Source organism: Odocoileus virginianus, unplaced genomic scaffold (genome assembly GCF_023699985.2).
Source record: "Odocoileus virginianus isolate 20LAN1187 ecotype Illinois unplaced genomic scaffold, Ovbor_1.2 Unplaced_Contig_49, whole genome shotgun sequence".
NCBI lineage: Eukaryota > Metazoa > Chordata > Mammalia > Artiodactyla > Cervidae > Odocoileus > Odocoileus virginianus.
This window is the reverse complement of record NW_027224366.1, coordinates 53,447-125,535: the sequence shown is the minus strand read 5'-3', so window position 1 is coordinate 125,535 and position 72,089 is coordinate 53,447. Positions and strand designations below refer to the sequence as shown.

The 72,089-nt window shown below is 37.6% G+C and overlaps 1 pseudogene; it reads right to left on the bottom strand.

The window, feature by feature from the left end:
- Nucleotides 1-19,515: 19,515 nt before the first annotated feature.
- On the bottom strand, nt 19,516-46,116 carry LOC110151251 (cytochrome P450 2C18-like; annotated as a pseudogene).
- Between the last annotated feature and the right edge of the window lie 25,973 nt (nt 46,117-72,089).

The following is a 72,089-nucleotide window of genomic DNA, read 5'->3' as shown; positions in this document are numbered from 1 at the left end:
AACAAAAGCTGGAGCTGTTTATCACCAGTAGACATGTCTTACAAGAAACGCTAAAAGGTGTCCTTAAAGTTCAAACAATAGGACATTGAACAGTAACACAAAAGCATACAAAAGTATACAACTTGTTGATATATGTAAATATACAGACTAATCAAGAATGCCATACTAATGTGAAGGTTGTGTATAAACCACCATTACTTCTAGTATAGAAGTTAAAAGAGGTTAACAAACCTTTACCTAGATTATCTATGAAGAAAAGAGAAAACTCAAATAAGTAAAATCAGAAAAGAAGAGGAGACATTACAACTGATACTAATATCACTTCTGTGATGCTGCAGAAATACAAAAAAGTTGAAGAGATTACTATGAGTAACTATACATCAACAAAGTGTATAGCTTAGAAGAAGCGGACATATTTCTAGAAAGAGACAACCAGTTAGGACTGATTTATGACTAGATAGAAAATCTGACAAATCAAAAATGATAAGATTGTCAAATCAGTAGTCAAAACTCAACAACAAAGAAGCTCAGAATCAGATGGTTTCACTGGTGAATTCTACAAACATTTAAGGATTAGAAAAACATTGCCACACCTCCTAAAGTTCTTTTGAATGTGTGTAAATTAATAAATGCAATATACCATGTTATCAAAATGAAAAGTGAAAATTAATCATATCAACAGATGTAGAAAAGGTATTTGACAAATATCAAATTTCATTCAACTGAATGCAGAGTTCCAAAGAATAGCAAGGAGAGATGAGAAAACCTTCTTCAGTGAACAATACAAAGAAATAGAGGAAAACAATCTAATGGGAAAGATTAGAGATCTCTTCAAGAAAATTAGAGATACCAAAAACATTTCATGCAAACATGGGCACAATAAAGACAGAAATGGTGAAGACCTAAGAGAAGCAGAATGGTTAAGAAGAGGTGGCAAGAATCTACAAAACTGTACAAAAAAGGTCTTGATGACCCAGATAACCATGATGGTGTGATCACTCACCTAGAGTCAGACATCATGGAATGTGAAGTCAAGTGGGTCTTAAGAAGCGTTACTATCAACAAAGCTAGTGGAGGTGATGGAATTCCAGCTGAGTTATTTCAAACACTAAAAGTTGATGCTGTTAAAGTTCTGCACTCAATATCCCAGCAAATTTGGAAAACTCAGCAGTGGCCACAGGACTGGAAAAGGTCAGTATTCATTCAAGTCCCAAAGAAGGGCAATGCCAAGGAATATTCAAACTACTGCACAATTGCCCTAATTTCATGTGTTGTCAAGGTAATTCTTCAAGATAGGTTGTCAAAATTCTTCAAGATAGGTTTCAACAGCACTGAACCAAGAACTTCCAGAGGTACAAGTTGGGTTTAGAAAAGGCAGAGAAACCAGAGGTCAAATTGCCAACATCCATTGAATCATAGCAAAAGCAAGATGATTACAGAAAAACACCTACTTCTGCTTCATTGACCACATGAAAATCTGACTGTGTGGATCACAACAAACTTGAAAATTCTTAAAGAGATGGGAATACCAGACCACCTATGCTGCCTCTTGCAAAACCTGTATGCAGGTTAAAAAGCAACAGAACGAGACATGGAATAATGGACTGGTTCAAAACTGGGAAAGGAGTAGGTTAAGACTGCTTATTTAACTGATACGCTGAGTACATCATGTGAAATGTTGGGTTGGATGAATCATGAGCTGGAATCAAGATTGCTGGCAGAAATATCAACAACCTCAGGTATGCCGATGACACCACCCTTATGGCAGAGAGTGAAGAGATTCCTCTTGATGAAGGTGAAACAAACAGGAGAGTGAAAACCCTGGCTTAAAACTCAACATTCAAAAAACTAAGATCATGGTATCCAGTCCCATCACTTCATGGCAAATAGATGAGGAAAAAATGGAAACAGTGACAGACTTTATTTTCTTGGGGTGTCAAATCACTGTGGATGGTACTGCAGCCATGAAATTAAAAGACTCTTGCTCCTTGGAAGAAAAGCTATGATCAACCTAGAAGACGTGTTAAAAACAGGAGACATCACTTTGCCCACCAAGGTCCATATAGTCAAAGCTATGGTTTTTAAAGTAGTCATGTACACATGTGAGAGTTGAACCATAAAGAAGGCTGAGCACTGAAAATTGATGCTTTCGAACTGTGGTGCTGGAAAAGACTCTTGAGAGTCCCTTGGATAGCAAGGAGATCAAACCAGTTGATCCTAGAGAAAATCAATCTTGAATATTCATTGAAAGGACTGATGCTGAAACTGAAGCTCCTATACTTGGGCCATCTAATGTGAAGAGCTGACTCTTTGGAAAAGACCCTGATGCTGGGAAAGATTGAGGGCAGGAGGAGAAGGGGACAACAGAGGATGAGATGGTTGGATGGCATCATTGACTCAATGGACATGAATTTGAGCAAACTCTGGGAGATAGTAAAGGACAGGGAAACCTGGCATGCTGTAGGTTGCAAAGAGTTGGACACGAATGAGCAACTAAACAACTACAAAATTTCAGGATAAAAACACTTCTATATTACTTTATTCAACACAGTAAAGCGATCTATGACAACCCCACAGCTAACATTGTACTCAAAGGTGACAGATTGAAAGCTTTTCCTCTAGGATCAGGAACAATAAGAATGCCCACTCTCACCACTCCTATTCAACATAGTACTGGAATCCTAGCCCCAGCAGTCTCTCAGTGGCAACTCACTCCAGTATTCTTGCTTGGAAAATAACATGGACAGAAAAGACTGATGGGCTACAGACCCTAGGGTTGTAGAGTTAGACACGATTGAGCACTCATGCACACACAAAAGAAAAGGAAGAAGCAAAAAAGTCTACTTGCACATGCTATGATCTTATATATGGAAAACCCTAAAGACCCTACTAAAAACTGTTAGAACTAATCAGTGAATTCAGTAAAGTTGCAGGCTATGAAGTCAACATAAAAAATATTTGCATTTCTGTTCATTAAAAACAAACTCTCTGGAAAAGAAACAAAGAAAATAATCCCATTTTTTTCACAATAAAATGATAAAATACTTAGGAATAAATTTAACCAATGAAACAAAAGTGCTGTATACTGATCTCTCACAAACACTGATGAAAATAATTAAATAAAGCATGAATAAATGAAAAGCTATTTAGTGTCCATGAATCAAAAGTATTAATATTATTATTATGTCCATAATACCCAAAGCAGTCTGAAGATTCATTGTAATTCTATCAAATTCTAATGGCATTTCTTACAGAAATACAAAAAAATAATTCTAAAAATCCACATGTAATTACAAAAAGACCCCAAATACCCAAAGAAGTTCCAAGAAGAATGAAAAATGCTGAACACATTAAAATTTCTGATTTCAAATCATATTAAAAAGCTAAGATATCAAAAGAATATTGTACTGACATAAAAACAAACACATAAACCAATGCAACAGAATTCAGAGCCCAGCAATAAAACCATACACATATTATCAACTAATATTTGACAGGGAGCCAAGAATACTCAATAGAGAAGGATAGTCTCTTCAATTAATAGTGTTAGGAAAACTACAAATTCACATGCAAAAGAATGAAACAGGACCCCTATCTTTACCACTCACAAAACTTAACTTTAAGTGGATTAAAGACTTCAGTGTAAGACCTGAAACCATAAAACTATTAGAATAAAACTTAGAGAAAATACTCATTGACATTGGTCTAAGAAACAAGTTTTTTTTTTAATTCCCTCTTTATTCTTCTTATCTGAATGTCATGTAGTAGTTACTAGATATTACTTGAATGAATGAACGAAATCAATGACTTTCTAAATATGACACTAAAAGAACAAGCAATAAAAGTAAAAATAAACAAATAGGACCACATCAAAGAAAAAAAGCCTTACTGAACAACAAAATAAATATTAAAGGCAACCTATAAAATGTGAGAAAATATTTGCAAACCATACATCTTATAAAGGGTTAATAGCCAAACTATGTAGAGAACTCATACAACTCAATAAAAAGTACAACAACCTGATTAAAAATGGGCAGAGGAACTGAATAGACATTTTCCCAAAAAGACATGCAAATGGCCAACAAGTGCATATAAAGGTTGTCAATGTTACCAGTTGTCATGAAAATGCAGATCAAAATCACAGAATGCATGTTGTTGATAGGATGAAAGTGTTAGTTTCTCAGAGGTGTCTGACTCTTTGCGACCCTGTGGACTTTAGATAGCCAGGATCCTCTGTCCATGAAATTCTCCAGGCAAGAATACTGGACTGGGTTGTCATTCCCTTCTCCAGGGCCTCTTCCTGATCTAGGGATCTAGCACAGGTTTACCATTTGAGCTAGTAGGGAAGCCACTGATAGAATGGCTACCATCAAAAAGTCAAGATATAAGGGTTGCCTATGATGTGGAGAAAATAGAACACTTATGCACTGTTGGAGAAGACTCTTGAGAGTCCCTTGGACTGCAAGGAGATCCAACCAGTCCATCCTAAAGGAGATCAGTCCTGGGTGTTCATTGGAAGGACTGATGCTGAAGCTGAAACTCTAATACTTTGGCCACCTCATGCGAAGAGTTAACTCATTGGAAAAGACCCTGATGCTGGGAGGGATTGGGGGCAGGAGGAGAAGGGGACAACAGAGGATGAGATGGCTGGATGGCATCACCAACTCGATGGGCATGAATTTGAGTAAACTCTGGGAGTTGATGATGGACAGGGAGGCCTGGCATGCTGCGATTCATGGGGTCGCAAAGAGTCGGACACGACTGAGCGACTGAACTAAACTGAACTGATGCACTGTTGGTGTGCATGTAAACTGGTACAGTCACTATGTAAAATAGGCTGGAGGTTCCTGTACATATTTAAAAGACTACCATATGATCCAGCACTCCTACTTCTGGATATACTTCTGAATTAAATGAAAATGGGATATTATAGAGGTTTCTATACTTCATGTTTATTGCAGCATTATTCACAGTACCCAACATATGGAAACTAAGTGTCCATCAACTGTTGAATGGATAAAGAAAAAAATACACACACACACACACATACACACACACACACACACACACACACACAGGGAGTTGACCCTTGAACAACATGGGGATGAGGCACTGACCCACCATACAGTCGACAAGTCTATGTATAACTTTAGAGTTGGACCACCATATGTGCAGTTGCATGTTCCAGGACCCAACCAAACATGAGTCATGTAGTACTATAGCAAGTACTTATTGAAAAATAACTACATATAAGGGACCCATGAGTTCAAATCCATGTTGTTCAAATGTCAACTGTATATACATCCATAGATGCAATGGAATACTATTCAACCATGACAGGAAGGAAATCTTTGCATTTGTCACAACACAAATGGATCTTAAGCACATTATGCTGAGTGAAAAAACACAAAGGGGCAAGACAAATACTACAGGATATAATATATATGTGGAATCTAAAAAAAAAAAAAAAAACCTAACATAGAAAGTAGAAGGGTGATTACCAGGGGCTAGGAGGTCAGGGAAATGACGAGATGTTGGTAAAAGAGAACAAACTCCCAGTTAGAAAATGAATCAAGCGTGGAGATCTAATGCACAGCATTATGGTTACAGTTTAACATAATCACTACTGAAAGTTGCCAAGAAATTAGATTTTATATGTTTTCTAAAGAAAAGGTAATTAAGCGACTTGGTGGAGGTGTTAAACAAGGCTATATGGAGGTGGCATGTATGAATATATAGAATAAACATATTGTATACCTTAAATTTACACAATATCAATTATATCTGAATAAAACTGGGAGAAAATATTGAATGCAGACCACACTCATTCAGGAAGTTGATTTATTAAAAACTGTATATGTAGGTGTAGTTAAAGCTACAGTGTAGGAACAATGTATAGTTCAGCAGAAAACTATTGATTGTCTATAGTTCACCTTTCTGCGATTTTATGGGAGCTATTGTGCAGGTTTCTAAATTTTCAATAATAGATAGTGATGCAAAATAATTCTTGTCTATAGGCATACAAACTCTGTTCTTTCAGATTCAGTGACTTTCCTAGCTAATTTGCCTTCATTTGCACATTCACATCAACATTCTTTTACACTAAATAAATTTGAATTTTCCAACCATGTTCTTTGAACCGCTTGGAACACCTTGTTGCAGCTGATTATAACTGATTTCCTCATTAATGAAATAAATAGTATCTTTAATTTGTGTTCATTTAAAAAATAAAGAAGATTGGTGAACAGGTATCTGAAAAGATGCTCAATGTCACTAATCATTAAGTTCTGTGCTGGCCTCAGCTTATCAATAATCAATGCTGTGGTTGGATTGGTCCTTGAATTCATATTTTGATTATGGAGTTTCTTCAAAAAATTAAAAGTATCTTGATAGGGATTGCATTGAATCTATAGATTGCTTTGGGTAGTATAGCCATTTTGACAATATTGATTCTTCCAATCCATGAACACGGTATATTTCTCCATCTGTTTGTGTCCTCTTTGATTTCTTTCATCAGTGTTTTATAGTTTTCTATGTACAGGTCTTTAGTTTCTTTAGGTAGATATACTCCTAAGTATTTTATTCTTTTTGTTGCAATGGTGAATGGTATTGTTTCCTTAATTTCTCTTTCTCTTTCCTCATTGTTAGTGTATAGGAATGCAAGAGATTTCTGTGTGTTAATTTTATATCCTGCAACTTTACTATATTCATTGATTAGCTCCAGTAATTTTCTGGTAGAGTCTTTAGGGTTTTCTATGTAGAGGATCATGTCATCTGCAAACAGCGAGAGTTTCACTTCTTCTTTTCCTATCTGGATTCCTTTTACTTCTTTTTCTGCTCTGACTGCTGTGGCCAGAACTTCGAAAACTATGCTGAATAGTAGTGGTGAGAATGGGCGCCCCTGATTTCAGGGGAAATGCTTTCAATTTTTCACCATTGAGGGTAATGCTTGCTGTGGGTTTGTCATATATAGCTTTTATTATGTTGAGGTATGCTTCCTTCTATTCCTGCTTTCTGGAGAGTTTTAATCATAAATGGATGTTGAATTTTGTCAAAGGCTTTTTCTGCATCTATTGAGATAATCATATGGCTTTTATCTTTCAATTTGTTAATGCAGTGTATTACATTGATTGATTTGTGGATATTAAAGAATCCTTGCATTCCTGGGATAAAGCCCACTTGGTCATGGTGTATGATTTTTTTAATATGTTGTTGGATTCTGTTTGCTAGAATTTTGTTAAGGATTTTTGCATCTATGTTCATCAGTGATATTGGCCTGTAGTTTTCTTTTTATGTGGCATCTTTGTCTGGTTTTGGAATTAGGGTAATGGTGGCCTTATAGAATGAGTTTGGAAGTTTACTTTCTTCTGCAAGTTTCTGGAAGAGTTTGAGTAAGATAGGTGTTAGCTCTTCTCTAAATTTTTGGTAGAATTCAGCTGTGAAGTCATCTGCTCCAGGGCTTTTGTTTGCTGGAAGATTTTTGATTACAGTTTCGATTTCCTTGCTTGTGATGGGTCTGTTAAGATCTTCTATTTCTTCCTGGTTCAGTTTTGGAAAGTTATACTTCTCTAAGAACTTGTCCATTTCTTCCAAGTTGTCCATTTTATTGGCATAGAGCTGCTGGTAGTAGTCTCTTATGATCCTTTGTATTTCAGTGTTGTCTGTTGTGATCTCTCCATTTTCATTTCTAATTTTGTTAATTTGGTTCTTCTCCCTTTGCTTCTTAATGAGTCTTGCTAACAGTTTGTCAATTTTGTTTATTTTTTCAAAGAACCAGCTTTTAGCTTTGTTGATTTTTGCTCTGCTCTCTTTTGTTTCTTTTGCATTGATTTCTGCCCTAATTTTTAAGATTTCCTTCCTTCTACTACCCCTTAGGTTCTTCATTTCTTCCTTCTCTAGTTGCTTTAGGTGTAGAGTTAGGTTATTTATTTGACTTTTTCTTGTCTCTTGAGGTAAGCCTGTAATGCTATGAACCTTCCCCTTAGCACTACTTTTTTACAGTGTCCCATAGGTTTTGGGTTGTTGTGTTTTCATTTTCATTCATTTCTATGCATATTTTGATTTCTTTTTTGATTTCTTCTATGACTTGTCAGTTATTCAGAAGTGTGCTTTTCAGGCTCTGTATGTTTGAATTTTTAATAATTTTTTTCCTGTAATTGAGATCTAATCTTACTGCACTGTGGTCAGAAAAGATGACTGGAATGATTTCAATTTTTTTGAATTTACCAAGGCTAGATTTATGGCCAAGGATGTGATCTATTCTGGAGAAGGTTCCATGTGCACTTGAGAAAAAGGTGAAGTTGATTGTTTTGGGGTGAAACGTCCTATAGATGTCAATAAGGTCTAGCTGGTCCATTGTGTCCTTTAAAGTTTGTGTTTCCTTGTTCATTTTCTGTTTAGTTGATCTATCCATAGTTGTGAGTGGGGTATTAAAGTCTCCTACTATTATTGTGTTACTATTAATTTCCTCTTTCATACTCGTTAGCGTTTGCCTTACATATTGCGGTGCTCCTATGTTGGGTGCATATATATTTATAATTGTTATATCTTCTTCTTGGATTGATCCTTTGATCATTATGTAGCGTCCATCTTTGTCTCTTTTCACAGCCTTTATTTGAAAGTCTATTTTATCTGATATGAGTATTGCGACTCCTGCTTTCTTTTGGTCTCTGTTTGCGTGGAATATTTTTTTGTAGCCCTTCACTTTTAGTCTGTATGTGTCCCTTGCTTTGAGGTGGGTCTCTTGTAGACAGCATGTATAGGGGTCTTGCTTTTGTATCCATTCAGCCAGCCTTTGTCTTTTGGTTGGGGCATTCAACCCATTTACATTTAAGGTAATTATTGATAGGTATGGTCCCGTTGCCATTTATTTTGTTGTTTGGGGTTCACGTTTATACCACCTTTCTGTATTTCCTGTCTAGAGAAGATCCTCTAGTATTTGTTGAAGAGCTGGTTTGGTGGTGCTGAATTCTCTCAGCTTTTGCTTGTCTGTAAAGCTTTTGAGTTCTCCTTCATATCTGAATGAGATCCTTGCTGGGTAGAGTAATCTAGGTTGTAGGTTATTCTCTTTCATTACTCTAAGTATGTCCTGCCATTCCCTTCTGGCCTGAAGGGTTTCTATTGATAGATCAGCTGTTATCCTTATGGGAATCCCTTTGTGTGTTATTTGTTGTTTCTCCCTTGCTGCTTTTAATATTTATTCTTTGTGTTTGATCTTTGTTAAATTTATTAATATGTGTCCTGGGGTGTTTCGCCTTGAGTATATCCTGTTTGGGACTCTCTGGGTTACTTGGACTTGGGTGGCTATTTCCTTCCCCATTTTAGGGAAGTTTTCAGCTATTATCTCCTCGAGTATCTTCTCATGGCCTTTCTTTTTGTCTTCTTCTTCTGGGACTCCTATGATTCGAATGTTGGGGCGTTTCACATTGTCCCAGAGGTCCGTGAGGTGGTCCTCATTTCTTTTGATTCTTTTTTCTTTTTTCCTCTCTGCTTCATTTATTTCCACCATTTTATCTTCTAACTCACTTATCCTATCTTCTATCTCTGTTATTCTACTCATGGTTCCCTCCAGAGTGTTTTTGATCTCATTTATTTCATTATTAATTTTTAATTGACTTTTTTTTATTTCTTCTAGGTCCTTGTTAAACATTTCTTGCATCTTCTCAATCTTTGTCTCCAGGCTATTTATTTGTAACTCCATTTTGTTTTCAAGATTTTGGATCATTTTTATTATCATTATTCTAAATTCTTTTTCAGGTAGATTCCCTATTTCCTCCTCTTTTGTTTGACTTGGTGGGCATTTTTCATGTTCCTTTAGCTGTTGGGTATTTCTCTGCCTTTTCATCTTGTTTAGATTGCTGTGTCTGGAGTGGGCTTTCTGTATTCTTGTGGTCTGTGGTTCCTTTTTATTGTGGAGGTTTCACCCAGTGGGTGGGGTTGGACGATTGGTTTGTCAAGGTTTCCTGGTTAGGGAAGCTTGTGTCAGTGTTCTGGTGCGTGTGGAATTGGATTTCTTCTCTCTGGAGTGCAATGGAGTGTCCAGTAATGAGCTTTGCGATGGGTCTCTGTGTTAGGTGTGACTTTGGACAGCCTGTATGTTGACACTCAGGTCTATGTTCCTGCGTTGCTAAAGAATTTGCGTGGTATGTCTTGTACTGGAGCTTATTGGCTCTTGGGTGGTGGTTGGTTTTGATGTAGGTATGGAAGCTTTTGGATGGTCTCTTATTCCTTAATGTTCCGTGTAGTCAGGAGTTTTCTTGTTTTCTCAGGATTTGGGCTTAAGTCTCCTGCCTCTGGATTTCAGTTTTATTCTTCCAATAGTCTCAAGACTTCTCCAACTATACAGCACTGATAATAAAACTTCTAGGTTAATGGTGAAAAGATTCTCCACCGTGAGAGACAACCAGAGAGATTCACAGAGTTACATGAAGAATAGGAGAGGGAGGAAGGAGATAGAGGTGAGCAGGAGGAGAAAAATGGGACTCAAGAGGAGAGAGACAGATCTACGCAGTTATCTGTTCCTAAAGTGTTCTCCGTAGCCCAGACACCCACAAAGATTCACAGAATTGGGTTGGGAAGAGGAGGGGAAAGGAGCAAATAGAGGTGTTCTGAGGTAGAAAACAGAGAGTCAAATGTGGGAGAGAATAATCACCACACTCCTGAATAGAAATGGGAACTGAATATTGGATTCTTAAATGACCAAAATTTATATCACATACTACTGAAAAACAAAGATTAAAAATCTAGTGTAGAGGTTAGACTCTTTGAAATACAATATTTAAAAACAAAAACAAAAACACACAAAAAAATTTAGAAATGGATGTAAAGTTCGGTTTAAAATTAGGGTTTCTCTCTCTTTTTTTTTGCCAAGGTTATAGTGAAAGGAAAATGAAAATTAAGGAATAATAGAGGAGTATTAGAGGACTTTAAAAGGAAATAGGATAGAAAAAGAAGAAAAAGAAAAAAAAATTTTTTTCCCTAATTAAAAAAAAATCGTAAAAATATATGAAAATGAAAGTTGAGGAGTAATGGGGGAGTAATAGGGAATTTTAAAAGAAAATAAAAGAGAAAAAATTTTTTTAAAAAAAGGAAAGAAAAAAAAATTTTTTTTTAATTAAAAAAAAAATATATATATATATCTAGGAATTTCTCTGGAGTTGTTGCAGTCAGTGTAGGTTCAGTTCAATTTCAGATAGCTCCTCTTTCCAGCTTACACTTCTCGATATCTGTAGGCCCCTTCCGGTGTAGTCGGTGTTACCTTCAGGGATTTTAATCTGTTGCACCAGTCCTTTCTAAAGCGGTTCCCTTTGTTTATTTGGCTTCTGTTTGCCATCTCTTTGGTGTCTAATTTACGCCCTGACACAGGCGGGCAGAGGTGATCTCTTATTTAGGTTCTCTAGTTCAGTTCAGTCCTGTTACGGGGAGGGCGGGGCGCTGCAGATAGATACCGCTCTGTGTGGATAGCCCTCACCGTGTTCCGGTCACACTGGGTTTGCCCCACTCACGGGTGTCAGTGCTTTCGCCGTCTACACTGCTCAGGCTCCCGGCTGCTCTATATGGAGCAGGCCCTGCGTTGAGTGCGGTTCCAGTTTTCGGGTACTCCACAAAAGCGCAGATTCGGTTGCGCCTGCGTTTTGTGCCTTCCCCGGCCTGAGCGGTTCAGGCAGCCAGAGGCTTGGGCGCACTCTCCCCGGGTACGGCGCGCCTTTTCCCTCCGCGGCCCCAGTGCGCGCCGCCAGTCAGGTCTCAGGAAGTCTTTAGATAGGAACCGGGGGCCTGTTTGCAGTGTGGGAGGGGGTGGCTTCTCAGGGGCTGAGTTTGCCCTTTTCCCCTCCCCCCTGCCTCCTACCTCCAGCAGGGATGGGCCGGCTCTTCTCTGGAGTTTCTCAGTCCCTTTGTTTTGCGAACTGCCGGCAGTGTGTTCGGGCCGGTTAATTTTGACCCTTGCTATCCCACAGTTTAAAAAAGCTCCCTCCGATTGCTCTCAGGGTCTTCGGGCCGGTCCTCACCCTAAGCAATGCCTCCCGCTCCTCTCCGTTCCGCCCCGCTTGTTGCTGGCAGGTACGGGCGTCTGGGGTACTTTTCTGCTGGGAGTTGCTTTTAGGCACGTAATCTGTGGGCCTTGTTTAATTTTTCCTCCCAGTTAGATTGCCGAAAAGTTCCCCCAGTCCCGCCAGTGCGAGGGTTTCCTGGTGATTGGAAACTTCCTCTATTAAGACTCCCTTCCCGGGACGGGTCTCCGTCCGTAGCTCTTTTGACTCCCTTTTTATCTTTTATATTTTGTCCTACCTCCCTTCGAAGACAATGGGCTGCTTTTCTGGGCGCCTGATGTCCTCTGCTAGCGATCAGAAGTTGTTTTGTGAAATTTGCTCAGCGTTCAAATGTTCTTTCGATGAGTTTGTAGGGGAGAAAGTGGTCTCCCCGTCCTATTCCTCCGCCATCTTGGCTCCTCCTCCTCTTCATCAGTTTTATATCTCCCCAGAGCAAAGGTCATAGATCAAACATGACAAAGTTTCAAAAGAGACAGATTAGCATGTACACACTGAGGTAGTGTGACCTTTACATCTGAGAAGGAAACCTTATCTTCAATGGACTAAAATTATGAGTACCATAGCAAGGGAGGTATTTTATCCCTATTTTCAAAGTGGACATTCTTACTTCTGGATAATTTATCTTTTAATGCTTAAAGTCAATGTACACGTATGATATCTGGAGGAGGAAATGACAACCCACTCCAGCATTCTTGCCTGGAAATCCCATGGAAAGAGACTCGGCAGGCTACCTCCACGGGATCACAAAGAGTTGGACATGACTGAGCAACTGAGCACGCACACACAATGTATGATAATTTAAGGCCATAAGACAGGCTGTTCTAGTTATCATAAAGTTCAGGATAAATCATGTGTAAGCTGAATGACTTTCTTGCATCTTAATAAATGAAAATTTCTTCAATCATCTCCCAACATGTTACTCTGAATGTACATCTGACTGGCTATTCATAAAAAAACAGGCTTCATATTAAATAGATGTCCCTTGACTCCCAAGGATTAAAGCGTCATTGATTCTCAAGGAGAAAATAAAAGATAGGGATTCTCCCCTCTACAGCACTGCAGAGGTGAGATTTGCTCAGAGAACTGAGGGAAGAGCCAATTTTAGTGGGGAAGGCTTGAGAACCTCTGGCTCAAGCCTCCTAGTTGCCTCCAGAAACAACTGCTTCTGTTCTGTTTTGGAGTTTGTAAGAAATAATGAAATAAAGTATGCACAGTGGTAACCAAAATTTTAGAAAACCAAGACCTGAGTGAAATAAAAATGTTTACTAGAGGTTTGTTAGTACCGTAGCCAGGGAGATTTCAGAATTGTGTCTTGAATTGTGCTTTCCTGAGCTACAAAATGGGGGAAACTTTTCAGATATGATTTGTATCCTTGATAATACTTTGCTTTCTCCATTATTTGGATTTTAGCCATTTTATACTTGGGTAGTGGTGTCTATTTGTTAATTTTGTTTGCAAGTTCTGAATGATATACAATGTTAAGCATTTTTCAGATGCTTTGTTTTTATCTGTGTATCTTCTTTCATGAGGTGTTTGTTCAGATTTTTTTCCCATTTTTAAATTATTTGTTTTTTAATTGGAGGAAAATAGCTTTACAATGTTGTGATGGTTTCTGTCATACAGAAACGCAAATCAGCTATAATTATAGGCTCCCTCTTGAACCTTCCCCTCTCCCCCCTCCCACCCTCTAGATCGTCAAAGAGCACCAGGCTGGGCTCCCTGTGCTGTACAGCAACTTCTAACCAGCGATCTATTTCACACATGGTAGTGTATGTATGTCTTTGCTACTTTCTCCATTCTTCCCACTCTCTCCTTCCCCACTGTGTCCAGAAGTCTGTTCTCAATATCTGCATCTCTTTGTCCTTGCAAATAGGTTCATCAATACCATTTTTCTAGATTCCATATATATGTGTTAATATATATATTGTTTTTTTTCTCTTTCTGACTTACTTCACTCTGTATAAAAGACTCTAGATTCAGCTACCTCATAAAACTGACTCAAATCCATTCTTTTTTTTTTATGGCTGAGTAATAATCCATTGTATATATGTACCACATCTTTACCCATTCTTCTGTCGATGGACATCTAGGTTGCTTCCATGTCCTAGGTATTGTAAATAGTGCTGCTGTGAACATTGGGATACATGTGTCTTTTTCAATTATAGTTTTCTCAGGGTATATGTCCAGTACTGTGATTGCTGGGTCATATGATAGTTTTAGGGGCTTCTCAGGTGGTGCTAGTGGTTAAGAAACTCTCTGCCAATGGAGAAGACTTAAAAGATGTAGGTTCAATCCCTAGGTGGGGAAAGTCCTCTGGAAGAGGGCATGACAACCCACTCTAGTATTCTTGCCTGGAGAATTCCCATGAACAGAGGAGTCTGGAAGGCTCCATAGTGTTTCAAAGAGCTGGACACGACTGAAGCGACTTAGCACATGCACACATGGTAGTTTTATTCCCATCTTTTTAAGGAATCTCCATACTGTTCTCCAAAGTGGTGTATCAATTTACATCCCCACCAACAGTGCAAGGGGGTTCCCTTTTCTGATTGTTTACCTAGAGTTTTCAATATACGTTTACAGCTAATTCAAGTCTATTTTTTAAAAAATCCAATACTGTTTCATATGAAGTGCAAGTACCTTGTAAAAGTGTATGTAAGGTGTCTCTCCCCTAATATCACAGTTGTCATTTATCCCATTTATCCATAAGATATATTCACAAAATACATTATTGCTATATTTTTAAATAGACTATTCTGTTAGATCAACTAAGAACAACAAAAATGAAATTGTTATGTTACCTTCCATTATTTTTTTCTGAGACAATATACTAACATAAACTCAAACTGGATTAAAGATATAAATGTAAGAATGCAACCATTAAATTCCTAAAAGAAAACATAGTCAGAACACTCTGACATAAACCATAGAAGTATTTTTTTGGATCTATCTTCTAAGGAAAGGAAACAACAGGATAAATAAACAAATAGGACCTAACTACACTTAAAAGCTATCACACAGAAAAGGAAATCATCAACAGAATGAAAACATAACCTCTCAAATTTAAAAAAAAATGTGGAAACTACTTGATCAATTAGGGGTTAACGAGCAAAATGTATAAACAGGTCATACAACTCAATATCAAGAAAATCCAAGCAAATATTTAAAAATGGGCAGAAGACTTGAATAGATATTTCTCCAAAGAAGATATGTAGGAGACCAACTGGGACAAGAAAAATGCTCAATACTGGCATTTATAAGAGAAATGTAAGTAAAAATCATAATGAGATACCACTTTACACCTACCAGAATGGCTATCATCAAAAAGACCGCAAGTAACAAACATTGGAAAGGATGTGAGAAAGGGAAGCCAGAATACACTGTTGGTGGGGTTGTGAACTGGTACAACCACTAATGAAAACAGTATGCAAGTTTTCCAAAATATAAAAATAGGACTACCATATGATCCAGCAACTCCAAGGTTGGTTATATATCTAAAGATCACAAATGCATTGTTTTGAAAAGATACATGCATCCCAATGGTCACAGCAGCATCATTTACGGTAGCCAAGATATGGAAACAGCCTAAGTGAACATCAACAGATAAATAGATAAAAAAAAAATAGTTGGTATACACATATGCTTTGAAATATTACTCAGCCATAAAAAAGAATGAAATTTTTCCATTTGCAACAACATTAGTGAACTTAGAGAGCATTATGCTTAGTGAGTAAAGTCTGAAAGAGAAAGGCAAATATTTTATGTCAGCACACATGTGAAATCTGAAAAATAAGGTGAATGTATGTAACAAAACAGACTCACAGATGTAGAGAACAAACTAGTAGTCACTAGTAGAGAGAAGCAAATAGAGAGGGGCGTAACAGGGGATGGGATTAAGAAACAAACTTTTATGTATAGAATAAATAAGCAACATGGATTTATTATACAACATGGGAAAATGAAGTCATTATTTTGTAATAACTTTAAAGAGAGTATAATACATAAAATATTGAATCACTATGTTGTATATCTGAAACTAATATAATATTGTAAATCAACTATGTTACAATAAAGGAAGAAAAAGAAAAATACATGGCTTCCCTTTCCATCACTGAAGAGTTAAAATTTCATCAGTTTAACTGATAAAGACATAATCTGAAAATATCAGTGTAACTGAAAAATAATTTATTGGGAAAGTTTGAGATACCATGTCTTTCCCCACCTTTGAGACACTTTGAGACATAGCTTCTCCTGTCGCTTTTTAGTCTGTCATTGTCAGAAATGATGGACTGAAGGATGCACACCAGGGAAGTGAAATTATAGAAAGAGCAACCGTTGAAGATTCAGTACAGGAGAGAAGGCTGGGATTTCATTAAATGCACCCACAGCACAGAAGCACCACAATACACACAGCTAAACACAGAGGACATGTACTGGTCATGAAGATCTAAGTATCCCTGGAAAGACATAATTACTAGATCACTAATGAAAGAGTCTGCACAGATGAAAATATGTACAAATGTCAACATGGTGGTTTAGTCGGTAAGTTGTGTCAGACTCTTGTGATTCCGTGGACTGTAGTCTGCCAGGCTCCCCCGTCCATGGGATTCTCCAGGCAAGAATACTGGAGTGGTTTGCCATTTCCCTCTCCAGGGGATCTTCCTGACCCAGGAATTGAACCCAGGTCTCCTGCATTGCAGGTAATGATTTACCAACTGAGCTATGGTGGTGGTGGTTTAGTCGCTAAGTCGTGTCTGACTCTTGCGATCCCATGGACTGTAGCCTGTCAGGCTCCTCTGTCCATGGGATTCTCCAGGCAAGAATACTGGAGTGGGTTGCTATTTCCTTCTCCAGGAAGCTGAGCTATGAGGGAAGCCCAAATTTCAGTCCAGTTGTTTCTAAGCTCTTAAGGAAAAATTAAGTTTTATCAAGGCTCCTGTTAAAAAATGTTTTACCCCTGATAATTTTGGGGAGACTGACAATTCACACAATTTCCCTGCCATCATATCTCTTCAGATTTCCTCAAATAACTTTGCCTAATGCAAACTGCTCTCACCTCAAGGATGAAGAAACAGGCTCTCTGAGAGTCAGTACTTAAGGCAAGGACATACAGACCACAGGTATCAGGGCTCACATTGGAACCCACATACTTGGTCTTGGACTTTTCCTTCCAGCAAACATTCAGTGCAACTAGGTACTCCAGTATTTACTGTACCATTAAGTTTCATAATGCACCCTAATCAGTGGCTTTCTTAATATAGTTAATAATTATAGAACCTGTTTATTTAATTGGGGGTCAGAAAAGTTTGGTTTTGTAATCTTTTGAGCTGAGTGAACCTAGGTCTCCATGACCACTTTAATCAGGACAAACCTAAGCACTGATTTGTTGCCTAGCTCAAATGGCTCTAACTCTGATAGAGCTAACTCAGTTTATTTTTAATAAAGTAAGCTCAGTCATTCTCCTTTAGCAACTATTTTATTCTTTGAGAAAGGAGTGTCTTGCTCTGTACCTCCTTCTTCTTGCTAGGGTTTATGAATGGCGATTCTTCTTATGGCATGAAAGAATGACAAATAATTGGAGCTCTGAGATCAACTCACCTGATCTTAAATTTTTTCAAGTGAACTGCTGATGGTGACTGCAACCATGAAATTAAACTGTCATCAATTCATTAATACCAGAACTTATCTGAGAATTCTGCATTTTTCATGCTCAATTTAGTGATATCGCACATCAACTGAAACTCCAATTGAAGTCCAAATGATCAGGAGGAAATCAGCATTAAACCCTGCACAACCATAGATGAATGCACCTTGCCTTGACAAGAGTTGTGAAGTAGAGTTGGATTTTTCCTTTTAAATACTAGAAGCTATTTTTAGAGAAGCTTTAGGTTCTCACCCAAGCTAGGTGAAATGTATACAATTCCCACATGTCCATTACCATACCCAAAAACCTCTCCTATCAGCAGCCTTCACCAGTGTGGTATATTTGTTTCACTCAATGAACTGACACAGCATCATCAACCAAAGTCCATGGTTTCTAAAAGTTTCATCTTCTGCGTTGTGTTCTATGTTTTTTGACAAAACCATAATAACTTGAATAGATCATTGTAGTATCAAACAGAATAGTTCCATTACCCTAAAAATCTGTGATTCACTTCTTCATTCTTCCCTCCTACCAAACTCCTGGCAACCACTGATTTTTTTCACTATCTCCATAATTTTGCCTTTTTCAGAATGTTGTATGGTAGAAATCATAGTATGTAGTCTTCAGATAGTTTCTCTCACGAAGTAATTCTCATAAGGTTTTTCCATGAGTTTTCATGGTTTGTCAGCTCATTTCTAATAACAAAATAATGTTCAATTATTTTGAACATTTTGTGCATTTACCTACTGAAATAGGTAAATGTAAACAGTGCTGCAGTTTATGCATTTACCTACTGAAGGATTCTTGGTAGCTTCCAGGTTTTGGCAATTATAAATAAAGTAACTATGAAAATTCCTGTGAGGGTTTTTATGTGGACAGAAGTTTTCAACTCATTGGGTTAATACCAAGGAGTGTGACTGCTGGATCATTTCATAATCGTATGTTTTGTTTTGTAAAAACTATCAACTGACTTCCAAAGTGACTGTACTGTGCAAAATTGTACACAACAATAATAGTCCTTGCTGCTTCCACGTCATCAACAATATTTGGTTTTGTCAGTGATTTGGCTTTTACTAATTGTTATCTGGGTGTAATGGTATCTCATGGCTGTTATTGTTTGCAAGTCCCTAGTGATATATCATGTTGAGCATTTCCACATGCTTATTTGCCATGCATATATCTACTTTGGTGAGGTATCCATTCAGATCATTAGCTCTTTTTTTCTTCTGACTGCACTGTGCTGTCCAATGAAGCTTACCCAACCAGGGATCAGTCTCCTACCCCCTGATGTGGAAACTCAGAGTCTCAACCAGTGGACCACCTGGGAAGTAGTTTGCCCATTTTTAAAATGGGCTTGTTATATTTCTGGTTGTTGAGTTTTAGAGTTCTCAGTACACATTGAACAGGCTTCCCAGATGGTGGTAATGGTAAAGAATCTGCCTGCCAATGAGGGGTCCTAAAAGGTATAGGTTCAATCTCTGGGTTGGGAAGATCCCCTGGAGGAGGGCAGGGCAACCCACTCCAGAATTCTGGCCTGAGAAATCCCATGGACAGAGGAGCCTGGTGGGCGACAGGCTATGGGATCGCAGAAGAGTTGGACATGGCTGAGCGATTAAACGACAACAATCACTGATCTCAATATTTCCTACAGGGATGAAACTGCTACTGAAAACAATTCCTCCACCTTCAGATGCAGCCCAGGGAGCTCTTCTACTCTTATTCCCTCTGTCCTCTGTGCATATGAGGACCACGTGACATCTTTGCCTTCTTTCTTTCCTCCCTTATATGCAATATGCACTAAAGAAGGAAAGCTTGAGAGCTGGCTTATCAAATTATGTGCTTTATTAGGAATATGCATAGCAGAAATAGCTCTGTATTGTACACGCAGTAATCATCTTGTTCTATATTGTATGGAGCACATAGTACTATGCACATAGAACTACTCAATATTATATAATTATTTGCATATCTGGTGGCCAATATGGATGTTACAGAGTATGAAGGACAGCAGATACATTTCTGCAGTGAAATTACACAATAAATGAGGAGAGGTCAGAGCAGGCACTCTCAGAAAAGATGATGGGAAGCAGGTGAATGATGCTGCAGATGAGAGGGAGTTGAAGACAACATCACTGAAGAAATCAGAGGATCTAACATTCCTCACATAGGAATGAAACAGAGCTGGTAAAAAGGTGGCACAGAAACTAACCCATTGACAACTGGGGTGGTGTCGAGGTCCTTTGAGTCAACCACAGATTTCAAGGTAAATTTTTGTAGAATTGTGGTCAGGAATAAAAACAGCTCCATGCGGGCCAGGCCCTCTCCCACACAAATCCGTTTCCCTGGAAACAACAAACAGAGGTTACATACTCCTTGAACTCTGTCTTTCTGGCTGTCAGAAAGAGACTATGTAGTATCCATTTGACGAATGTTTGAATGGATGGATGGAAGGGCTGCATGGACAGATGGGAAAAGGGTGAACACATATGCTATCCACCTAACATCTTATCATAACAAATATCATTCCTTCAAGAAATATTTATTGACTATTCCAAGCACTTGATTAAATTATTCATGCATTACAACTGCAATTTCATATTTTCAAATTTCTACCCATCTTTTTCTAGAAACTCACATATATTGACTGTATTTTCTGATCCTAGTCTAGTAGTCCCACATGTTTCTTTTCATTCTTCACAGCCTCTGTTCTCTGCTCTAAGTATACCTACTCTTCATCAAACTCTAACACACCTTGAAGTTTCAAGTTTTATAACACAAGGTTCTCTTTGGCTAAGTAGTAGTTCTCTGATATTTTCAGTTCCCAGCTCAAGTTTTATTTCTAAATGGAAAGAACTGGGTCACCTCTCCAAAGCTCCAGTAAGCCAGCCCAATAATGAGGATGTTTCATGGGGAGGGAAAGTGCATAGGTATTGGGCTGCTGCCCCTCATCATGGGCATGAGCATTTCTACCAGCCCCAAGGTAGGTACTATGTAACTCCCAGCTGGTCCTTAGAAGGTATCCTGTCCTCTAAAGTACTGAATGGGGGAAAAAAATTATTACCTGTTGAGAAAGCCATGAAATAGTCACTCTTCCTAAAGTTGCCACTCTCATCCAGAAAGTGGCCAGGGTCAAACACCTCTGGGTTGGGAAATTCTTTGTCATCATGTAGCACAGAAGTCAGTGATGTTAATATATCTGTGCCCTGGAAAGAACAGATGAAGATAAACTGAACTATGAAAAAGTCACAGAGCTGCAAGAACTGCTGCAAATCATTTAGTACAATCTTATGATCAATAATGAAGAATCCTCAGTTCAAAGAAGGGCAGTGATATTTTGAGGCAGAAAGAACAAGCAATAAAGAATAAGTTTAAGACTAGTGGCAATGATGCTGCTAAGTGAACAGCCTCTGAAATACTAGGTATTTCTAGGTATTTCCAGACCTTATGAACCATTCTGCTTATCACATTTGGACAGTGTTGTCTGACCCCACAAGCTGCTTTACTTTATCATTTCAATTTTCACTCATCTTATATGTGGATTATGGTTGAATATGGGAAGTCTCTATTGGACTTGGCAGGTCTGGAGTTATCTGTTCATAGTGGTTTTGTAAATGGATATATGATCTTTTATGATAATAAGTATGGCAACAAATGGGGCTTCCCAGGTGACTCAGTGGTACAGAACTTGCCTGCCAACACAGGAGACTTAAGAGACACAGGTTCGATCCCTGGGTCTGGAAGATGCCCTGGAGGAGGGCATGGCAATCCACTCCAGTATTCTTGCCTGGAGAATCCCATGGACAGAGGAGCCTAGTGAGCTACAGTCCACAGGGTCACAGAGTCGGACACAACTGAAGCAACTTGGCTTGCATGCATGGTAACAAATATTAGTGTTTACCATTGCCGTGAAGACTGTTTACCGTTGCCATAATAACATACGGTAGGGCTTCCCTAGTAGCTCAGTGGTAAAGAATCCACCTGTCAATGCAGGGACACGGGTTCAATCCCTGCCCTGGGAAGATCCCACATGCTGGAATCATGGAACAGCTAAGCCCAAGCACTACAAATACTGAGCCTTTGCTCTAGAACCTGGGAACCACAACTGTTGAGCCCACGCACTGCAACTAGTGCCCTAAAGCATGTGCCCTAAAGCACATGTTACACAACAAGAGAAGTCACGGCAAAATGAGAAGCCAGTGCACTGCAATGAGGATTAACCCCCACTCACCACAACTAGGGAAAAGCCCACAGGTAGCAACAAAGACAAAGCACAGCCAAAAATAAATAAATAAAATTATTTTAAAAAAATATGTGAAACATCCCACCCTCGCCTTCTCGGAGGGGGGACTGGGATGGGGAATACATGTAAATCCATGGCTAATTCATTTCAATCTATGACAAAAACTACTGTAATGATGTAAAGTAATTAGCCTCCAACTAATAAAAATAAATGGAAAAAAAATAAAATAAAGAGGAGGAGAAGATCAGCGTGAAAAAAAAAAATATGTGGTAGCTTTCATTACAGATTAATCCTAGATTTGAGACACAGGAACTATGATAAAACTAGAAACATCATTTTACACCAATTCAGCTTAGTATCATTAATTTAAACAAGTTTTACTAGCAAAGTTAAAACTGTCGGGCGAATGATTAAGAAGTGCTATTCTCTCAAAGCTCTAATGTACCATGCAATAGATTTTTATGTATTAAGTATAAAAAAAAGACCTGTTCCCTGGAGACATCTGGAAGGTACCACTTTATCATGTGAACAACACTGCATAACCAATAATAATGGGGTAAGTGACAGTATAAGCCTTCAACTGATTTATGAGGAAAAAGAAACTATAAAGGTTATACTAAGAAAATTAGGAAAGTTTAAGTATAGCCTGTACATTAAATAATATTATTGTTTCAGTGATAACTCCAGTGTACACATGCTATTATTCCTCTGTGTACAATAATCACTGTTATTGAGGTATGCATACTGAAGTAGGGAGCTTTTAATGAATATTGGATATAGATAGATAAGCATTTATCAATGGAAGAAATTTTCACATATGGCCATATAGTGAAGTTGTTCTGTTTTATAAATGATTTAACTTGAATTCTGTATTAAGTAAAACATCCTGTTATGGTCTATCAAATATATGTTGTCCATGCTCCTGTTCAGCCATGTCCGACTCTTTGTGACCCCATGGACTGTAATCTGCCAGGCTCCTCTGTCCATGGGATTTTCCAGGCAAGAATACTGGAATGGGTTGCCATTTCCTCCTCCAGGAGATCTTCCTGACTCAGGGATTGAAATGGTATCTCCTTGCATTTCCTACATTGGCAGGTGGATTCTTTTATCACTGAGCCACAGGGAAACTTCTCTAATCTGATTAAAAAAAATTCTAACAAATATACATAAAACATCATTCCTAATAGTGAGATGTTAACTTCCACTTTCCTTCATATCAGAAATGAAACAAGGATGACACGAAGATATTAGCCCAGATCGCAGGATAATATATATAGAAATTGCTATTAACTAGAGATGTTTTCAAAATGACTTTAAATTTAGCAAGGTTGTTACATATAAGGTCACCCAAATGATAAAATCAATTATATATTTTGATATTCCACATAAAAATGGAAAACGCATTTTAAAATGCTTATAACAATAACAAAAAACACCTTGGAAAGACAAAAATATGCAAACCACTGCCTGAGAAAAATTAAAGAAAGCCTTTAAAATAGAAAGACTATATCATATCCAATAAATGAAAAATTCAATGTGTCATGATATTAAGTCTTTCCAAACTGATCTAGCATGTCACTCTGATAAAAAATCCCAGCAGAGTGTTCTGGTAAATTGACAAATTAATACTAATGTTCATTTGGAAATGTGGACAGCTATGGTTAGCCCAACAACATAAAAGAAGCAGAACAAATTTGGAAGTCTTGCACTGCTACCTGTCAAAATCTGTTATAAAGCTTTACAGACTAAACTGGAAACAACACACAACCCAATAAGCCACCACATACATGACTATTTTTACTTCTCTCACCTTGTGTTCATCGAGGGTTGCCTCCATACTGTGTAAATGAGAACTTCAAGACCAATGAGATCAGTAAAAGAGAAACCAATCTTACCTTGGGGATGAAGTAGTTTCTGAATGTAATGTCACGGGTCACAGCATGGGGCAGATTGGTGGGGGCAGGTCAATGTATCTCTGGATCTCGTGGATCACAGCATCCGTGTAGGGCATGTGGCTCCTGTCCTGCATGCAGGGGATCCGGTGTCTTCCAATGACACAGTCAATCTCTTCCTGGACCTTAGCTGATAAGGAAGGTAAGGAAGATTGATGAAGAAAGAGGAAAATACACACCACAATCCACACCAATTCAGGGATACATGAGACACTATGATGGTGTCCCAGTATCATTATACACGTTAACTATATGACCAGAAATGGAACTAAACTGAGCGAGATAATGGCCATAATACAGACACATATAAGTCTCTTACAAGCCTGGCTTAAGATACATCTATACATCCTTCTATATTAGCATACATGATAAAACAAAGAGAAATGATGAAATGTTTCAAATATAAACAGAATATAAAGTCAAGAAATTATAGTCCTTGAAGAAAGAAACAAGACTCAAATATTAATTTTATATCAGAATAATATGGGTTGAAAAGTTAAATTATAGTATGTGTGTTTTGTGTATTTGTGTATTATGCGCGTGCAATTTGCAATGATACTCAGGTCATTCTCCAGCTGTCAAATGCCACCACCTTCAGCATTCTAGCAGTTTCTTCTGAAATTCGTATCCTATTCTAAATAATGACTCTCTATTTTTATTTCTCACTCACAGATTCTTAAACAATATGACATCTTGGTATGAGAGTTGAGAATTTACATCTCCATCCTTCCTCATACAAAATCACACACACACCACACACACATACACACCCCCATAATCTATTTCCCAATATATTTACGCCACAAATTTTGATGGTATATTCATTGTACCATCATTCTCCAATGCTCTCTGGTAAGACAATTATGAGCATGCTTCATATTTGGTACTTTCTTGGACTTAACCACATCTCTTTAGTTCAATTCATAAAATTCTGTACCCTGATTCAGGATTATTTCCAAATGCTTAGGTAGGTGTTCAAATTCCTAATCATAATAACCCTATTATTCAGAAGCCACAGGGAGTCCATCACCTCTTTTTTGTTCTTGGTATCTCCCCAAACACCTGCTTTATTCACCTAACCCATTTAGAAATGAATATTTTCTAGGCCTTCTGTCTAGCAACAACACTGACAGTTTCATTCTCCTTCATGAAGTTTCCAAACCCTGGAGCCCATGACTTCCTCTGACATGACTTCAGGCATTTGGATGAGAAAGGGGAAAGAGTGGGTAAAAATTTGTTAAACATACAAGTCTGAAAATACCCTTTTAAAAATTAATACCCAGTTTGATATTTGCTCTTGAATTATGATGTGGTTGGAAACTCTTTTATCTAGAACCTGCTACATCTCTCTGAATGTTTTTGTGATTTTTTTCTCTTTTATCCAGGTATGCTGAAATGTCATGACCCAATGTATTGGGGTGGATGTTCTTATTTCATTCACTCAGTGAGACCTGTTGAGAGAATTTTCTGTCTACATGGCAAAACTTGGAAGTCTTTTCTCCAGAGTGCTCACTCACTGGAGTTTTCCTCTGGCTGCTGAATTTCAGGAAGCAGGATGGGAAAGGAGCTAAGAATCTCTGAATTCAAGAAGTGGATTCTTCCCTAAACTTTCCTCTAAGCTGTGACCTTACTCTTTTCCCCTGTCTCTGCCCAGTGTCCTAAGTAGGGCCTGTTAGATTCCCTTTCTCTACACAGTAAACCTTTCATCCTATTGGAGAAACAGAGTTACTTGAAAGGAGTTATCAAGACTTGTGGTTGGCAGAGTTTCCTTTATCAGCCTATGTCTCCCTCTACCTTTTTTGAAACTAGGTACTTCCAAACGTAGCCTTAAGGACTGTAAGAACATAAATGACTTCTCCTTGTTTGATAACACCACTCTAATGGCAGAAAGTGAAGAGGAACTGAAGAGCCTTTTGATGAGGGTGAAAGAGGAGAGTGAAAAGCTGGCTTAAAACTCAACATTCAAAAAACTAAGATCATGGCATCTGGTCCCATCACTTTATGGCAGTGATTAGATAGCATCGCCGACTCAATAGATATGAATTTAAGCAAACTCTGGGAGATAGGGAAAGACAGGCGAGTCTGGAATGCTGAAGTCCATGGGGTCACTAAGAGTTGAATATGACTTAGTGACTGAACAACAACCACAAAATTATGACATTTCCTCTTTTGACATTTAGGCTATAACTTCATCCTCTCTACTGACTTCATTGTCAACCCTCAATATGCTCTCTATGATTCAAAAATTTGTTGAATATTTGTTGGCTGCTTCCTGACTCCAACTTAGAAAGGCTAATTCTCATACGCTATAGGTTATAATCATTTCAGTGGTATTCTGACAAACAAGAAAATATGTGCTTCTAAACATAACCATAGCCTTTAAAAGTTAATTTCTATGTATCTATGGACACCTTATCTTTGACAAAGGAGGCAAGGATATACAGTGGAGAAAAGACAACCTCTTTAACAAGTGGCACTGGGAAAATTGGTCAACCACCTGTAAAATAATGAAACTAGAACACTTTCTAACACCATACACAAAAATAAGCTCAAATTGGATTAAAGATCTAAACATAAGACCAGAAACTATTAAGCTCCTAGAAAAAACATAGACAAAACACTCTCCAACATAAACCACAGCATGATCCCCTATGACCCACCTCCCAGTGTATAGGAAATAAAAGCAAAAATAAACAAATGGGACCTAATTAAAATTAAAAGCTTCTGCACAACAAAGAAAACTATAAGCAAGATGAAAAGACAACCTTCAGAATGGGAGAAAATAATAGCAAATGAAGCAACAGACAAAGAATTAATCTCAAAAATATACAAGCAACTCCTGCAGCTCAATTCCAGAAAAATAAAAGACCCAATCAAAAAGTGGGCCAAAGAACTAAACAGACATTTCTCCGAAGAAGACATACAGATGGCTAACAAACACATGAAAAGATGCTCAACATCAATCATTATCAGAGAAATGCACATCAAAACCACAATGAGGGACCCTGTCACGCCTATCAGAATGGCTGCTATCAGAGTCTACAAGCAATAAATGCTGGAGAGGGTGTGGAGAAAAGGGAACCCTCTTACACTGTTGGTAGGAATGCAAACTAGTACAGCTAACTATGGAGAACAGTGTGGAGATTCCTTTAAAAACTGGAAACAGAACTGCCATATGACCCAGCAATCCCACTGCTGGGCATACACACCAAGGAAACCAGAATTGAAAGAGACACATGTACCCCAATGTTCATCACAGCACTGTTTATAATAGCCAGGACATGGAAGCAACCTAGATGTCCATCAGCAGACAAATGGATAAGAAAGCTGTGGTACATATACACAATGGAATATTACTCAGCCATTAAAAAGAATACATTTGAATCAGTTCTAATGAGGTGGATGAAACTGGAGCCCATTATACAGAGTGAAGTAAGCCAGAAAGAAAAACACCAATACAGTATACTAACACATATATATATAATTTAGAAAGATAGTGACAACAACCCTGTATGCAAGACAGCAAAAGAGACACAGATGTACAGAACAGACTTTGGGACTCTGTGGGAGAGGGCGAGGGTGGAATGATATAGGAGAATGGCATTGAAACATGTAAATTATCAATGTGAAACAAATCGCCAGTCCAGGTCTGATGCATGATACAGGGTGCTCGGGGCTGGTGCACTGGGATGAACCAGAGGGATGGGGAAGGGAGGGAGGTGGGAGGGGCCTTCAGGATGGGGAACACATGTACACCCATGGCAGATTCTTGTCAACATATGGCGAAACCAGTACAATATTGTAAATTTTTTAATTAGGTTTTTTAAGTTAATTTCTAACAAAAAATTGATGCTTTTTAACTGTTGTGTAGAAGAAGACTCTTGAGAGTCCCTTAGACTGCAACGAGATCCAACCAGTTTATCCTAAAGGAGATCAGTCCCGGGTGTTCATTGGAAGGACTGATGCTGAAGCTGAAACTCCAGTACTTTGGCTACATCATGTGAAGAGTTGACTCACTGGAAGAGACCCTGATGCTGGGAGGGATTGGGGGCAGGAGGAGAAGGGGATGACAGAGAATGAGATGGCTGGATGGCATCACCGACTCAATGGGTGTGAGTTTGGAGTAAACTCCGGGAGTTGGTGATGGACAGGGAGGCCTGGTGTGCTGCGATTCATGGGGTCGCAAGGAGTCGGAGGTCTTTTTGAAAGATAAAATTCTTGACCCCTTTGGCAACAACCATTTTTCTGGAAAAAACTTATGGATTAATACAATTTCTTTACATACACATCTTAAGCTAATTTATTATCAATCTAACTCTTTAGAGGACTTCTTAGATTGTTGAAATTGCATCAGGTGACCTCACTAAATTTCTGATTTCCAATCTCTTTAATAAAGAGAGCTTCCAGTTTCCCAACCCTGGTTTCTTTCTTTCTTTTTTTCTTTTTTTGATTTTTGGCAGCTCTGTCCACAGCATGTGGGGCCTTAGTTTCCTGAGCTGGGTTTGAATCAGTACTCCCTACATTGGAGGTTGAGTTATAACCACTAGACCACCGGGGAAGTCCTTGGACCATGGCTCTAGAACACTGCATTTTCAGCATGTAGGGACATCAGAGTGGTCTTTCCATAATCAAAACCAATATGCAGCTCGAGGCCAATTCATGCTGGCCGTGCTTGCTACACATGACCTCCTATGAAAGTCAGGTGCTTAATATCTTCACATATTATGTAAAGACATCACATTACTATCCCTTCATTAAATCTGGGGGAAAAAATTAAGCTGCTCAGTCAGAGATTTAAGTAATTCTCTAAGAGAAACCAGGTAGAATACATTCAAGCATCTTTCTCTTATCTCTTCTGCAGTCACCCTGTCCACCATGTTATCATACCTGTGACCTCAGGGTGTTTCAGCAGGAGGAGGAGCCCATATCTCAGTGTGATGCTCGTTGTCTCTATCCCAGCTGCAAACAAATCCAATACAGTGTTTGCCAAGTTTTCAACCGTATACTCCAGTCCTTGACTGTGCTTTTCCTAGGAATAGTTTAATTAAAAAGTTACAAAGCATACAAAAAAGGAGGAATTATGGGCCAGAATTAGCAAAAAAAATAAGTTGACACAAATCATCCCTGAGGAATTCCAGATATGGACTGACTAAACAAAATCTTTAACATACATGTCTTTAATATGCTTAAATAGCTAATGAAAATCATCAAGAACTAAAGAAAATCTGAAAAGTGTATGAACAAGTATAGAATAACAAGAAAGGTGCTGTAGAAATAAATCAAACAGAATTTTGGAGCTAAAAATCACACTACCTGTCCATTTTTAAATTTACCGGAAAGATTGAACAGTAGACTATGGGAAATCCAAGAAAGAAACAGCAAACATGAAGCAGAATAAAAATTTCCAGTGTGATTATCAGAAAGAAAAAGGAATAAAGAAAAATGAATAGAATCTAAGGACCCATGGCACTCAATCAATTGTACTAACATCCATTTTATGAGATCCCAGAAAAGAGTTAGGGAAGGAACAGAGAATAAGTATTTGAATAAGAATGACTGAAAACTTCCAACATTTTATGAAGTACATGAATCTAGAAATCCAGAAAGCTAAACAAACTTCAAGAGGAATGAAACCAAACAGACTCACTGTAAGGCATATTTTTTTTCCATTTATTTTTATTAGTTGGAGGCTAATTACTTTACAATATTGTAGTGGTTTTTGCCATACATTGACATGAATCAGCCAAGGATTTACATGTATTCCCCACCCTGATCCCCCCTACCACCTCCCTCTCCACCCGATCCCTCTGGGTCTTCCCAGTGCACCAGGCCAGAGCACTTGTCTCATGCATCCAACCTGGGCTGGTGATCTGTTTCATATTTTAATCAGACTGTCAAAAGCCAAAGCAAAAGAGAGAATGTTCAAAGCATCAAGAGAATAGTAACTCGTCATGCACAAAGGATCATCATTAGGATAACCGCTCATTTTTTCCACAGACACTGTAGAGGCCAAATATCAATGGAAAGATATATTTAAAATCTTAAGTGTAAATACGCCAACCAAGAATTGTGTATTTGGCAAAACCATCCCTCCATAAATTAGGAGACATAAGACATCCCCAAATTAAAAGCTAAGGGGTTCCAGTTAACAAAACCAAAGGACAAGATGATAATTCAAAGCCAGATTGACAAAGTTCCTTGTTAAAAGTAACTATGTAGGTAAATGGAAAAGCAAAAGCTACTGTATTCTAATATAAAAGCCTCATTTCATTTCCCATATTATTTAAAAGAAAAAAATCATGAAACAATCATTATATGATTCTAGTATATGATTCGAGGCACAAAATATAAAGATGTGATTTTGTGACACCAATGAAATAAAGGGGGATGAAGCTGGATGGGAGCAGAGTTAATGTACATGATTTGAAGCTATTGAGGAATCAGTTCATACTGAATTGTTATGAATTTAGAATGTTAACAGTAATCTCTTTTATAAGTACTAAGAAATTAATTTTATTTTTTAAATTTTTTTATTTTTTCCATTTATTTATTTTTTTATCATTTTAATTACTTTATTTTTTTCCATTTATTTTTATTAGTTGGAGGCTAATTACTTTACAAACATTGCAGTGGTTTTTGTCATACATTGAAATGAATTAGCCATGGATTTACATATATTCCCCATCCCGGTCCCCCCTCCCACCTCCCTCTCCACCCGATCCCTCTGGGACTTCCCAGTGCACCGGGCCCAAGCACTTGTCTCATGCATCCAACCTGGGCTGGTGATCTGTGTCACCCTAGATAATATACATGTTTTGATGCTGTTCTCTTGAAACATCCCACCCTCGCCTTCTCCCACAGAGTCCACAAGTCTGTTCTATTACTCAGCCATTAAAAAGAATTCATTTGAATCAGTTCTAATGAGATGGATGAAACTGGAGCCCATTATACAGAGCGAAGTAAGCCAGAAAGATAAAGACCCATTACAGTATACTAACACAAATATATGGAATTTAGAAAGATGGTAACGATAACCCTATATGCAAAACAGAAAAAGAGACTCAGATGTATAGAAATTAATTTTAAAACACACAAAAAAATTGGAAGGAAATAAAAAAGCTACATTAGAAAAAGATCAAACAAAAATAAGCCATATTTAAGGAACTAAGAAACAAAAATTATAAAATACATTAGAGCAAAAAATTATAGGGCAGAAATAAATTCTTCAATATGAGTAATTACTTTAATCGATTGAAACTCATGGTGTAAGACAGATATTGAAGGAATAATATTTTAAACTGTGCATCTAAATATTCCACTACATATTCATAATATATCTATACAAGTATAGAATATAATTTAGCCATAAAAGAAGGAAATCCTGATGTCTGTGACAACATGGATGGGCCTTGAAGTTATGCTAAGTGAAATAAATGAGACACACAAGACAAATTACCATATGATCAAATTTATATGTGAAATATTTTAAAGACTTGATCTTATAAATAGAGAGGATATATTGGTGGTTGCAAGAGTTGGGAGGAGAGATAAAGATGAATGAAGGGAATCAAAGATGCAAATAGTCCAGTTATAAAATAAATAAGTCCTGGTGATGTAATATACAGCATGATGACTATAGTTAATGACATATTCCCTATTGAATTGCTAAGAGAGCAAATTCTAAGATTTACAAGAAAAAATCTATAACTATGTGTGACAATGTTAATTATATACATTGTAGTCGTCATTTTTAATGTATGCATATGTTGAATCATTATGTGGCACTATAATTTATAACTAATATGTTATATGTCTACTATTCTCAACAAAAAACCTTGTATGTGGTACAAGATGTTGTACATTTGAGATGCCAAAACACAAATACATTGAATGAGAAAGAGGGAAGGAGATTTTGCAAATTATGAGTAGTCAAACAAAGCAAGACTGGCTATAATAATGTTAGAAAAAAATTTTATCAAAAATAGTTTAAAGGGACCAAATAAGAATGGGATGTTTTATACTGGACTAAGAAAGGTGATAATAAAGCTTAACATTCAGAAAACTAAGATCACGGCAACTGGCCCCATCACTTCATGGCAAATAGATGGGGAGACAGTGGAAACAGTGTCAGACTTTATTCTTGGGGGCTCCAAAATCACTGCGGATGGTGACTGCAGCCATGAAAATAAAAGACTCTTACTCCTTGGAAGGAAAGTTATGACCAATCTAGATAGCATATTAAAAAGCAGAGACATTACTTTGCCAACAAAGGTCCATCTGGTCAAGGCTATGGTTTTTCCAGTGGTCATGTATGGATGTGAGAGTTGGACTGTGAAGAAAGCTGAGCACCGAAAAATTGATGCTTTTGAACTGTGGTGTTGAAGAAGACTCCTGAGAGTCCCTTGGACTGCAAGGAGATCCAACCAGTCCATCCTAAAGGAGATCAGTCCTGGGTGTTCACTGGAAGGACTGATGCTGAAGCTGAAACTCCAATACTCTGGCCACCTCATGCGAAGAGTTGACTCATTGGAAAAGACCCTGATGCTGGGAGGGACTGGGGGCAGGAGGAGAAGGGGACGACAGAGGATGAGATGGCTGGATGGCATCACCGACTCGATGGGCGTGAGTTTGAGTAAACTCTGGGAGCTGGTGATGGACAGGGAGGCCTGGCATGCTGCGATTCATGGGGTCGCAAAGAATGGGACACGACTGAGCGACTGAACTGAATTGAACTGAACTGAAGAAAGGTGAATTCATCAAGTCATATAATTATAAACACATATTAATCAAGCAACAGAGCCCCAAAATATATGAAGCAAACATTTATAGAACTGAAAGGATAAATGGAGAGTTCTACAATAACAGTGGGAGATTTCAAAACTCAGCTTTCAATAATGTATACTACACCTAGACAAAAGATCAATGAGTAAATACATAAGACTTGAACAACCCTAGAGTCAATTATTCTCACAAACATATAAAGAATTCTTCACTCAACAACAGAAGAATGCAGAGTCTTCTCCAGTGTACATATAACTTTTTCCACAGTAAACTATATGTGAAGTCATAAACAATTCTTGACAAATTGAAAAAAATAAAAATGATACAAACTATCTTTTCTGACCACAATAAAATGAGGCTAGAAATAAAAAACAGAATGAAAATTTACAAATGCATAAATGTAGAAAAATAAATCTGATAGATCCACATGTAAAGACCCTGGAAGTTTCAACTCCATTCCTAATAACAAGTGAAAACTTGAATAGACTAAAACCAACAATTCTTTTAAGACTCCTAAGAGAGTTGAGCACAAAAGGAAAACCACTGCCCCCTAAATTAGAGAGGTTGAAAGGGAGTCAGACTTTCCAAAGAAGAGCTCATGAACAGAAATCACAATGAAATTCAGTGCTAGGGTAGGAAAATCTGAATCATATTTGAGAAATTGCTAAAATCTCAGTGTGGAAAACACTGAGAGAAGGATGACTCCACAGGATGACTGAGTCATCCAGGAGCTACCATAATTTTTGAAAAGTATTCTAGGAGCTTGAGCAAATTCTGACAGTGCAACTGGAAAAAAATCCACACATGTTTCCAGCAGAGGAAGGGCAAAAGGAAAAAATAATTAAATGAAGTATAGTTGATTTTTAAAACTGTGCTAGTTTTAGGTATACAGCAGAGGATATATGCTTTTTCGGTTCTTTTTTTTTTTTTTTTTTTTCAGATTCTTTTCCATTATAGGTTTTTACAAGATATTGAATACAGTCCCTTGTGTTTTACAGTAATTATCTATTCTATATATAGTAGTTGAGTATCTATTAATCCCATACTCCCATTTCATCACCCCCTTCCCTTTATTACCTAACCAAATAAGTTTGTTTACTATGCCTGAGTCTGTTTCTGTTTCATAAATAAGTTAACTTATATATATGTATATATATATACATATATATATATATTTAGATTTCACATATAAGTGATATCATATAATATTTGTCTTTCTCTGTCTTCCTTCACTTAGTATGATAATCTCGAGGCCCATCCATATTGCTCAAATGGCATTACTTAATTCATTTTTAATGGCTGAGTAATATTCCATTGAATACATATATCACATCCTATTTATTCATTCATCTGTTGATGAATACTTAGGTTGCTTTCATGTCTTGGCTACTGTAAACAGTGCTGCTATGAACACTGGGGTGCATAACTTTTCAAATTATAGTGTTCTCTGGATGCATACCTAGGAGTGGGATTGCTGATCATATGAGAACTCTATTAATAGTTTTTAGACAACCCTTCATACTGTTCCCCATAATGGCAGCACCAATTTACATTCACACCAATAGTGTAGGAGGGTTCCCTTACTCCACATCCTCTCTACCATTTACTGCATGCATACCTCGTCACTCATTCGTGTCCAACTCTTTGTGACTCTACAGACTACAGCCTGACAGACTCCTCTGACCATAGAATTATCCCAGCACGAATACTGGAGTGGGTTGCCACTTCCTTCTCCAGGGAATCTTCCTGACCTGGGATCAAACCCTACATCTCCTGTGGCTTCTGCATTGGCAGGCAGATTCTTTACCATTAAGCCATATTTGTAGACTTTCTGATGACAGCCACTCTGACCAGTGTGAAGTGACACCTCATTGTAGTTTTTATTTGTATTTCTCTAATAATTTGCACTTCCCTCACGGCTCAGATGGTAAAGAATCCACCTGCAACACGAGAGACCTGGGTTCAATCCCTGGGTTGGGAAGAGCCCCTGGAGGATGGCATGGCAACCCACTCCAGTATTCTTGCCTGGAAAATTCCATGGATAGAGAAGCCTAGTGGGCTGCCAACTCCAGTCCATGGAGCTGTAAGAGTCAGACACAACTGAGTGACTGAGCATGCATGCACACATATATGTAAGGATACAATACCAAAAATATCAATTTTTACTTTATTTTTATAATACCAAAATATCAAAGCTCAACAACGAAGACAAGGAACCTAATTTTAAAGGGGCAAAGGACTTGAATAACAATATTTCTTCAAAGAAGAAATAAAAATGGATAATGACACATGAAATATATTCTAGATCATTGTTCATTAAGGAAATGCAAACTAAAGCCACAAAGAGAGATCACTTCACATTAACCAGACTAGCTTTAATAACTACAAGAAACTAGAAAATAAATAATGGTAATTACATGGGAAAATAGGAATGCTTTACATTGCTGGTAGGAATATAAATGCTTCAGTCACCATGGGAAAGTCTGCCTATTTCTCAAAATGTCAGACTTAAAATTACCATAGGCTTCATAGATTTCACTCCTAGGAATATACTCAACATAAATGAAAATATGTCCATGAAGAAATTTGTACACAAGTATTTGTGGCAACAGTGTTCATTCAGACCCAAAGGGAAACACCACCAATGTCCACAAATACATAAATGTATAAAAAGTCATGGTATGTATATTAAAATGGAATATCATGCAGCCATACAAGAGAGTAACAAATACTGATATACACTATAACTTAGGCAAGAATCCAAAACATTATACTAGATGAAGCCAAAACAAAAGGTGCAATGCTATAAATTCTTTTATATGCTATATTCATGCACGCATGCTAAGTCGCTTCAGTCATGTCTGACTCTTTGTGACTCCATGGACTGTAGCCTGCTAGGCTCCACTATCCATGGGGTTTTCCAGGCAAGAATACTGGAGTGGGTTGCCATGCCCTCCTCCAAGGGATCTTCCCAACCCAGGGATTGAACTCACATCTCTTATGTCTCCTGCACTGGCAGGAGGGTTCTTTACCCCTAGCACCACCTGAGTAGTCCCATACTATATTCATAACAAGCAAATCCATAGACATAAAGCAGAAAACAGGTTAACACATGATGGGGTGGAAGGAATGGAAAGTGATCATTTAATGGATATGGTATGTTTCTGGAGAGCAATAGGAAAGTTTTGAAATAAGAGAACTAGTGATCACACAACATTGTGAATGCAAGTATATACAACTAAATCATATACTTTAAAACAGTGAATTGCATGCTATATGAATTTTACCTATATTTTAAAATGATGTTACTCCATAAATCGATCAACAGATATCCTGCAATCCCTATAAAAATCACAAATTTCTTGGCATAAATTGACTAGTTTATCCTATAATCAACCCAAAAATTCAAAGCATTCAGAATAGCCAAAACACTTTTAAAAATTAACAACAAAATTAGAGAACTCACAGTTCTCAACTTCAAAACTAAATACAAAACTAATAATTAAGATGACCTGATGATATGCTACTAGTATAAGGACTGACATTTAGATTAATGGAATAGATGTCAGATTACACAAATAATCTAGGGCTTCCCTTGTAGTTCAGTCAGTAAAGAATCTGCCTGCAGTGCAGGAGACCCAGGTTCAATCCCTAGTTGGGAAGATCCCCTGGAGAAGGAAATGGCAACCCACTCCAGCATCCTTGCCTGGAAAATCTCATGGACAGAGGAGCCTGGTGGGTTGCAGTCCACAGGGTCGCAAAGAGTCGGGCACGACTGAGTGACTAACACTTACTTACTTACACAAATAAAGGGTCAAATTTTGAGTGCACTGATTTTTGACAAGGGGACCAAGAGGGAAAAGGGGTGTCTTTTCAACACATGGTATAGAATTCATGCCCACAGACATATAATTCCAGCTCCATATCTATACCAATTCATTTTTACTTCACACTCAAAGTGCTCTCTTTCTTCCATCCACCTACTCTTCCTCATCACAGGCCTATGTATACTATATATAATATATACAGTATTCACCATCTAAAATTCCTTGCCCTGTCCTTCACTGCAAATATATTAAGATTTATTTCCAAACACTTGGTATGCAGGAAGCCCGGCTAGATTAAGCCATTCTTTTCCATTCCCTAATACAGTGTGTGCAGTGATCATGTTCAACTTCATATTACCCCATGATATTTTGAATTTTCTAACTTGTTTCTAATTGTTTCCATTTCATCTGAGGTGTCATTCTGTACTTCTCTGTAGGAAGATGACTAGTAGCTAAAGAGTAGAATCAACATATTCAACTAATTTAACAATTAAACATTATATCTTCCATAATGCATACCATACATTTGGACATACGTCATGTACTTAAAATGTTTGTCAACACTGCTGGCCAAACCACTGAAACATCACTGGTAAATTCAACAGCCCTAAAAATGCACAAGCAATCAAATAATTGAGCTATCATTAACATTTCACCTGTTCCATCTTGGTCAGAAAACAAGCAATCAAATAATTGAGCTGTCATTAACATTTTACCTGTTCCATCTTGATCAGGAAACAATCAATAAAGTCCTGAGGGTTGTTAATGTCCAGAGATGCTTGGTGTTCCCTTGTTTTCTCCAAAATATAACTTTTCAAACAAGCAAAATTTTCAAAGAATTTTTTATGTTTCCCTGGAATATAATCAATGAGAGCAGGGAAAGAACTGCAGAGCTAGAAAAAAAAATTGTTCATTAAAAGAAAACACTTAATGAAGATTTAAATATTATATGCCAAGCCCTGGTTAGAAAATGAATTATAAATATTAAAATAATTCAGTCACTGTATAGATGGGACTTTTTAACTTCACAAATGCATAGTTTTCTATGCTAATAGATGTATTTCAGGGAGAAAATTATAACCAGGGATCAAAGATGGTATTCATCTCCTATACTCATACATCATGTTTACAGTATAAAGGCATCTTTGTATCAATTCTTTCATTTTCTGCATCAGTTCTCCTCACAATTATGTAATAAGAGATAGCATGAAACACAATGATTCACCTTTTATAGATGATATCAGATTATGGGCGTTTAGGTAATCTGATATAGAAAACAAGCTGATCCCTGATATTTCTATTTCTGTTTAGTGGCCTCAATCATAAAATCGGTATTTTAGGACTAAAAGGGTCCTAAAGACACCATGAAGCACGACTCAACATTTTATGGATAAAGTAACTGGGAACCAGAGCAACTAAGTGACCTCTGTAAGGTCACACCATTGTCTTTTAGGCAGAGGACAGAACATTTAGCTCAGCACAGGGTACACCAGTGATGTTGGTTTGCGGTTCCTACACTAAAAAATAATCATTTTGTCATCCTCAAAGCAATTATTTTGTCAGTTAAGATACCAACTGAAGCATCAAACTCTCCTATCATATTCAGTGTCCCCTGGGAGCCCCTTGAAGGAAATACTCTCTTTCTTCCCAAATAGATATTTCTGTCAGCTAACATGCTGAAGAATCCACGAGTAGAAATTGGGGAACAAGACTTGTGGGCAATGGAAGCCTTTCCAGTAGGACCTGGACGTACTTCTACTGCTGTGGTCATGCTTTGGGGAAGTTACCAAAGTAGTTTACAGAAATTGGTCTTTGGATCTTGGTGGGAAAACCACTGAACAGGGTCAATGGGACTGAACTGCAGTTCTATATTCTGGGCATGTATTTTCCTGTCTATCATTAAGGGCTCGGCAGTCATCCCCGGATGAGTACCCCATGATGCTAAGCTCCGGGCAGGACTGTGCTGTTCACACATTCACCGCACAGCTTGGTGCCCAGAGAGATCTGGATCTCATGGGGCAAAGAGCCAAAATGAATCCTTGAGAAGAAAGGACCTTGGCCTCACCTGCAGCCATGGAGAGCCCAGAATCCTGATGTTTTCATTCAGTCTTTCCATTAGATCTAGAAAAATCTGATCTTTATAATCGAAACGATTCCGGAAAATAATGGAGCAGATCACATTGCAGGGGGCACAGCCCAGGATGAAAGTGGGATCACAGGGCGACCCTAAAGAATAACAAACAATTTGAACACACCATTAAAACATACGCAAGAGACACTTGGTGTTTGAGATAACAGGTAAAGGTAATTTTAGAAACTCTAAAGTGATATCTCATCAACAAATTCCTTTAAAAATAAATATTCAGCATAAATAATCACCACATCACTTTACCTTAACCTGAGTAGGATATTTCAGCACAGCTAGTTAAATAACAGGCTTTTAGAAATATTCAATTCACTCCTCCCACCTTTACTTGTACCCTTTTCACTCAAGGTGCCTGTAAATTTGAAGGGAAAATGACAAGAACATCTAAAGAGGCCATTTTGTATGATTTGATAATGAAAGCTATCAATGTTCAATATCATCTGTCTACAAATTAAGCACTGACAAAAAGAAAGAAAATTGTTAGGGAACACAAAATGAATAATTGAAAAACTCATGTGCAGAATCAGGGAGGAAAAGCTAAAGTGAGAGAGAGACTGTAGTTGAAGTCATGCATTTGAAAGAATAAATGTAAGAAAACACAAAGTATCCATGCTATACGAGAAGAAAAACTAAGATACAAGTGAACAATTAACCAATTATTGTAAATTGGATTTTTGTCTAATTATATTTTGTCTAATTTATGTTAATAAAATGTAAAATTTTCATTTCAAATATAAATCCCTAGATAAGTGAAACAAAAAAAGTAACTTGGTGAGTGGAATTCCCTTAATTTTGTTTCCATGTTTAAAATTTCTTCTTTTTTAAGAATTAATGTCCCTCATTTACCATGGCCATTAAAATTAATACATTTAGAATTAATACTAGAGAGGATCTGGAGAAAAGGGAACATTCCTATACTGTTGGTGGGAATATAAATTGATGGAACCACTATAGAGAATAGTATGGAGCTTCCTTAAAAAACTAAAAATAGAGCTACCATATGATTCAGCAATCCCACTCCTGGGCATATATCCAGAAAAGATAAAAACTCTAATTCAAAAAGATACATGCATCCCGATTTCATGTCAGCACTATTTATAATAGCCAAGACAAGGAAACTAGAGAAGGCAACAGCAACCCACTCCAATATTCGTGCCTGGAGAATCTCATGGAAAGAGGAGTCGGGTGCACTACAGTCCGTGAGGTCACAAAAGGTCAGACACAACTGAAGTGACGTGGCACAAGACATGGAAACAACCTAAATGTCCATCGGCAGATGCCTGGATGCCCAAGATGTGAAACACACACGCACACATAATGAATATTGTTGTGTGGTCTAGTCTCTAAGTCATGTCTGATTCTTTGTGACCCCAGGACTATAGTCTGCCAGGCCCCTCTGTCCATGGGATTTTCCAGGCAGGAATACTGGGGTGGGTTTCCATTTGCTTCTCAAGGAGATCTTTCTAATCCAAGAATTGAACCCACATCTCCTGCATTGGCTGGCAGATTCTTTACCACTAATGTCACCAGAAAAACCCCAATAAATATTACTCAGTCATTAAAATAAGGAAATAATGCCATTTTCAGCAATATTAAATTATTATATTGAGTGAAGTAAGCCAGAGAAGATAACTATCACATGATATTGCTTATAGTATATGAACTGAGAACTTCTAGATGTACCTGCTGGATTTAGAAAAGGCAGAGGAATGAGAGATCAAATTGCCAACATCTGTTGTATTATAGAAAAAGCAAGGACTTCCAGAAAAACATCTACTTCTGCTTCATTGACTACACTAAAGCCTTTGACTGTGTGGATCACAACAAACTGTGGAAAATTCTTAAAGAGATGGGAATACCAGACCACCTTACCTGCCTCCTGAGAAACCTGCATGCAGGTCAAGAAGCAACAGTTAGAACCAGACATGGAACAACAGACTGGTTTCAAATTGGGAAAAGAGTATGTCAAAGTTGTATATTGTCACCCTGCTTATTTAACTTATATGCAAAGTACATCATGTGAAATGCCAGGCTGGATGAAGCACAAGCTAGAATCAAGATGCTAGGAGAAATATCAATCAGTTCAGTTCAGGTCTGTTGCTCAGTCCTGTCCTGATCCTCTGTGACCCCATGGGCTGTAGCATGCCAGGGCTTCCCTGTCCATCACCAACTCCTGGAGTTTGCTCAAAGTCACCTCCATCAGGTCAGTGATGCCATCCAATCATCTCATCCTCTGTTGTCCCCTTCTCCTCCTGTCATCAATCTTTCCCAGCATCAGGGTCTTTCCAAAGAGTCAGTTCTTCACATCAGGTAACTAACATTATTAGAGCTTTAGCATGAATGCTTCCAGTGAATACTGAGGACTGATTTCCTTTTAGCATTGACTGATTTGATCTCCTTGCTATTTAAGGGACTTTCAAGAGTCTTCTCCAACACCACAGTTCAAAAGCATCAATTCTTCAGCACTCAGCTTTCTTTATGGTCCAACTCTCACATCTGTACATGACTACTGGAAAAACCATAGCTTTGACTATATGGACCTTTGTTGGCAAAGTGATGTCTCTGCTTTTTAATGTGCTGTCTAGATTTGTCATAGCTTTTCTTCCAAGGAGCAAGCGTCTTTTAATTTCATGGCTTCAGTCACAATCTGCAGTGACTCTGGAGCCCAAGAAAATAAAGTCTGTCGCTGTTTCCACTGTTTCCCAATCTATTTGCCATGAAGTGATAGGGGTGGGGGGAAATGCCATGATCTTAGCTTTTTTTGAATGTTGAGTTTTAATCCAGGTTTTTCTCTTGTTTTCCATTTATTTTTATTAGTTGGAGGCTAACTACTTTTTTGACTCTGTGGGAGAAGGCAAGGGTGGGATGATCTGAGAGAATAAGCCAGCTTTTCCATGCTTCTCTTTCACTTTCATCAAGAGACTCTTTAGTTCTTCGCTTTCTGCCATAAGGGTGGTGTCATCTGCACATCTGAGGTTATTGATATTTCTACCAAAATGGTGACTTCTACCTATTAACTTTAGGCTGCCCAAAGTTATGTCCTCTAAACATACCCTGTGACACAGCTCTGCCCACAAGAGGGACAAGACCCAGCTGCACCCACCAATGAGCAGGTTTCAGTCCCACCCACCAGGAAGCCTGCACAGCTCCAGGACTAATCTCAAGCACCAAGGGGCAGACAAGCTAGAACTACAGTCCTGCAGCCTGTGGAACAGAGACCAAAAACACAGGAATTTAGACAAAATGAGATGGCAAAGAAATATATTCCAGACTGCATATTTGTTGCTGCTGCTGCTAAGTCACTTCAGTCGTGTTCGACTCTGTGCAACCCCTTAGATGGCAGCCCACCAGGCTCCACCGTCCCTGGGATTCTCCAGGCAAGAACACTGGAGTGGGTTACTAAAATCCAAAGAAGATGGGGCAAAATTTACAAACTGAAAACAGAACCAAATTCTACCTGGAGAAGACAAGATAAGCAGGTGTTGCTAAGGTAAAAATTTAGTTAAATAAATATTTCATGACTTGGTTCTAAATAGGAAAAGGAGTACATCAAGGCTGTATATTGTCATCCTGCTTATTTAACTTATATGCAGAGTACATCAAGAGAAACATTGGGCTGGATAAAGCACAGGCTGGAATCAAGATTGCCAGGAGAAATATCAATAACCTCAGATATGCAGATGACACTGCCTTTATGTCAGAAAGTGAAGAAGACTAAAAGAGCCTCTTGATGAAAGTGAAAGACAAGAGTGAAAAAGTTGGCTTAAAGCTCAACATTTAGGAAACTAATTACATGGCATCTGGTCCCATCACTTCATGGTAAATAGATGTGGAAACAGTGGCTGACTTTATTTTTTGGGCACTCCAAAATCACTGCAGATGGTGATTGCAGCCATGAAATTAAAAGACACTTACTCCTTGGAAGGAAAGTTATGACCAAACTAGACAGTATATTAAAAAGCAGAGACATTGCTTTACCAACAAAGGTCCGTCTAGTCAAGGCTATGGTTTTTCCAGTGGTCATGTATGGATGTGAGAGTTGGACTATAAAGAAAGCTGAGCACAGAAGAACTGATGCTTTTGAACTGTGGTGTTGGAGAAGATTCTTGAGAGTCCCTTGGACTGCAAGGAGATCCAACCAGTCCATCCTAAAGGAGATCAGTCCTGGGTGTTCATTGGAAGGACTGATGTTGAAGCTGAAACTCCAATACTTTGGCCACCTGATGCGAAGAGCTGACTCATTTGAAAAGACCCTGATGCTGGGAAAGATTGAGGGCAGGAGGAGAAGGGGATGACAGAGGATGAGATGGTTGGATGGCATCACCAACTTGATGGACATGGGTTTGGGTGGTCTCCAGGATGGACAGGGAGGCCTGGTGTGCTACGGTTCATGGTGTCGCAAAGAGACACGACTAAGAGACTGAACTCAACTGAACTGACTTGGTATATGTGTGTTTTAACAGAATTAAGATGTAGCATACATTTGTTAAAAATATACAAATCAGTACAATTAGTATTGAATAAAAAGAAATAATGAATGCTGATACTTTTTAAAGACTGCTGTCTTTTCAAAGAAAGCATAATTGATGAGAATTGCACTAAGATATACCAAGACGATTAAAACCATAGATGGTATTACTATTGGCCAGAATTGTAGGCCTGGGCCCTGGAAGTAACTCTCAAAATTGTTTGTAAGGCTGAATATATAAATATAATCCACTTAAGTGAACACACGTGTTACTTGTTTCATGTCCCATAATGGTCATTCCCACCCTGTCCAATTAACAAGTATTCCCTGGTAAAATATTGCAGAATAGACAACCACATTATCTCTACCCTTCTCTGTTCTTTAATATTTTTAGGAAATGACTCAAAACTATGTTTTGTGGTTTCTGGATTGAAAACAAAAAGTTTAGGAGATAATTTGATTAAATGGTCTTTATACCCACACTGCGTGCACAGTCATGGGAGTACACACTCAATAAGCACAGATACACAAAAGCTCCTTGGCTGCCTATGCTTTATAACCCCCTCCCCCCATCTGAGGGCTGACAGCCAATACCCATATGAAAGATGCGGCCTTCCCTGAAATATTTCCAAGGCTGTCACTGGAGAGAGAGCAGCCTGTTAAGGTCAGAGTTAAGAGAAAATAGAATCACCCACCGTTGGTTTTCCTCAACTCTTCCACAAGGCAGCGTGCTTCCTCTTGAACACGGTCCTCAATGCTCCTCTTCCCCATCCCGAAATTCCTCAGGGTCATGAGGGAGAAGCGCCGGGTCTCCTTCCATATCTTGCCATTGCTGAAAGCGATTCCTACCAGGGAGGGAAACAGAAACTAGGAAGGAAGTTCTAGGGAAGGAGGAGTGAGCTGACACATGGCAGCCTCAGAGAGGGACCACGATCTGCTGCGGGGCCACAGTGCGGGGGCGGGGGGCGGCATTTTCAAATTCCTCTTTTCCATCCTCCCCACTCCCACCCTTTGCCAATGCTGAACACCCACACATACACACCTACCGTATCCCTTAGTAGCTCTTTGAACCACTGGGCAACTGCCTCTTCTAGAAAACTCCTCTCCCAAGTCAATCAAAGCTTCCTTCACTGCTTCATATCCATGCAACACCACAGTGGGCTTCATGCCAAAATACAGAGTGAACACAGGGCCGTAGATTTTTGAGAGCTGGGAATGAAGAGGCATGTAACAGCAAAAGAAGTCAATACGAGATACTATGCTGTGCCTGATGCAGAATGTATTATCATCCTGCTATTATGTTTTTATTCTGCCAGAGACAACCTCATTATGTATTAAATTCAGAATTTAATGCATAAATATGGTGGTAATTGTTATAGGTTCTACTTACAGATGACCTGAAATGCTGGGTAATGGCCCAAGTAGCTGGTGCACAGATTATAATTAATCCTCAGATCAGCACTTTCAGTGGGTTTATTTTCCCCACTATAAATAAGGAAACTTAGGTTGCAGAATTCTGTTCCATGACCAGCACCCCAGGGCTAATATGTAGACGATTCAAATTTGAAGATCATAGTCACCCTCTGATCCTTGAGAGCAATGTAGCAATCCTCAAGGCCCACCTTTTGGACCAACAGCCAGCTCACTGCTTCAGAATCACCCATGGAGCAGTCATTGGAATTCTGATTCTGTAGCCCAATGATGAATACTAGACATTTATAATTTAAAAAATAAGTTCATATAACTCTAATGCCCAGCCTAGTTTGAGATCCTCTGGTATCACTAACACAGAAAGAGAGGAAGCATCATAGAGGCAGTGCCAGGACATGCAGCATCTCATGGAAGAACACCTTCTATGCGGCAGCATTCACAGGGTACAGATGGCAGTTTCCTGCTGAATCCAAATGAATGCTGCTGCCACCAGTGGGACCCTAACTGATGACTTGTTTCTTTCATTCCCCCGTGATCATCCTAATCCTAAATTAATTCCTTAACACCAGGCACAATGCCCTTCTTCAGAAAAGTTCTGTTTTCCTGATCATTTGAACAAAACACACAACTTATACAGTCAATGATTTCAGGAAAGAAATTGCTAATCACATGCTGAAGCTGAAGCTCCAGTACTTTGTTTGGCTACCTGATGTGAAGAGCCAACTCATTAGAAAAGACTCTGATGCTGGGGAAGATTGAAGGCAGGAGAAGAGGACGACAGAAGACAAGATAGCTGGATGGCATCACTGACTTCAATGGACATGAGTTTGAGCAAGCTCTGGGAGGTGGTAAAGGACAGGGAAGCCTGGCGTGCTACAGTCCATGGGGTCACAAAGAGTCAGACACAACTGAGCAACTGATCAACAATACAGTAAATTATTTCTGGAAAGAAATCACTAATCACAAAACATTTCACTTACCCTTTACATTCAGTCCCATGTGAAATAAAAAAAAGGAGGCAACACTCCCAGCTTTTAAAATTTAATGATTTTGATTCTACCTTACAAAGACATAAATGCTTCTCTACTCACAAAACACACTAATTTGTTCCTCTATTTATGATAATAACAGGCCTGAAAAGGCAAGAAAAATATCAAATTTACAGGGAGTAATTTGCTTCAAACTGACCTGCTTTAACAGTGTGCTCATAAGAATATATATTATTTTTTAAATTGGGCTTATTTTATCTACCTTTTACAAGACACTGGAGGAACATCAAACCTACTTACCTTGGTTAAAGATTTGCTGATGTCCTTAACATCTAACTGTAGGATGTTTCCAAGAATCGGGAGAGGAGTGGGGCCCGGTGGGAGCTTCCCTTTCCCAGAGCGCTGTTTCCAGAGTGACAGGAGAAGCAGACAGGAGAGACAGAGCACCAGGGCCACAGCCAGATCCATTGACGCCGTCTCTTCTTACTCAGATGGCTGTGAGCCTGAAATCGAGAGCTTTTGTAACAGGCCCTGCTAATTCAACTTGGGCCTCTCTGAGGAATAAAGATACCATTCAATCACATCCACTTTGTACTCTATTCTGAATGGACTTTGGCCATTGATAAAGATAAAATTAAAGTGTCCCTTTAGTCTTGTTTTCCTTCTGTTCAATAACGACTGTAGAGACTGTCATTTAATTGCACAACAACAATAAAAAAGCATTTCCATTGTGCAGCCAAGAATTAGAACCACTAAAATAAATAACTTGCTGCCCCAAACAGCTCAAAACTCTGGATTCTAGTCAATGACCAGTTGCAAATGTATGACTTTGAGGGAAATCTGTGTATTCTGTGCCTTTTTTTATTTTAAAAAAAAATTATCTTGTAATGCAATATAGGATAATTTGTCCTTGAAAATGTATGTGTTTAAAAATTTTAATGTACTGCACTACCATTACAGTTATAAAAAATAGTTAATTATGACATATTTAAGATAGTTTAAAAATCAGAATAGAGTAACTATGGTTCTGGCATCCAAAATGGAGTTCGGTGGTCATTGTGGGTGTGGTTTTTAGACATAAGTGTTCCTGTATCACTGAGAACTTTCTTTTCTGTGTCAAACTCAGGGACTCCACCAACCATTTTCAAAACAATATATGTTAGCAGGTACTCGCTACAATTTTGTATTTTCAAAGTCCTCTCCAGACTCTCCTCCCTCTGATCCCCCATCCCTGCATCCACTGCTTCACAACTCTGTAACCATTTCTAAGTCCAACCAATTTTGCTTACAAGCATCCTTACCTCTTGCCATCTACAAGTCTCAGTTAAGTTCAGTTCAGTCTCTCAGTCGTGTCCGACTTTGCAACCCCATGAACCGCAGCACAAGTCTAGTTCTTGACAAAAACTTCACCTACTCTTGTGGTTTCTTGTCTTTATTAAATTCCCCATTTTGTAGCCTAGAAGAACATAATTTAAGACCTTCTTGGATCTGTGCTTCCTGGGCTACAGTCCTATCAAGGTCCAAATAAACACCTCTTGATTTTAACCAGATCGTCATTCTTGGAATTCATGCTTAACATTAATATAATTCAAACCTCTTAAATGACCAAAGACATATACAGTAATTATCTAAGTAAATTTACATGATTTTTACCTTGAAATCTCACATCTACTTTAGCAAAAAAAAAAAAAAAAAAGGAAGGTAGAGATAGTAATTTGGTATTTTTTATATGAGGGAAAAGGTGATTCTGAGATAAGAGAACTGTCCAGCATCACAAGGCTCATAATAAATAAAATTAGGATTTAAACTGAGATCTTCTGACTCCCATTGTGATGCATTCTCGTATATACCTCAGCTGCCTCAAGAACAATTTTAGAAAAACAAAACCAAATAGCCTAAAATATTACTCTGAATATGCACCCCACTGATTGTTCATTGATTGTTCATAAATGACAGGCATCACAGGATACGCATGTCCCTGGACTTCAAGGGGAAAAGTCATAGATTCTTAAGACAAGAAATTCCAAAAAGATATTCACCCTTCTCCAACATCAAAGAGCAAAACTTGCTCAGGAAATGGAGGTAATAGACAGTCTCAAGAATTTAGTGGGGAAGGCTTGAGAAACTATGACTCAAGCCTCCTACTTGCCTCCAGACACAATTGTTTCTGTTGCCTTTTGGAGTCTGTCTTTGTCAGAAATAATGAAATTAAGAATACACAGAAAATGCAGACTTGACTGATATAAAAAGGTGCTTATTGGGAGTTTGTTAGGACTGCAGCCCAAGAGACAGAGATTCAAGAAACAACTGAATCACACTCTGCTGGATAACAAAAATGTGGAGGCTTATGAGGGCAAAATTCACAAAATTACAAAAAGTGTTTGTCAAGAATCACTGTTGGAGCTGGAAAGTAAAGGTTCCTATTAAGTAATCGTTAGCGGGGGTCCAAAATGATTGCACAGTTACAATGGGAGACCTTGCGAATATAAGGATGCAGCTGGTTAAGTGTTTCCTGAATAGGGATAGTCCTGTCCTTGGGTCTGGTACAGGTCAAAGAAACAAGTTCTCAGAGGTGCGGAGACAACCCTGAGACTGGATCCTCAATGGCCTGCTGACTCCATTTTTGTATGTCTGAACTGTGATTACTCCATTATAATTTCAATTTGTCATCAAGAGCAAGGAAGATTTTACACAGAACAACAAGTGTGGATTCAGTGGAGGATCAGGGGCATAGACTTCATTAAACAGACCCTCAGCCCAGAACCACCAGTACATGCAGATCCAAACAGAAGACAGTTAGTTGTCATGATGATCTAAATATCACTGGAGGGGTAAACATCACTAGATCACTAATAGCAGTCCTTTACAATCACATATTCTACAAAGATATCATGTTTGTTTAGATGGACTAGAGCAGTTATTTCTAAGATTATTTTTCAGGGAGAAATAAGTTTTTGTCCTGACCCAATTACAAAATTTTTTTTAAATTTTAAAATTTCTAAAAATTTTATTTTGTATTGGAGTATAGTTGAGTATATTGTTTATATTGGAGTATATATAACTACTGTATAAACTACTCCAATAGTTTATATGGAGTATATTGGAGTATAGTTGATTTACAGTGTTGTGTTAATTTCAGGTGTACTGCTACTGCTAAGTCGCTTCAGTTGTGTGCGACTCTGTGCGACCCCATAGACGGCAGCCCACCAGGCTCCCCCGTCCCTGGGATTCTCCAGGCAAGAACACTGGAGTGGGTGCCATTGTCTTCTCTGTCAGCTATACAGCAAAGTGATTTCGTTATACACATACCTATTTTTTTTTCAGATTATTTTTCCATATGGGTTACTATAGAATACTGAGTAGAGTTCCTTGTCTTATAGAGTAGGTCCTAGTTTACTATCTATTTTTATATAGTAGTGTGTGTAGGGCATTCCCACCTTCTAGTTTATCTCTCCCTCCCCCTTTCCCCTTTGGTAGCCATAACTTTAAGTCTGTTTCTGTTTTGTAAATGAGTTCATTTGTATCACTTTTTAGATTCCACATGTAAGTGATATCATATGATATTTGTCTTTGACTTCACTTACGATGATAATCTCTATGTCCATCTATGTTGCTAGAAATGACATTGTTTCCTTTGTTTTTTAGGTTGAGTAGCATTCCATTGTCATACGTACCACACCTTCTTCATCTACTCATCTGTCAATTAGTATTTAGGTCGACTCCATGTCTTGGCTTTTATAAATAGTGCTACAGTGAACACTGGGGTGCATGTATAATTTCGAAGTATGTTTTTCTCCAGATATATGCCCAGGAGTGGGATTGCTGGATCATATGGTAACTCTATTTTTAGTTTTTTAAGGAACCTCCATACTGTTTTCCATAGTGGCTGTACCAATTTACATTCCTACTAACAGTGTAGGAAGGTTCCCTTTTCTCCACACCCTCTCCAGCATTTACTGTTTGTAGACTTTCTGATGATGGCCATTCAGCATGGTGTGAGGTGATTTCTCATTGGAGTTTTGATATGCATTTTTCTAATAATTAGTGACTTTGGACATCTTCTCATGTGCTTTTTGGCCATCTATACTTCTTCTTTGGAGGGATGTCTATTTCTATTTTTTTCTATTTTGTGCCCACTTTTAGCTTGAGATGCTTGTTTTTTTTAGTAATGGGCTGCATGAGTTGGTATATTTTGGAGATTAATCCCCTGTCAGTTGCATCATTTGCAAATATTTTCTCCCATTCTGTGGGTTGTGTGTTCATTTTGTATATGGTTGCCTTTGCCATGCAAAAACTATTCAGGTCCTATTTACTTATTTTTTTTAAATTTTCATTACTCAAGGAGGTGGATCCAAAAAGTTATTGTTGCGATTTATCTCAAAGAGTGTTTTGCCCATGTGTTCCTTTAAGAGTTTTATAGTATTTAGTCCTACACTTAGGTCTTTAATCCATTTGAGTTTATTTTTGTATATGGTGTTAGAGAAATGTTCTAATTTCATTCTTTTACATGCAGCTGTCCAGTTTTCCCAGCACCACTTATTGGAATGACTGCCTTTACTCCATTGTCCATTCTTGCCCTCTTTGTTGCAGATTAATTGACCAAAACTGCATGAGTTTATTTTGGAGCTATCTATCTTCTTCCATTCATCCTTTATCCCTCATGTTTACATGGATTCATGTTTTATTCACCACATAATAGGATTTTCACACCCATGATTTTCTCTCAATTACCTTAGCTGAAGGTAAAACTATTTTCATTTGGGGAATGAAGAAACTGGGTCTTGGAGAATCAGTACTTGTGCCAAGGACACAATATCTGCATGTGGTAGAGTTGAGACTGGAACTCACATCTCTTAAGTCATGTGTGCTTCCCCCAAACCAAACATTCGGTTCACCAGGGTCACCACACTAACTGTGTATGTGGCATGATTCAATATTTTGTGATTCATCGTAGTCAGTGAATTTCCAAATATGTTGACTTGGTTAATAATTAGTGTACCAGTTGATTAAAATGGGGGTCAGAAAAGTTTAGTTTTCTAAACTGCAAACTTGATTGAGTCTAACACTCAGAGTAGCTTTTATTTACAACAAAGAGAAGCAGTAATTTGCTGCCTAACTCAGGTAGCTCTAAACCCTAAAATAACTGAACAGTTTATTGTGGATGAAATCTATTTGGTCACTTTCTTTAGAGCTTCCCTTTTATTCTTTGAGAAATGAGTGTGCCTGCTTTGTTCCACTTTCCTTCTGTTAAAAGCTCACTGCTTTTTATAGAATAATAGAATCAAAGATAATTTAAAGATTCAAGGAATCTCTGAGATCAATTAGTCCAGTCTTTCTTTTTTCTAAGGGACAATTAGAAAACTGACTTGGATGATATTTCCTCATTACATTAGTTCAAAACCTTGAGTGAAAATCCAAGTTTTCCATCTCCCAATTCAGCACTGTCTCACATCAAATAACATTCTTCTGGCTGTCCTAATGATCTGGAGGTCATCATCATTAACTCCTTCATTGTCATTGAATAATGCAAACTTCAGTTTGGCTAGAGTTGTGAATTAGTGTTTTTTTTTAATTAATAGAAATTATTTTATTTTTTATAGAAGCACAATCGGTTTCTAATATTATATTAGTTTCAGGTGTACAACATAGTGATTCAGTATTTTTACAGATTATACTCCACTCTTACTAAAAGATAATGGCTATAATTGACTGTGCAGTACAATATATCCTTATTGCTAATCTATTTTATACACAGTAGTTTGTATCTCTTAATACTCCTCACTTGCCACACACCCCTCCCTTCACCCATTTAGTAACCACTACTTAGTTTTCTATATTTGTGAGTCTGTTTCTGTTTTGCATATACATTCATTTTCATTAGATTTTCATTTCCTGATATAAGTGATCATACATTAATTTTGTATCTGTCTGACATATTTCACTATGCATATGCACATATGCATTTTCTAGGACTATCCATTTTGTTGCAACTGGTGGAATTTCATTCTTTTTAATGGCTGAGTAATCATTTTATTGAAGATTATATTATATTCCAGTATAAATATACAGACCACATCTTCTTGCCTAGTCATCTATTGATGGACACATGAGATGCTTCCTTATCTTGGCAAGTGTATGCAGTGCCACTATGAACACTGGGGTGCATGTATCATTTTGAATTAGTGTTTTCATTTTCTTTCTGATATATAGCCACGTTGCTGTTCAGTTGCCCAGTCATGTCCTACTCTTTGTGATCCCATGGACTGCAGCACGCCAGGCCTCCCTGTCCCTCACCATCTCCTGAAGTTTGCCCAAGTTCATGTCCATTGCATCGGTGATGCCATCCAGCCATCTCATCCTCTGATGCCCTCTTCTCCTTCTGCCTCAATCTTTCCCAGCATCAGGGACTTTTCCAATGAGTCAGCTGTTCACATCAGATGACCAAAATACTGGAGCTTCAGCATCAGCATCAGTCCTTCCAATGAGTATTCAGGGTTGATTTCCCTTAAGATTGACTGGTTTGATCTCCTTGCTGTCCAAGGGACTTTCAGGAGTCTTCTCCAGCACCACAGTTCAAAGGCATCAATTCTTTGGCATTCTGCCTTCTTTACAGTCCAGCTTTCACAACCATACATGACCACTGGGAAGACCATAGCCTTGACTATACGGATCTTTGTCGGCAGAGTCATGTCTCTGCTATTCTGTATGATACTCTACCACTGTAGTATCATACAGAACAATAGCATTACCTTACAAATCCCCTGCAATTCACTTATTAGTCCCTCCCTCCACCACGCCCCTGGGAACTGATGATCTTTTCACTGTATTCATAATTTTGCAATGTAGTCTTCAGATTGATTTCTCTCACTTAGTAATTCTCACTAAGTTCTTCCATGTGTTTTCATGGTCTGATAGGTCTTTTCTAAGGGAAAAAAGCAATATTTAATTGTTTGCATATACCACAGTTTGCTTATCCATTCACCTATTGAAGGACATCTTGGTTGCTTCCAAGTTTTGGCAATTATGAATAAAGCAATTATAAAGATTCATGTACAGATATTTATCTATTTTGAATTGAAGTACATCATGGCTGATTCATGTCAATGTATGACAAAACCCATTACAATATTGTAAAGTAATTAGCCTCCAACTAATAAAAATAAATGGGAAAAAATAATAATAAATTGAAGTACAGTTGATTTACAATACTGTATTATGTTTCAGATGTACAGTAAAGTGATTCATTTATATATATATATAAACAATATATATTTTTATATATTTATATATTTTATTTTATATTATATTTACATATTTATAATTATAATTATATAATTATAAAATTATACATTTATATTATATTTATATTATATCATTTTAATATATATTTATATATATTATTTATGTATTTATATATATATATATATATCCTTTTTAGATTCTTTTCAGTTACAGGTTATTACAAAATACTGAATATAGGTCCCTCTGCTATATAGTAGATCCTTGTTGATTATCTATTTTATATACAGTGTGATGTATATGTTCATTTCAGACTCCTAGTTTATTCCTCTGTCTCCCTTCCCCTTGGAAAACCATATTTGTTTTCTCTGTCTGTGAGTCTATTTCTGTTTTGTACATAAGTTCACATGTATCATTTTTTTTAAGATGTCACACCTAACCAATTTCATACATTTGTTGTTCTCTGTGTGAGTTCATTTTTAGTATGATAATCTCTATGTCCATCCATGTTGCTGCAAATGGCATTATTTCATTCTTTTTCATGATTGAGTAATATTCCACTGAATATACATATGTGTGTATGTATATATATATATCTTCTTTACATTTAAGACTATGATCTACTTGAGTTAACTTTTGCAAAGGGTATAAGATCGTGTGTGTGTGTGGAAAAGAGAGACGGGGTTGGGGGAGAGAATATTCCATAGTGGGAGAAACGTTTGCTGAAAAAACTATCTTCTATATTTTTACATTGGATTACTTTGCTCTTTTGTCAAAGCTCAGTTTTCTACATTTATATCTAGGAAATGGAAATCCACTACAGTATTCTTGCCTGGAAATTCCCATGGACAGAAGTGAGCCTGATGGACTACAGTCCGTGGAGTCACAAAGAGTCAGACATGACTGAGTAACTATAAACAACAACAATAACTAGCCTCCCTCTTCTATTCCACTGATCCATATCTCTATGCTTTCATCAATAACACACTGTCTTAAGCACTGTAGCTTATAGTAAGTCTTAAGTCAGATAGTATCAGTGCTCTGTCCTTGTTCTTTTTCTTCAATATTGTGTTGGCTATTCTGGGTCTTTAAACTGTTCACACAGATTTTAGAAAAGACTGTTCATATCTAACAAAAATCTTGCTGAGATTTTGCTTAGGATAGCACTGAATCTTATACTATATTGCTCAGATATTCAATCGTGTCTGACTCTTTGCTACCCCATGGACTGTAGCCCACCAGGTTGAACCTCTGTCCATAGGATTTTCCAGGCAAGAATACTAGAGTGGGTTGCCATTTCCTTCTCCAGCGGATATTTTCCACCTAGGGGTTGAACCTGGGTCTCTTGTATTGTAGGCAGATTCTTTGCCAACTGAGTCATCAGGGAAGAACACTAAATTGGGGAGAACTAAATACTACATGATTCTGAGACCTCCTATTGCTGGACATGGAATATATGTCCTATTATTTAGAGCTTCTTTGGTTTCTTTAATCAGAGTATTATAGGTTTCTTTTTCCATTTGTTTTTATTAGTTGGAGGCTAATTACTTTACAATATTGTAGTGGTTTTTGCCATACTTTGACATGAATCAGCCATGGATTTACATGTGTTCCCCATCCCGATCTCCCCTCCCGCCTCCCTCTCCATCCCATCCCTCTGGGTCTTCTCAGTGCACCAGACCTGAGCACTTGTCTCATGCATCCATCCTGGGCTGGTGATCTGTTTCACCCTTAATAGTGTACTTGTTTCAATGCCCTATATGCAAAACAGAAAAAGTGACACAGATGAACAGAACAGACTCTGTGGGAGAAGGTGAGGGTGGGATGTTCTGAGAATAGTTTTATTTGAATAAAACTTGTACAGGTATTGTCAGATTTAGATTTAAGTAGTTCAATTTTGGTTTAATGTACATAATATTGTGTTTTAATGTCAAATTCCAATTGTTAGTTGCTAGTATATAGGAAAGAAACTGATGGCTATATGTTAACACTATGGACTTCTCTTGTGGTTCAGCAGGTAAAGAATCTGCCTGCAATGTGGGAGACGTGGGTTTGATCCATGGGTTGGGAAGATCCACAGGAGAAGGGAAAGGTTACACACTCCATTATTCTGGCCTGGAGAATTCCAGTATTCAGGCCTGGAGAGTCAGACACCACTGAGAATATTTCACTTTACATTATATACTGAAACCATGCTAAAATTGCTTATTAGTAGTAGTTCCTGGAGTTTTTAAAAAAAACTTTTGGGTGATTTTCTACATAGAAAATTACATTGTCTGAAATAAAGACAATTTTGTTTCTTCTTTCTCAATCTGCATACTCTTATTTCCTTTTCCTGTCTTACTACAAGATCAAATAGGAATGATGACAGAGGATATCTTGCCTTACCCCTCATTTTAGCAGGAAAGCTTCTAGTTTCTCACCAATGACAATGATGTTAACTGTGACTACAGCAGAGAAGCAAACCCACTGGCAATTGGGGTGGTATCAATGTCCCTTGGGTCAACTACAGATTTAAAGGTAATTTTTTTCTAAAATTGTGCTCAGGAATAAAAACAGCACCATGCTATGTACTCTCACCCACAAATCTATTTTCCTGAAAATAACAAACATAGTGAGCACATACTTCTTGAACACTGCATTGCTGGTTGTAAGAAAGAGACTATGTAGTAACCATTTGATGAATGTTTGAATGGATGGATGGAAGGCGGGATAGACAGATGGACAAAAGTGGACACACGTGTTATCCATGTAACATTTTACCTTAACAGGCATCCTTCTTTCAACAAATATTTACTGAGTATCAGCACTATACCAAGTATCCATACATTATAGCTGCAATTTAATATTTTCAAGTTTCCATAAATTTTTTTCTAGAAACACTCATACATTGGTTGTATTTTTGTTCTTAGCTTGATGGCCCCAGTATGTTACTTTTATTTCTTCACAGCCTCTTCTCTGCTGTAAGTATATCTACTCTTCATCAACCTTCAGAACACCTTGAAGTTTCAAGTTTTATAATACATGGTTCCTTTTGGTTAAGATTAACTTCTTGGACATTTTCAGTACCCAGCTCAAATTTTCCTTCTGCGTTTGAAATAACTGGGTCACCTCTCCAAAGCTCTGGTAACCTAGCCCAAGAATGAGGATGTATCACGAGCAGTGAAAGTGTGTGGCCCTGGGACTGCTGCCCCTTACCATAGACAAAGAACATTTTCACCAGCCCCAGAGGGAGAACTATGTAAGTTCCCACTGATCTCCAAAAGGTAATCTTGTCCTCTGAAGTAGTGAAGAAAATAAATTTAAGTTACCTGCTGAGAAAGCCATGAAGCAGTCCGTCTTCTTAAAGTTTCTACTCTCATCCAGGAAGTGGTCAGGTTCAAACACTTCTGAGTTGGTGATTCTTTGTCATCATGTAGCACAGAAATGAGGGATGTTAATACATCTGTACCCTGGAAAGAACAGATGAAGATAAACTGAACTATGAAGAAGTCATGGAGCTGGAAGAAACGTTGCAAATTATTTACTCCAGTCTTATGATAAAGATGAATGATCCTAGGTCCAAAGAAGAACAGTGGCATTTTGAGGCAGAAGAAACAGGTAACAAACAAGGATAAGTTTAAGACAAGTGGCAGTGATGTCGCTAACGTGAACTTCAACAGCATCTGAAATACTCACTACCTGGGTCCTGGGGTATCAGACCTTATTAATCCAATCTGCTTATCATACTGGTATAAGTCCCCACCAGCTGCTTTATTTTATTATACCAATTTTCACTCATCTCATATGTGGTTTATGATTTAAAACAGATCATTATTGTTAATTTGAAATATCTGGAGTTATAACCTCTTTTGTGGTAACAACACTGAGCACAGTAACAAATATTAGTGTTTCCCATTGCCACACAAACTATTTGTCTTAATTTTAAAATATAGAAATTATATATAAAATTATAAATTATATATAAAGATATAAAAATTATTGCACATTAATCCTAGCTTTGAAATTCAGGAAGGTTGACAAAATTAGAAAAATTATTTTAAAACAATTCAGCTTAGGATCATTAATTAAAGCAAATTTTATCTATTAATGCTAAAAACTGCTAGGTAAATGAATAAGAAGAATGATATTCAGAAAGCCATAAAGAGACATTCAGTTAGTTGAATATGAAAAACACTTCTGCCGTAGAGAAATCTGGCAGATACCACTTTGTCATGTGGACAACACTGCATAACCAACAGTGGGATAAGTGACACGACGTGCTCCACCGCCCTAATGAATTTCAGTGGGACACACAGCACCCGTGTGATTCTCCGACCAAGTCATAACTGGAATCTGTGTCCAGAAAACGATCACATGAAACCAGCCTGAGGAAAATTTTACATGACTACTAAACGGAACTCTTCACAAAGTTAAATGTACTAAAAGAAAACAAACAAGGCAAAGAGAACTGATAACATGAGAACACAGGGAAAGATAACCAAATGATAGGCTTGCTCCTGGCTGGATATTGATTGGCAATGAAAAAAAAATCTATAAAGGTTATTCCCCCAAAAAAATCAATAAAGAAAATCTTTTTAAAAAAGAAAAAATGTTATTCGAGGAAAACTGGGAAATTTTACATATAACTTGTATATTAGATAATATTGTTGAATCAATGACAACTCTTCTGTATACATGCTATTCCTGCTCTGTATATAAAAATTGTTGAGGAATACATACTGAAGTAGGGAGGTAATGATATGTAAATGAACAGATTGTTAAATGGATACTAATAGAAGAAATTTTCACATATTGAGGTATGGGGAAGTCATTCTGGCTTATACATAATTTAACTTGAATATTATGTTAACTAAAATAAAAACAGTTTGTAGGCTATCAAACACACTGTACATTTGTTTAATCATTGAAGAAAAGGATGCACTGACCAGATATGTCCATACTTAATATAAAGATTAAATGTCCTGTTCCTGGGACACCAATGCTGGAACCCCCATGATAAGACTCCCCTCCCAGACACCGAAGACATACTAACTCTCTGTGTCCATGGTGATCTTTTGTTGCTGTTGTTTTAAACCTCAAAAGAATGTATCCCTGACTTCTTCATGTTCTTCATTCTGACAAGGTATAAGACTGTGTGGAAAACCCAGAGCAGTTCCTCAGAGTTATCTGAGGTTGCCTTCTGGGTTATAGCCCTCCGTTTGACTCAAAAATCTTTTCTCTTCCTATTAGAGATTGTTTATTGATGATTTCCACTAGCATTGCAAAGCAGATATACACACAAATTCATGTATTACATATACATAAAACAGGTTTTTCATGATTAAAAAATAATTAATGCAAACTTGGGGAAGCCTTCCATCCCCTAATTTTATTATATAAAATTTCTGCAACTCTTTTATTATTCCCTTGTATATTTTTATACAAGTTCAAAGGTACAAAAAAACAAGGCTTCTCTGGTGGCTCAGTGGTAAAGAATCCACTGCAAATGCAGGAGACACCAACAGGATAGACCCCTGATCCAGAAAGATCCTATGTGCTGTGGAGCAACTAAGTCCATGTGCTGCAACTACTGAGCCTGTGCTCTAGAGCCCAGGAGTGACAGATACTGAGCCCACTTGCCCCAACTACTCAAGTCCATGCGCCTTAGAGCCAATGCTCTGCAACAAGAAAAGCCACTGCAATGAAAAGCCCACACACAGTAACTAGACAGTAGCCCCTGCTGGCTGCAACTAGAGAAAAATCCTTGTCGCAACAAAGACCCAGCACAGTGATACATAAATAAATGAATAAATAACTTTTAAAAAGATACAAAATCCAATATACTCTCTTCAAATGTTGCTCCAGAAATTGGATAAGATTCATGTTCATAAAAAGGGAAACATAATCATTATTTCCCATCACGAATAAAATTAACTGAATGAATCAGTAATCTATGTCTCCTGCATTGGCAGGCGGGTTCTTTACCACTAGCACCACCTGGGAAGCCCTGAATCAATCATCTAAATGTAAAAACTAAGATTATAAAGTTTTAGCAACAGTTAAGAGTAAGTCTTTGGGACCCTGGGCTAGGAATGGTTCTTTAGAGAAACAAACCAACAAAAAAAACCCAAACAAAACTATTACAAACCAATCTCATAGCACTGCAAAGTGTTCTATTAGACAGACAATCTTAGATGCTGACAACCCAGGTGCAAATATAGCCTACCACCTGTTTTTGTACAATGAGCTGTATATTTTAAATTGAAAAACATCAATGAAGAAAAATATTTTGATATACACATGAACATTATACGAAATCTCAAATTCAGTTTCCATAAAGACTGGAATACAGCCATTCACATTTGTTTAAACATGTCTATGACTGCTTCCATGCTGCAGCTGCAGAAGTGAATACTCGAATCAGATAGTGCAAGGCCCCTAAGTCTGAAATATTTACACTTTGGCATATTAGAGAAAAAGTTTACCAACTCCTGTCTTAGACAATTATCTCTAGGTAGCTCAGTGGCTCCAGGCTTGGATAAAATAAATCACTTATCTGATTGGTAAAAAAGTAAAATCAGCCTGCCAATATTCTGAGATGGCCATACAGAAGGGAGTGGTCATTTTCAATGTACACTTGGGAATATACATATGACAATATATTGGTTATTTCCTATTACAGTAGATGTGAAAGATGAGTCATTCCATTCTGATTTCTAGTGTATTGCTTCCCATTTACTTGGAAATAAAAGAAAAACCAAATTTGACTATTTATTACCTTAAACTCAATATTTTTTGAAAAGTCTTTTCTTATTATATCCTTTGGTGAAAAAATAGTTGATTTGAAGTCCTAACCCTTGTACAAAACGTGATCATTGAGACAAGTCCCATAACCTCTTGGTAAAGTCAGCAAGTCTGTCTTCTCCAAAAACTGGCATTAGTACTTGCAGCCTTACCAATCTTATTACTTACATTCCCCAACAAAATATAAATTTTGGTTATAATCTTTTCTAATATGAATAGCAGTATGTCTTGGCTTGAAGTGGAATAGAGTAGTTTACAGCACACCAACTAGAAAGTCTGAATGTATACACAAATTGTATGTTAGAAAGCATTAGAAATCGGCTAAGGCAAAAATCCATCTCAATATTCCATACTTGGGAGAATCTCAGAGAAGTAAGCTGACACCTAAAGTTAATTTTAGTGTGTGTCAATGTCCAAATTTTATTCAAAATGGGAGAGGTTGTATCATTCTGTCTGCCAAGGAGAAGAGGGATGAACCCTTTCTGGAAGAAAATAAATACCATCCAAAACCATGCATTTTTTTGTTTATAATAATGGATGTTTAACCAAAAGTAACCAAGCATTTTGAAGACACAACTAATTGACCATAAGTAGAAGAGGGGAAGACAATAAAAATACACTCATATTATGGAATATTTCTCACCTAATTTTATGATACCAGAATTACCTTGATAACAGAAATATGACAAGAAAATTTTGAGGAAGAAAAATTGTAGATCCAAAATTTCTAATGACTGTAAACAGAGAAGTACTGAACAAAATGTGGCATATCGAACCCAGCTGTATATACTTACAATATGTGTATTTAGTGGGAATATGAGGCCAATATCTTCAAATATACCAATAGATAAAGTTGTCAAGTGAAAAAACTACATACATGTTCATAACTAAAAGAAAGCATTAAAAATGAAAGCATAAGTTTCCCTAATCTGATTTTTTAATTTATAACAAAATGTATATGAAAATCATTCTCAATAGTGAGATGTTAACCTCTGCTCTACTACAGATCAGAAATGAAACAAGGACAAAACAAAGGTATTAATCCACAAAGCAGGACAATGTATAGAGAAATTGCAATTAATCTAGAGAGAAACTTTTGGCAATCATATTAAATTTAACAAGGTGGCTACAGATAAGGTCATCAAAATGATAATATTTATTATATTTTCAGATTTTAGATAAAAGACTGGAAGAGGCCTTTTAAAAAATTTACAGCAGCAATAACAGGTAGTAATTAAAAATAAATGTAAGATTTGCAAGTCAAATCACCAAAAGAAAACCATTACTGATAAAATTAAAGAAACCCCTTCAAAATTTGGGGTATTTGTCAAATTCATTAGTTGAAAGATTCAACATGTCATAAATCTTTCCAATTTCATCTTCTGTCACTCTGATAAAAATCCCAGCAGAGTGTTCTGATAAATTACAAACTGATAACTAACACTCATTTGAAAATGTCAATAGCCAAGATTAGCCAAACAAGATTAAAGAAGCAGAACAAATTTGGAATATTTATACCACCAGCCATCAAAACCTGTTCTAGTTTTATAGACTAAACTAAACAACACAGAAAAAATTAAGCTGCCACAAATACGGGTTTTTTTTTTTTTTTTTTAACTTCTCTCATATTGTAGTCAAAGAAAATTGCATCCATACTTAAAAGGAGAACTTCACCACTGAGGTCAGTATAAGAGAAACCAATCTTACCTGGGGGATGAGGTAGTTTCTGATGTTAATGTCATGGGTCACCGCATGGGGCAGACAGATGGGAGTCAAGGTCAACGTACCTCTGGATCTTGTGGATCACAGCATTCGTGTAGGGTATGTAGCCCCTGTTCTGCGTGCAGAGGCTCCAGTGTCTGCCAGTCACACAGTCAGTCTCTTCCTGGACCTTAGCTGATAAGAGACAATTCAGACTGATGGAAAAAGAAAAAGGCTCACCACATTTCCATACAAATTCAGAGATAAATAGTCATTATGAAGAAGTCCCAATATCATTTTAAACATCAATTATATGCCCAGGAATGCACCTAAATATAGATAGAAAAAGACCATAATATAGAGACATGTAAGTCTCTTGCAAGCTAGGCTTAGGATATATCAATAAATATCTCTATATTGTTGGTTCAGATGGTACAGAATCCACCTGCAATGCAAGAGACCTGGGTTCCATCCCTGGGTTGGGAAGGATGCCCGGGAGAAAGGAATGGCAACCCACTCCAGTATTATCGCCTGGAGAATCCTCATGGACAGAGGAGCCTGGTCGTCGTCTACAGTCCATGGGGTTGCAAAGAGTCAGACATGACTGAGCAACTAAGTGTGGCATACATGGTAATAAATACAGAAATGATTAACTGTTTCAAAATACAAACAGAACATAAACACAACAAACTATAGTCCTTGCAGAAAGAAAAACAGAAATCTAATATTAATTTTATATCAAAATTGTATGTATATATAGTAGTGATAGTGAAAGTCACTCAGTCATGTCCAACTCTTTGGGACCCCAAGGACTATTTAGTTCATGCAATTCTCCATGCCAGAATACTGGAATGGACAGCCTTTTCCTTCTCCAGGGGATCTTCCTAACCCAGGGATCAAACCCAGGCCTCCCACATTGCAGGTGGATTCTTTACCAGCTGAGCCACAAGGGAAGCCCATGAACACTGGAGTGGGTAGCCTATCCCTTCTGGAGCAGATCTTCCTGACCCAAGAATCAAACTGGAGTCTCCTGAATTACAGGTGGATTTTTTTTTTCAACTGAGCTATCAGGTTGTAATTATAGTATAGTAATAATTGAGGTGGAAATCATAGGGAAAACTATTTCATTGTAATTATGGTAATAGTACTTTTTTTGAATTATGTTTTAATGCACAATCATTAGGCATTATGATAATGATGGTATATTATATGTTTAATAAGATCTTTGACAATTCATTGTAACATTTGTTGGGAAAATGGTGAGTGGGTAGAAAAAGAATACTATACACATTTTTAAAAACTTTTGCCTGTAAGAAACCTAGCTCCTTTTCTTTTTGGAAACTATTTTACTACTTGTCATAATAAAAGTACTTGTCATAATACATAAGAGTGTGGGTTGTAAAGTTAAATGATAATATATGTGTTTTATTGTATTTGTGAAATGTGTGTGCAATTTGTAAAGCTACTCTTCATTCTCTAATTGCCAAATGACACAGTTTCAATGCTTTAGCAATTTCTTCCGAAATTCTTGTCCTACTTCTGAATAATGACTCTCCGTTTCTATTTCTTACCTACAGATTTTTAAACAATATCTGATGTCCTGGTGTGAAAGTTAAGAATTTACATCTGCATCCCCCCTCTTACAAAATCACACACACACACACACACACACACACACACAAAAACACAAATGCCCTTAGTCCATTTCCCCAATATATTTACACCAGAATTCTTGGCTGTTAGAATACTCATTTTAACATCATTCTGATTAAATAAACAATCCTCCCTGGTAAAACAATGATGATTATGCTTCATATTTGGTACTTTCTTGGACCTAACCATGTCTCTTTAGTTCAATTCATAAAACACTATACCTTGATTTAGGATTATTTCCAAACACTGAGGTAGATGCTGCAAACTCCCAATTGCCCTATTAATCAGAAGCCACAGAAAATCTATCACCTCTCTGTTGCTCTTCGTGTCTCCCCTCATACACATCCATCTAATCCACCTAGAAGTGGATATTTTCCCGGCTGGCTCTCTAACAACAGCACTGACACTTTCACTCTACTTCATGAGCATTCTAAATCCATGGAGCCCATGACCCCATGACTTCTTCTGATATGACTTCAGGCATTTGGATGAGAAAGGGGCAAGTGGGCGGAAATTTTTGCAGTGCAAATCTGAAAATACTCTTTTTATTAACACACAATTTGACGGTTGCTCGTGAGAATTCAGATGCTGCTTTGAACTCTCGTCTTTTATCTCCGAACCTACTACAGCTCTCTGAAAGTTTTTATGACTTTTTTCTTTTTACTCCAATATTCTGAAATTTCATGACCCTGTGTCTTGGGGTAGATGTTCTTCATTCACTTAGTGAAACATGTTGAGAGAATTGTCTATCTATATGGCAAAACTTGGAGGTCTTTTCTGTATTGTTCACCGTGAAGAGTTTTTCTCTTGCGGTTGAATTTCTGGAATCATGATGGAGAAAGAAACTAAGGGTCTTTCAGTTCAAGAAGTGGATTCTTCCCTAATCTTTCCTCTAAGCTGTGTACCTCACTCCTTTCCCCTGTCTCTGCCCAGTGTCCTGAGTGAACGGCCTCTTAGATTCCATTTCTCTAGATAGTAAACCTCTCTCATCCTATTGGAGAAACAGAGTTACCTGATAAAAGGAGTTGTCAAAGATCTCATGGCTGGGAGAGCTATCTTTTTCAGCCTATTTCTCCCTCTAACCTCTTTGACAATTAGTACTTCCAAATACAAAACCTTATAGGATTCTAAGGACACAGTTGACTGCTCTTCAACTTCATCTTCTGACAGTTAAGCTACAGCTTCATCCTCTATACTGACTTCATTGTCACTCCTCAGTATGCTCTCTCTGTTACCCAAATTTTTAGAAGATTCATTGGCTGCTTCTTGACCTTCTCCGGCCTTAAAAGGCTAAGTCTGACCTGTAATAGGCTATAATTATTTCAGTGGAATCCTAACACAACACAAGATAATGTGTATTTCTAAACTGCGGTGCATAACTATAACTCTTTAGCAGTTAATTTCTAACAAAAAATATTTGTAAAAGATAAAATTATTGACACCCCACCACCAAATTCTTATTTTGGCAATAATCACTTTCCTGGAAACAAACTTCCAAACTAACAGAATTCCTTTATATACACAACTTAAAACAATTCCTCATGAATCTAACTTTTTGAAGCATTTAAAATACTTTGAAAATTATCTTAGGCAAGGGAAAAGTCAAGATAGCAGAATGGGAGGGCATGGAATTCATCTTGCCTCACAAGTACATAAAAAATACACCTACAAATAAAAACTGTCATAGAGCACCTGCTCAACATTAGCAGAAGATTTGGACATCTAAAAAGACAAGAATAATCCCTTTGCAACTAGGTAGGATGAACGAAAGAAAAAATGAAAAGAGGAATCATAAAAAGGACCAGAAACCTGGTGGGAAGTTTAAGGTGAGGAGAAGTTTCTGCCCTTAGGAAAAAACCCTTAACGTGGCAAAATTAGCTTGGACAGAAAGAGGCCTTCAGGCAATCAAAGGGCAATACAGCGGATAGACTGCACAAAGCAGGACAAAAGAATAACTGTACACTTGATCTGTGTCACAGCCCTGCACACCCCAGCCTGAGTCAAGTGTCTCCTGTTGTGGAGGGGGCTGGGTGATGGAGAGTGGTGTTTAGAGCATGGACCCAGGAGGGGACAGCTGTTGACTGTGAGAAGAGAGCCTGAAGGGACAAGAATAAGCAACCCCACAACCAAAAATGTTTGTGGAGGGAGCCCAGGACACCATAGCAGCTAGACATTATTGTTAAGTGTCACACTTAATAAAAGGAATCCAAATTAGAAAAGAAGACGTCACTGTTTGCAGATGACACGGTACTACACATAGAAAATCCAAAAGATGCTACCAGAAAACTACTAGAGCTCATGAATTTGGTAAAGTTGCAGGATACAAAATAAGCACAAAAAGATCCTTTGCATTCCTATACACTAACAACAAAAAATCAGAAAGAGAAATTAAGGAAACAATCCCATTTATCATTGTAACAAAAAGAACAAATACCTAGAAATAAACCTGCTTAGGGAGGCAAAATTTCTGTATGCAGAAAACTGTAGATACTGATGAAAGAAATCAAAGATGACACAAACAGATGGAGAGATATACCATGTTCTTGGATTGGAAGAATCAATATTGTGAAAATGACTATACTACCCAAAGCAATCTACAGATTCAATGCAATCCCTATCAAATTACCAATGGCATTTTTCACAAAATTAGAACAAAAAATTTTACAATTTGTATGGAAACACAAAAGACTCCAAATAGCCAAAGCAATCTTGAGAAAGAAAATCAGAGCTGGAGGAACCAGGCTCCCTGACTTCAGAGTATACTACTAAGCTACAGTCATCAAATCAGTATGGTACCGGCACAAAAACAGAAACACAGATCAATGGAACAGGATAGAAAGCCCAGAGATAAACCACCATACCTATGATCACCTAATCTATGGCAAAGGAGAAAAGAACATAAAATGCAGAAAAGACAGTCTCTTCAATATGTAGTGCTGGAAAAACTGGACAACTACATGTAAAACAATGAAATTAGAATACTTCCTAACACCACACACAAAAAGAAACTCAAAATGAACTAAAGATCTAAGTGTAAGGTCAGACACTATAAAATTCTTAGAGGAAAACCTAGGCAGAACAATTTTGACACAAATTGCAGCAAGATTTTTTTGATCCACCTCCTAGAGCAATGAAAATAAAAACAAAAATAAACAAATGGAATCTAATAAATTTAAAAGCTTTTGCACAGCAAAGGAAACCATAAACAAAATGAAAAGACAACTCTCAGACAACAGTATTTGCAAATGAAGAAACTGACAAGGATTAATCTCCAAAATATACAACAGCTCATGCAGCTCAGTGTCAAAAAAAAAAAAAAAAAAAAAAACACAAAAAACGAAAACAACCCAATCAAAAAATGGGCAGAAGACCTAAATAGACATTTTTTCCAAAGAAGACATACAGATGGCCAACAGACACATGAAAAGATGCTCAATATTACTAATTATTAGAGAAATGTAAATGAAAACTACAATGAGGTATCACCTCACACTGGTCAGAATGGTCATCATCAAAAAATCTACAATCAGAGAGGTATGGAGAAAAGAAAACCATCTTACACTGTTGGTAGGAATATAGACTGATACAGCCACTAAGTAGAAAAGTATAGAGTTTCCTTAAAATCTAAAAATAGAACTACCATAAAAACATCTATTTCTGCTTTATTGACTATGCCAAAGTCTTCGACAGTGTGGATCACAATAAACTGTGGAAGATTCTGAAAGAGATGGGAATACCAGACCACCTGACCTGCCTCTTGAGAACCCTGCATGCAGGTCAGGAAGCAACAGTTAGAACTGGACATGGAACAACAGACTGGTTCCAAATAGGGAAAGGAGTGCGTCAGGCTGTATATTGTCACCCTGCTTATTTAACTTATATGCAGAGTACATCATGAGAAATGCTGGGCTGGAGGAAGCACAAGCTGGAATCAAGATTGCTGGGAAAAATATCAATAACGTCAGATATGCAGATGACACAACCCTTATAGCAGAAAGTGAAGAGGAACTAAAAAGCCTCTTGATGAAAGTGAAGGAAGACAGTGAAAAAGTTGGCTTAAAGCATAACATTCAGAGAACTAAGATCATAGCATCTGGTCCCATCACCTCATGGGAAATAGATGGGGAGACAGTGGAAACAGTGTCAGACTTTATTTTTTGGGCTCCAAAATCACTGCAGATGGTGACTGCAGCCATGAAATTAAAAGATGCTTACTCCTTGGAAGGAAAGTTATGACCAACCTAGATAGCATATTAAAAAGCAGAGACATTACTTTGTCAACAAAGGTCCATCTGGTCAAGGCTATGGTTTTTCCAGTGGTCATGTATGGATGTGAGTGTTTGACTGTGAAGAAAGCTGAGCGCCAAAAAATTGATGATTTTGAACTGTGGTGCTGGAAAAGACTCTTGAGAGTCCCTTGAACTGCAAGGAGATCCAACCAGTCCATCCTAAAGGAGATGAGTCCTGGGTGTTCATTGGAAGGACTGATGCTGAAGCTGAAACTCCAGTACTTTGGCCACCTCATGCGAAGAGTTGACTCATTGGAAAAGACCCTGATGCTGGGAGGGATTGGGGGCAGGAGGAGAAGGGGACGACAGAGGATGAGATGGCTGGATGGCATCACTGACTCGATGGGCATGAGTTTGAGTAACTCCGGGAGTTGGTGATGGACAGGGAGGCCTGGCGTGCTGCGATTCATGGGGTCACAAAGAGTCGGACACGACTGAGTGACTGAACTGAACTGAATGCTTAGCTATATCACTACTGAGCATATTCCCCCCCCCAAAAAAATCATAATTCAAAGTCATTCATGTACCCCTATGTCCACCGCAGCAGTATTTGCAATAGTCAGGGCATGTAATCAACTTAAATGTCCATCAACAGTGAAAGTGAAAGTGTTAGTCACTAAGTCTTGTCCAAATTAAATGTCCATCAACAGAGGAATGGATAAAAAAGAAGTGTACATATATATGATGGAATATTACTCAGCCATAAAAGGAACAAAGTTATGTCATTTTCAGAGAAATAATTGGACCTAAAGACTGTCACACAAAGTGAAGGGAGTAAGAAAGAGAAAAACAATTAGGGCAGTGCAAAAGTAATTGCAGTTAGTGAAAAAGTAATTGAGATTCAAAACTAATTGTGGTTGGTGCAAAAGCAATTGCTGTTGGTGAAAAAAAAGCACCTGAGGTTTAAAAGTAATTGCAGTTGACTTTGCACCAACTGCATTAAGTTTTGCACCATCCTAATATATATTAACATATATATATGGAATCTAGAAAAGTGGTATAGGTGATCTTATTTGCAAAGCAGAAATAGAGACAGACATAGAGAACAAATGTATGGTTAAGAAGGGGGAAAGGGAGATGTGAGATGAATTTGGAGATTGGGATTGACATATATACATTTTCAGAATGAGGAGGCAAAGTAGTCTTTCCATAAGAAAGCCATTATACAGCCCCAGGTCAATTCATGCTACACATGAAATCCAGACACTGCTGTGTTGATTTTGCTACAGCTCACAGTGTCTTCATCCTCTCAGTCATCATCTCATTTTTTTTTTTTAATTTTTATTAGTTGGAGGCTAAATACTTTACATCATTACAGTAGTTTTTGTTATACATTGAAATGAATTAGCCATGGATTTACATGTATTCCCCATCCCAATCCCCCCTTCCACCTCCCTCTCCACCCCATCCCTCTGGGTCTTCCCAGTGCACCAGGCCCGAGCACTTGTCTCATGTACCCAACCTGGGCTGGTGATCTGTTTCACCCTAGATAATATACATGTTTCAATGCTGTTCTCTTGAAACATCCCACCCTCGCCTTCTCCCAGAGTCCACAAGTCTGTTCTATACATCTGAGTCTCTTTTTCTGTTCTGCATATAGGGCCATCGTTACCATCTTTCTAAAGTCCATATATATGTCTTAGTATACTGTAATGGTCTTTATCTTTCTGGCTTACTTCCCTCTGTATAATGGGCTCCAGTTTCATCCATCTCATTAGAACTGATTCAAATGAATTCTTTTTAATGGCTGAGTAATATTCCATGGTGTATATGTACCACAGCTTCCTCATCCATTCGTCTGCTGATGGGCATCTGGGTTGCTTCCATGTCCTGGCTATTATAAACAGTGCTGCGATGAACATTGGGGTGCACATGTCTCTTTCAGATCTGGTTTCCTTGGTGTGTATGCCCAGAAGTGGGATTGCTGGGTCATATGGCAGTTCTATTTCCAGCTTTTTAAGAAATCTCCACACTGTTTTCCATAGTGGCTGTACTAATTTGCATTCCCACCAACAGTGTAAGAGGGTTCCCTTTTCTCCACACCCTCTCCAGCATTTATTGCTTGTAGACTTTTGGATAGCAGCCATCCTGACTGGCGTATAATGGTACCTCATTGTGGTTTTGATTTGCATTTCTCTGATAATGAGTGATGTTGAGCATCTTTTCATGTGTTTCTTAGCCATCTGTATGTCTTCCTTGGAGAAATGTCTGTTGAGTTCTTTGGCCCATTTTTTGATTGGGTCATTTATTTTTCTGGAGTTCAGCTGGAGGAGTTGCTTGTATATTTTTGAGATTAATCCTTTGTCTGTTGCTTCGTTTGCTATTATTTTCTCCCATTCTGAGGGCTGTCTTTTCACCTTGCTTATAGTTTCCTTTGTTGTGCAAAAGCTTTTAAGTTTCATTAGGTCCCATTTGTTTATTTTTGCTTTTATTTCTAAAATTCTGGGATGTGGGTCATAGAGGATCCTGCTGTGATTTATGTCGGAGAGTGTTTTGCCTATGTTCTCCTCTAGGAGTTTTATAGTTTCTGGTCTTACATTTAGATCTTTAATCCATTTTGAGTTTATTTTTGTGTATGGTGTTACAAAGTGTTCTAGTTTCATTCTTTTACAGGTGGTTGACCAGTTTTCCCAGCACCACTTGTTAAAGAGGTTGTCTTTTTTCCATTGTATATCCTTGCCTCCTTTGTCAAAGATAAGGTGACCATAGGTTCGTGGATTTATCTCTGGGCTTTCTATTCTGTTCCATTGATCTATATTTCTGTCTTTGTGCCAGTACCATACTGTCTTGATGACTGTGGCTTTGTAGTAGAGTCTGAAGTCAGGCAGATTGATTCCTCCAGTTCCATTCTTCTTTCTCAGGATTACTTTGGCTATTCGAGGTTTTTTGTATTTCCATACAAATTGTGAAATTATTTGTTCTAGTTCTGTGAAAAATACCGTTGGTAATTTGATAGGGATTGCATTGAATCTATAGATTACTTTGGGTAGTATAGCCATTTTGACAATATTGATTCTTCCAATCCATGAACACGGTATATTTCTCCATCTGTTTGTGTCCTCTTTGATTTCTTTCATCAGTGTTTTATAGTTTTCTATGTATAGGTCTTTTGTTTCTTTACGTAGATATACTCCTAAATATTTTGTTCTTTTTGTTGCAATGGTGAATGGTATTGTTTCCTTAATTTCTCTTTCTGTTTTCTCATTGTTAGTGTATAGGAATGCAAGAGATTTCTGTGTGTTAATTTTATATCCTGCACCTTTACTGTATTCATTGATTAGCTCTAGTAATTTTCTGCTAGAGTCTTTAGGGTTTTCTATGTAGAGGATCATGTCATCTGCAAACAGAGAGAGTTTCACTTCTTCTTTTCCTATCTGGATTCCTTTTACTTCTTTTTCTGATCTGATTGCTGTGGCCAATACTTCCAAAACTATGTTGAATAGTAGTGGTGAGAGTGGGCACCCTTGTCTTGTTCCTGATTTCAGGGGAAATGCTTTCAATTTTTCACCATTGAGGGTGATGCTTGCTGTGGGTTTGTCATATATAGCTTTTATTATGTTGAGGTATGTTCCTTCTATTCCTGCTTTCTGGAGAGTTTTAATCATAAATGGATGTTGAATTTTGTCAAAGGCTATTTCTGCATCTATTGAGATAATCATATGGTTTTTATCTTTCAATTTGTTAATGTGGTGTATTACATTGATTGACTTGCGGATATTAAAGAATCCTTGCATTCCTGGGATAAAGCCCCCTTGGTCATGATGAATGATTTTTTTAATATGTTGTTGGATTCTGTTTGCTAGAATTTTGTTAAGGATTTTTGCATCTAATATTCATCAGTGATATTGGCCTGTAGTTTTCTTTTTTTGTGGCATCTTTGTCTGGTTTTGGAATTAGGGTGATGGTGGCCTCATAGAATGAGTTTGGAAGTTTACCTTCTTCTGCAATTTTCTGGAAGAGTTTGAGTAAGATAGGTGTTAGCTCTTCTCTAAATTTTTGGTAGAATTCAGCTGTGAAGCCATCTGGTCCTGGGCTTTTGTTTGCTGAAAGATTTCTGATTACAGTTTCGATTTCCTTGCTTGTGATCGTTTTGTTAAGATCTTCTATTTCTTTCTGGTTCAGTTTTGGAAAGTTATACTTCTCTAAGAACTTGTCCATTTCTTCCAAGTTGTTCATTTTATTGGCATAGAGCTGCTGGTAGTAGTCTCTTATGATCCTTTGTATTTCAGTGTTGTCTGTTGTGATCTCTCCATTTTCATTTCTAATTTTGTTAACTTGGTTCTTCTCCCTTTGTTTTCTAATGAGTCTTGCTAATGGTTTGTCAATTTTGTTTATTTTTTCAAAAAACCAGCTTTTAGCTTTGTTAATTTTTGCTATGATCTCTTTAGTTTCTTTTTCATTTATTTCTGCCCTAATTTTTAAGATTTCTTTCCTTCTACTAACCCTGGGGTTCTTCATTTCTTCTTCCTCTAGTTGCTTTAGGTGTAGAGTTAGGTTATTTATTTGACTTTTTTCTTGTTTCTTGAGGTAGGCCTGTAATGCAATGAATCTTCCCCTTAGCACTGCTTTTACAGTATCCCATAGGTTTTGTGTTGTTGTGTTTTCATTTTCATTCATTTCTATGCATATTTTGATTTCTTTTTTGATTTCTTCTATGACTTGTTGGTTATTCAGAAGCGTGTTGTTTAGCCTCCATATGCTTGAATTTTTAATAATTTTTTTCCTGTAATTGAGATCTAATCTTACTGCACTGTGGTCAGAAAAGATGACTGGAATGATTTCAATTTTTTTGAATTTACCAAGACTAGATTTATGGCCCAGGATGTGATCTATTCTGGATAAGGTTCCGTGTGCACTTGAGAAAAAGGTGAAGTTGATTGTTTTGGGGTGAAACAT